At 36.1% G+C, this 64899-nt stretch overlaps 1 protein-coding gene across 1 annotated transcript; it reads left to right on the forward strand.

The window, feature by feature from the left end:
- The first annotated feature begins 32000 nt into the window (after window positions 1-32000).
- Window positions 32001-57734, forward strand: LOC131032053 (uncharacterized). The gene is made up of 10 exons (XM_057962963.2): window positions 32001-33661; window positions 37386-38559; window positions 38843-39121; window positions 39297-40640; window positions 41128-41628; window positions 49341-49915; window positions 53165-54338; window positions 54621-54899; window positions 55075-56418; window positions 56906-57734. The coding sequence occupies exons 1-10, from the start codon at window positions 33171-33173 to the stop codon at window positions 57407-57409; spliced, it is 7665 nt and encodes a 2554-aa protein (XP_057818946.2). The 5' UTR covers window positions 32001-33170; the 3' UTR covers window positions 57410-57734.
- The last annotated feature ends 7165 nt before the right edge of the window (window positions 57735-64899 follow it).

The raw sequence follows: 64899 nt of genomic DNA on the forward strand, positions 1-64899 counted from the left end.
GTGTGAAGTAGTACACCGAATCATTTATAAGTTGAATATCAGATCTGGACATGTTGATGATGAATTTGAATAAGTTGCAAGATATTTGAATGGACTGTGGATGTCTATACAAGATGAATTGAGTATGATCAAATTGGAGAGTGTTGAAGAGGCTTACCAGTATGCCCTAAAGGTAGAAGAAAAGTTAAACAAAAGACATGAGCAGAGGTAGAAAGGAAAAGGTGGAAGGTTTACCGAAGGAATATTTCAAGGAGGATGAGGATATATCAAAGGAATAGGAACCACTACAGATCATTGCAAGGACACGAAAGTGAGCAAAGAAGTTAATTCATATCGAAAGGATGATAGCAATTTCTACCAGAGGAGAGAACCATATGGCTACCAAAATGAAAATTTTGGGAGACAAGACAAGAGGACATTTAGAGGAACTTGCTTTAAATGTGGAGGAGAAGGACATCGTGCATTCGAGTGTAAGAAGATAGAAACTAATAGAAGAGAAGAAGTAGTGGAAGAAAACCCCACCGGATCAAACAATAAACTAGAAGATGGAGAACTATTGGTGATGAGGAGAGCTTTGTGTCATATCGAAGGAGATGAAGAGCCCTTGCAGAGGAAGAATCTGTTCAAGACCAGATGTAAGGTATCTGGTAAGTGTTGTAAAGTTGTTATTAATATTGGTAGTTCAGATAATCTTGTTTCAAAAGAAATGGTGAATAAGTTAAAATTGGAGAGATTGAAACACTTTAAGCCTTATTACATACCATGAATTCAGGATGAACATAAGTTGTTAGTAAGTGAACAATGTTTGGTGAAATTGAAAATTGAGAATTATCATGATGAAGTGTTGTGTGATATTATGCCTATGGATATTTGTCATCTTTTGTTAGGTAGACCTTGGCAGTTTGATAGACATGCAATACATGATGGGAGGAAGAATATATACACTATTGTGGCCAATGGGATGAAGCAAACCTTGTTACCTTTGGAGGAACCTTTAAAGAATGAAGTTTATATGAATGCTAGAATCTGTTTGGTATATGGAAGGAAATTCCTAGATGGATTGAGACATGAGAATGTGTGCTTTGCCTTAATTCCTAAGAAGACTGAGAAACCAGAACCAAAAGGAGAACACTTGGAAGAGAAAAAATATTTGTTGACAGAATATGAGGAAATCATTTCAGATAATGTACCTGATGGATTGCCACCTGTAAGAAGTATTAGTCATTGCATGGACTTGGTTCCCGGAGCTAGTTTGCCTAACAAAGTTGCACACCGGTTGACACCGGCAAAGAATGAAGAACTGAATAGACAAGTGCATGAGTTGTTGAAGAAAGGTTTGATCAGGTAGAGTTTGAACCCTTATGCAGTACCAACAATATTAGCACCTAAGAAGAATGGAGAGTGGAGAATGTGTATGGATTCCAGAGCAATAAACAAGATCATAGTGAAATATTAGTTTCCTTTGCCTAGGATGGATAACATAATGGATTGTTTGGGTGGAGGAAATTACTTTACAAATATAGATTTGAAGAGTGGATATCATCATATCAGGATCAGAGAAGGTGATGACTGGAAGACAACATTTAAGACAAATGAAGGACTATATGAATGGTTGGTGATGCCTTTTGAATTGACTAATGCACCGAGTACTTTCCTGAGGCTGATGAATGAGGTATTGAAGAAATTCTTGGGTAAGTTATTTATTGTGTATTTGGATGACATTCTAATTTTTAGTAGGACAAAAGAGGAGCATTTGTTGTAGTTAAGACAAGTTTTGTAGAGGTTGAGAGAAGAGAAGTTGTCGATCAATATCAAGAAGTGTACTTTCATGAAGGATGAGTTAGTCTATTTGCGATTTGTGATATTTGAGGATGGTTTGAAGATGGACCTTGAAAAGTGAAAGCAATTGTTGAATGGCCTACACCAGAAAGCATTAGAGAGGTAAGATCATTTCATGGATTGGATAGTTTTTACCAAAAGTTTATCAAACATTTTAGTTTAGTTTGTAACCCTATGATTGAGACCATGAGAGGAGATTAGAAGGAATTCAAGTGGACCGTCAGAGAAAACAAAAGTTTTGAACTATTGAAACAAAAAGTGATTGAACAACTTTTGTTAGCTTTACCAGATTTCAATAACTATTTCAAGTGGATTGTGATGCAAGTGTAACAACAATAGGAGCAGTCTTGAGTCAGGAAGGGAGAGCAGTAGCTTATTTCAATGAGAAATTGAATGATGCCAGGAGGAGATATTTAGTATATGATCAAGAGTTTTATGCCATAGTTCAAGACTTGAAGAAGTGGATACATTACTTGTTGCCTAAGGAGTTTGTGTTGTATACAGATTATCAAGCTTTGTAGTATTTGAACAGTCACAGTAAGTTAAATCAGAGAAATATGAGATGGGTAGAATTCTTGTAGAGTTACACTTTTGTGTTGAAGTGTAGAAGTGGGAAATCTAAAAAAGTTGTTGATGCATTGAGTAGGAGAAGGAATTTGCTGACAGAGATGAGAGTGACGGTATTAGGATTTGAAGATTTGAAGACCTTGTATGATGATGACCCAGATTTTGCAGAACCTTGGAAAGCATGTAGAGAACCAGATATGGTAGATAGAAGCAAGTGGCTGGATTACTTCATTCAGGATGGGATGTTATTCAGAGGAGTTCAATTGTGCATACCTAGAGAGGACTAGCTTGACATTTTGGCATTGACAAAATAGTAGCATTGGTAAGTGAGCAATACTTTTGGCCCTAGATTCCTAAGGATGTTAAGAGATATGTGCAGAGTCATAGAGTTTGTCAAGTTGCAAAGGGTAGTAGTCAGAATGTGGGATTGTATAAACCTTTTACAGTACGAGTAAGACCTTGGGAGGATATAAGCATGGATTTTGTACTTGGATTGCCTAAGACATCAAGACAGAATGATTCTATATTTGTGGTAGTGGATATATTCTTGAAGATGGGTCATTTCATACCTTGTAAGAAGACATCAGATGCATTACATGTAGCACACTTATTTTTCAAGTGGTGAGATTGCATGGATTACCTAAGAGCATAGTTTTAGACATAGATACTAAGTTTGTTGGCTATTTTTGGAGAACACTTTGGAAGAAGATGAAGACAGATTTGAAGTTTAGTTCTACTTTTCATCCACATATTGATAGACAGACATAAGTTGTTAACCGAAGTTTGGAAAATTTGTTGAGATGTTTTGTGGGAGATAAAACCAGAAGTTGGGATTTGATCCTTGCACAAGAAGAGTTTGCCTACAACAATTTAGCAAATAAAAGTACTAGAAGAACACCTTTTGAGATTGTTACCAGAGTGCATCCTAGAGGTATATCAGAATTGAGAGACATTAACACTGAAGACTAAATAAGTTCAAAAGTAGAAGACTTTGTAGATCACATGGCAGCATTGCATATTTAGGTTAAGCAACATTTGAAAGACATGGACAACAAGTATAAAGAGAAGGCTGATGAGAAGAGGAGACATAAGGAATTTGAAGTTGGAAATGAAGTGAAGGTATATATGAGAAAAGAAAGATTCCCAGTTGGAACTTATATCAAGTTGCAGATGAAGAAGTTTGGACCTTGCAGGATTTTGAGGAAGTTCAGTTCTGGAAATGCATATGAAGTGAAGTTACTAGATAGTCTAAGTATTTCACTAGTGTTTAACATTGCAGATCTTCATGAATATCATGAACTAGAATTCAATGAGAACAATGTTGTAGACTTGGAGAAATAGTTGCCCCAAAAGGAATCGGATCAGATTGAAGAGATTTTGGACAGTAGGACTGGGCGTAGTACCCAGAGTAGTCAGTATAAGGAATATCTTGTGAAGTTGAAGGACAAACTAGTTGAAGATTCATCTTTGATTTCTCAAGCACAGGTAGACCACCTTGGTTTCCCTCTAACATTAGCAAAGTAAGAGGATCCCTTTTTTTTCAATAACCCCATATGTCTTATTCAGGAGTATCCTCGGTTCATAGCAATCTAGCATCAACCAAAAACATTTCCTTTCTATTTTTCTTTTTGTTTGCAGTTTTAGTTTTCCTTTCTGTGTGTCCCATTTTTGCCTCATCAGATCCTGTGGAGTTGGATTCTTCTTGAAGACTCGATCATCTTTCTTGCTTCCAAACTGCATTGCTTTTGGATCATTTTCTGGAGAGATATCGCTATCAGTTTCCTTGACACTTTCTTGTTACCGGTTGGCAGTTTTTGTTACCGATTGCCTAGACCTATTTTGGTGATCTACTAGAACCCATTCCAAAGCTTGTTAAGCCTTGAGTGTTTATTCTTATGTTCCTTGGCATGTGGTCGACCTTTTCCTGCGATCTACATTTCATCTTTTGGATTTTCCAGAGGAATCTCTTGGCGAAGGCCGACCTTTTTTTTTTTGCAAGTTAGGTCTTGTTCTTTGGGTTTTGATCCCTTTTGGGCCGACTGGATCCTTTGGATAGATATATAAGTGTAATTGCACATTAGAATGTAAGAAATAAAAGAATCAAGTATCTAGATTGTACGTAGAAGATAGATCTCAAGATTCAAGGTCCCAGTTGTGACCTATTTTGTATGTTCTGCTAGGCATGTGAGTCGGTATGTTGTAACCCGTTTGTTACCAGTGGGATGTAATCAATTTTTCATGAAATAAAACAACCTATTTTGCATTGCCTCCATCATATCTTTGTGTTTCCATTGTGGTTACTCTTGCTAACCTGTCCAGATTGATCTCTTTGAGGTCCCTCCTCACTGGTGACTATTTCAATTTATATTGTTATTATCTTGCAAAATACATTTATCAATTAGCATTTAGAATATTAATTTTAGCATAATTTGAGTATCATGTCATAATAATATTGCATTTAATATAAAATGATGTAGCTACTCATATCTTGGTCGTCATCTTGATGATCATTTCTTGTTGATGAGAGCCACACTTGTCAACCTTCAAGGTCCTTGATATTAGAGGAGGATGGAACATCATAGGGGAGGCAAAGTTGTATTTCTTGTTTGTAAATTGCTTCCTAGGTTGTAATACTTGTTTCATCTATGTGTTGTTTTATTTTGTTTTAATGATCGACACTTTTTTTACACACACAATGAACTTTAATTTATCACCTGTCATGTGATTTGAACATCAAGAGTCAATTATCCATGCCTTAGGCTCTACTTTCTCATGTAGTGCAGTCTTCTCATTCTATAGTTTTTCATTTCTCTTCACATTTTTTGGATTATCAGATTTTTCATCACTCTTCTCCTCTATAGCTAAAATCAGTTATTCTTCATTTGATTCATTTTCACCATCTTCTTTAGATGAATAAGTATCCATTGAGCATAAATTCTTCTTAGGTTTGTCTCTGTCATCTATTCTTTTATTTTTATTATTCTATCTGTGATTATCTCTTCCCTTGTTATCATCATTAGGTCTTCTACCATAATCTTCCTTATAAGTACATCTAGAAGCATAATGACTAATTCTTCCATAATTGAAACATTTCAAGGGTAACTTACCTTTTTACTTTCTAGACCCTTTCTTTAGTCTTCGTACAAAGTTTTCTTCTATCTCATCCATGTCATTTCTTGATTTAGATCCATCTTCAATCTTCTTGCTAGCTTTGAATGCAACATCTTTATTCTCTTTACGTAAATCATTTGGCTCAACAATCTCAAAGGGAGAGACTGAGACATATAACTATTCCAAAGTGTACTTGTCCATATCATGCCTTTCTTCAATAGCATACTTCTTAGGCTTGTAGCATTTGGGCAGTGTCAACATCACTTTTCTCACAACTTAAATTTCTTCTATTTTACCTCCAATACCCTTAATTGCACTCACAATCTCATTTCCTTGGTGTATATAGCTTTCAAATTTCTCATCATCAAATATTCTCATATTCTCAAACTTGTGCCTCAAATTTTTCAACTTGGATTACTTTTTCTTCTCATCACCTTCATATATACTACCGAGCTTCTCCCAAATCCCTTTAGCAAACTTCAACCCAACAAATTTAGAAAATTCCACATCACTTAAATATCTAATTATTGCAAATTTATCCTTCGCATTATTATCATGTACCTTAACCTCATCCAAAGTTTGAGGACCATTTTTTGGAGCACCATACCCATTCTTGATACTTTCCCATATTCCAAAAGGTAGAGATTCTGAATGAAATTTCATACTTTTCCTCCAATAAGAGTAACTTGTGTCGTCAAACTTTGGAGCTCTATAATTAACTTCTTGTGTAATCCTCAATCTTCCTCAAGTGGTTAAGCTTCTCTAAGAGGAACCAAGTTCTGATACCAATTGTTGAACATACTACATGACTGAGAGGGGGGATGAATCCATTCAGAAATCAAAACACTTTACTTTTGATTAATTAAATTTTGAATCACAATTAACTTATTACTGAAATTATGAAATATGAAAGCACAAAGCACAAGACACATATACACACCATATTTACATGGAAACCTTAAACAAGGAAAAATTATGGTCTCAAGAATCATTAACACAATATGAATAACTGATTATAATATTTAGGCTCAAGGCCAAGGAGACCACTACCTTTGAAAGGACTTGTAACATTAAGACACACAAACTTAGGGAAATATACAAATATACACAAACTACTAAAATTAATCCACCTTCTTTTGGTAGGTGCAAAGGATCAAATGAACTAAAATGATTAATATCTCTTAATCATGAAATTTCCCTTGAACCATTATGTCAAGCGACCAATGTTCTGGAAAACACATCTGACTTCAAACTTTGTCTCGATGCTCTTCACAACTATCTTTTGAACTTATGCTATACCAAATCTATTTGTACATCATTCAAATCTACTTCACATCAATCCCATACTCAACTCATACATCCACACTCCTGTATATACAAGATACTTTATTAAAACCCTAAACTAGGTCGACCACAAACAAAATATACAAAATCACATAATTCAGCCTCCCAAACCTATAACATCCATTTCAGTCCACTCTAAGAGATATAGAGGACCCAAAAACATCTCAACACATCCTTTCCAAACAATACCAATAAATTACACATTCTAACACATCTTTCAAGTTTGGTATCAAATCAAACGTGTAGATAAACAATGTAGCACGCCAACCACTCAGCTCAAAAAACCATCTTCCCATGTACAAAACTCAATTTGGATGTCCACACACCATGGTGACACCCATATCAACATCCACACACAACCACCAAATAAAATTAAAACCAAAAAGGCATGATCCAAATAGGATACACCACCCAGTCAATCATAAACTAATCCACCTGACAATATAGAACTTAGAGCACCATAACTTCACTTGACAATTAAACCATCACTAGAAAACTAAACTAGAACACTACATAAACCAAATAAGCATTTCCTCTAACCACAACACTTGAATCCACAAATTAGAGAACTATTAAGCATTCTGACAGAACTATTAATCATAAACTAATCAGCAACTAACTCCACCATCTGAGCAACAAAGGACCTCTAAAATTGATAGTAAAATATACACAAATCACAAACATTATATCCCAAACTAAACTCCATAGTATTCACATACCACAAGAATGTAAAGCATTCTTCCACTGGTATATTATCTGGGACATTAAAAACTCTTTCCTTCATATTCAACCATCCACTACACCAACCTTCTAAAAACACCTCAATATCACTATTGGACCATACAACAACATTAGAACATATATTTTGGGGATCACCTTGTCCCATAGTGGTCAAGTGGGTGTGTTGTTAATGGTGCAATCGGCCTGTTCAAATCCTCATGGCCCAAATAGGTGTCAATGCTAGTTTGGACCCACCTTGGTGGATGTATAGGAGGTTGGTAGATGTGCAAATATTGGAGGATGCACTAGTGGTTATGGAGGTAGAGATTGGAGAACATGTAGGAGGTGGAGGACGTGTGAGGAGATGTTGAAGAGGAGGTACTTAGGAGGAGCTTAAGGACTAACTGTGTCAGATGTTCATTGGAATAGTGTGTTCGTGGACCTTGTGTTAGACCCATGTAGGGCATGTGCTTCTCATGGATCCAAATCCTCATTGGTGTGTGTTGTTTGCAGACTTTGTGTCAAACCCACATGGGTCTTTTGTACCTGGTGTTTCTATATTAGACCCATGTAGGTCTTTCACTCCTATAGACTCAGGGTCCTTGATGGACTTTCATGCTCACAGGTTTGGATTGTTGGATTTGGAGATGAGGTCCCTCAGTTTGTGGCCTCACTTAGTGATTGTATAAGGCTAAAAATCCATGTAACCGATCAAAAAATATATTAGAACATACATTTCTAGACCATCTATAATACATAGTGACATAAATGACAATACAAGATAGGTGGACATCAATTACAACACAATACAACAACTCAAGTTTCTAATATTTGTAAGATCAATGCGGGGAGAAGAGATAGAATGGTATGTCAAACATTATCCTCAACATTCATAAACTTGGAATGAATTAAAGATTGAGTTTTTACTAAACTTTGGGACACCAACAATCCTTACATAGAGTGTTACAAAAATGAGAAATTTGACTTAAGGTAAAAACATCTATTAAAGAATATGATAGAAAATTTAAGGAGGTATGTCAAAAAATGGAGGAATCCTTGACAAAAAAGTAGGAAATAGAATGGTTTATTTTTGGACTAAATTGGAGCATATTATAACTATATTAGATGGGAGATACTTTCAAAAATATGGAGACTTGATTTAAATGGCCTACTAGATAGAGGCCCAAAGTTAGAGAACTCCTAAAAAGGATAGGAATATGGAGTTGTTGGAAAGCCTACAAGAGCAGGTGAAGACATTATCAATACAATAGGAAATAAGGACCTCTAAACCTCAACGCATATGGTGTACCTATTGTAATAGAGAAGTTCATATCCAAAATGAAAGTCCTATAGATAAGGCTGAAAAAACACTAGCTGCCACTAGAACAACTGGACCTAATTCAATGTATTGTGCATATTTTCAGGACTAGGACCTTCAACTCATTGAAAATTTCCCCCAAAATAGACCCCTAGTCTAGAATGGAGGAAACACATGTTCAAAATCATAATTGCACCTAGGAAGAGAGGGATGAGGTAGGATACCCTTGACAGGATAACTGGAATGTAGGTGTAGTTCAAAACAATCAAGGATGTCAGGATGACAACACAAAATTTAACTATGGAGAAGGATGAGGTAGAGGTTAAGGAAACAAAAAGAAGAAATGATGTTACTTGCTTCAACTATGGTAAAATCAGCCATTATGCATCAGAACATTGGGCTAAGAAAAAAATCAAATGCACATTTTGTGGAGGAGAAGAACACACCATGTTTACATGTGAGAAAGATAAGGATTTTTATCAGGATACTAAAAAACCCTCCTAGAGTGATTAACTACAAAGAGGAGAAAGGGTGATCTACATAGTACTGCCACAAGGGGTTAGAGGCTGCCACATAATGGATGTATGGACTTCAGACACCTAACACAAGAAAAACTTCGGACAAGAACTCTAGAAGAAAAGAATAAAAAGAAGAATGTTAGCAAGTAGAAAGAAAACATGCTCACTATACAAGGCATAGATGTTGAACACAAGGCAGGATTGAGTGGGGGGGTGAATCAATCCAAACAAATAATTAATATAACACAAAAATAATTAATCAACAACATACATCCAACACATGAATACCAAGATTTATATGAGGAAAACCCAAACAAGGAAAAACCACGGTGGGAGTTAACCCACAAGATAATCCACTATGTAGAAATGATTACAAAAGGTAGAGCTAAGTACTCTAGACTTGCACACCAAGGCTAGATACTCATGGGGCAAGACACAAAGAGGAATTGCAAAACCTGAAGCTAACTACACTTAGGGAAAGATACAAAAAAATTATATGAAAGGAAGGATCTTTTGATCATGAATGTGTCCTTGACCTCTGCATCAAGCGACCAACATCAATACATGACTCTGATCTCAAGTGCCAACACTTTTGTCTCAAATATCTATCACTATCTCAACACATCTTTTATAAAATTCAATCACAACTCTTCTTCTACTCTTCACCGAACCTAATTGATTATCTTCGCATCATACATCTACACTCCATGCCTCATCTCATTTCATACCATCTCATACACTCAACTCAATTGCATTCATCTGTATATACAAGATAGATCATCAAAGCTTGAACCAAGTCAGCCTGAACTAAAATAAACTTTTTGAACCAAATATACACACACTTATCCACTCTGAGAGAAAGAGAGGACCAAAAAACATCTTCCAAAGTTCAATTCACTAATCCACAATCATTAGAACACAATAAACAACATATCCACATGCTACACATCTGTATAAATAATTAATGATCAAAACATACTCTCCAATGCAAATAACTCAAATCCGGATGTCCATACACTATAGTGAGATCCATAACACATCAAACATACTTACACAAATCATATACATACTAAAGGATAGGTCTTGCATAGAATCTCATAACCAATAACAGTCAATGCCACAACACTCAAAGATCACAAAAATGTTTTTGGACCACAAAACCATCATATCCATGATACTGAAAGTATATCCAATTAAGATAACAACAACACCCAACACTAGCAACATATTTTAGACCCAAACACTTCCAAAACAACCAATAGAACAACTGCACCAATAACACAACAAGATAACTCTACACCATAGACATTCCAGATCAATCCATCCAACAACAAGTTTGACATCAATGACAACCACAACAACACATCAATTCATACTTCCAACAACAGATATTGAGAAAAACAAGAATAAATCTTTGGTGGAAGAAGCATTTGAGGATTGTTGCAGTCTAGAAGAAGAGGAATCAATATTGTTCCAATTGGATAAAAAGTAACATGATAAAATAGCAAAAGAAGCTAAAAAATAATTAAGCAACTGTTGTAGGAGGAGGCAGGCCATTTTACAAAGCAAGATGTCCAAATATTGAAGGATTTGGTGACCATGGCTAGAAACAATGACCTAGTCATTAAACTAAAACAATTGGGCAAATATTTGAATAAGAAGCCACAAGTGAATCACCTTTCAGAAGATTGAAACTCAAAGAATAGCCCTTTGCTTACCAATTTCTAATTGGATGATCATAAGGTTACGTATATAATGGTTGACCTTAGTTCGAACCTTAATATAATACAGGTTCTACTACATGGGAGAAACTTGGAAGACCTAAATTGGTAAAAGAACCTATGAATATCTTGTTGGAATACAAGGAATCCAAGAACACTGAGAGGGGGGGTGAATCAACGTTTTGTCGATAATATAAGATTTTACCTTATTACAACATACACATAAACGGTAAATGAAAAAACATATAACATGAAGTAAATAAACCAGCCACATGAATGAACACCATAACACACTGAATTTATACATGGAAAACCTTAAAGAGGAAAAACCACGATGGGATTTGTGACCCACAATATCAATTCACTAGCCATATGAAAGATATTACATAGCATGGGGGCCTGCACATGCAGGAAGACACACTTCCTAGAGCACACTTCTCAACACAAAAGAGTCTCACTAACTACAAGCTTCTGCTGAGATAAAATAGTAATGGTGAACTCACAAAATGAATCTGTAATGCCAAAAAGAGTTCCCGTTATAGCTTTGTTATGTACCGATTCATAAACCCTAAACCTTTTTACCAGTATCTCCTTTCCTCCAAGAATGCTTTACAAACCATCTACTAATCATTGCATGATATTAATTTCACATACAAATGATCTACATACATATCCTTCGCATTACACTATTCTACTTCCTTGTCATATATCAAAATGACCTAATAAACTGAGTTTTATACCCTTTACAAACAATATGCATTATGTCGGCTTACAATACTTTACAAAAGATATTCAATGTCAGATCTATACAATAATTACAGAATGATTTCACAAATAAAACCTTTCAGATCCCAAACTGATGTCAGATTCACCAAAGTGTTGGATGTTGGTGTCGGTGCCCATGTCGGTGATGACCTTGATTACTCCAATGTCGGTATTTGTCGGTGTATGCCTCAAATGTCGATATATGCCTTCTATAGAATCTTGTTGCCATCAATGACAACATATGAATCCAATGAGTGTCAATTGCCAACAATATCCTCCTTTGGCATTGATGGCAACACTCATGTGAAAAAAGGATTCCCTGTCGGTTCAATTGAAACATGCTCCCCCTGAGCTGATTGTCTATGTTTGCAATATACTCTTTGTCTGATATCCTCCCCCTAGGATTATATACAAATTTTTCACATACATATACTCCCCCTTTGGCATCAATGTCAAAGACCGGTGAAAGAATTCAAAGAATTGTTACAGATTAGTTTACCAGAGCTTGACCAATTTCAAGATTTCTGGATAAGCTTCCTCTAGCAACTGTATATAAGTATCCTAGCCGGTTTTGAATGTTTCAGATATGGATACAAGTCCACTCAGTAAATGTGCAAGTGATTCTTTCTCAGTGACTTATGTCAATGTGGGCTTTGCAAGCATATCCATGCATTCCCTCTTATGTACACCAAGTGAATCCAATCTTGGACTCACCAAACCTCTGAGACTCCTTTGTCTCTAAATGATCTTGTCTTTTCAAAGGAAAAAATTTGGTTCACCAAAGTAAAAATTCATCCATCAATAGATGTTGTAAGTGAAGTTATTCCATCAAAATAATTAGCAATATTAGCAATATTTTCTTGTAACTCCTTTATCCTCTTATCTACATTTGTTGTAAGAATATCTATATTACAACAAACCCTGCAGATGTTAGTATACTATTTCAAAGAATTTTCAATAAGTATAAGTTTCTCTCCAATCTTCCTTTTCTCTGTCTCAATAATCTGGTCAAAAGCGGTTTTCTTAGCCAAAGTAAATCTTTCAATTGCTTGCCGGTCGGAAATCTGCTGTAATGATTGAAAGTTTTTAGAGATGTGCTCTGTTAATAGCTTAAGCTTTCTGGAAGGGATTGCTTAGTTTTCAATCATACATTCATGAATCAATATGTGCAAAACTATTATTGACTGATCTATTATTCCTTTGTCTATAGATCCCTCCTTCATTATCTTTTGAGCAACCATCATCATTAGCTTTGTGAGACTCGTCTCTATGATTGATTTCTTCTCAACTTGAGAAGTGTCAATTGCCAAAAGTTTTGTCGAGTAATCAACTACCGGTTCAGTCTCCTTTACCTTTTCTTTCTTTTCCTTATCCTCTCCTGGTGTATCCCTTTTCTCATTCTCTTTTGCATCAGTGGCTTCGCCACTTGGTGTAGTATCTGTTATTCCCAGTGGATCATTATCCACAATATTATATGTATCATGTACATTATCTTGCTCAGACTATACACATGTTGTCTCTGTATGTATAGTCTGTACACTCTCATCAATTTTAGGTTTATCTACCGGTTCATTCAAAATTTGATCTGAGCTTCCCAAAATTTCTTTTCCTTTGGATCTGTCTGGAATGGTGGGAGTTCCTGCCTTAGCAAATTCTTCTTGAGAAGTAAGGAAATCAGAATTCTTTTGGAAGAATTTAGTCCAACCATCTCTGGTCTCATTTATTATTTCATTGACTCTACCCATCATTAAGCTTATTTGTCAGGATTTGCTGCTAAAGATTGTTCTATTTGCAACTTCTATACATCTTTTCATTTCCTCATTATTTATCGTACCACAAATGCCTACAAGCTCAACTTCTTTAATCTCTCTATCCCTCTTGATTGCATCTAATCTCCTTGCATCTAACTTATTATACAATGATAAAGGAATTGCCTTCAAAATCTCTACCAAAACCTTCTTATATATGTCTAAATGTAACAAAATTGTTTCTTCTATTTCATTTTGTTCATTGTTATCTAAATGCTCATATAAATTTGACACATTTTTCAAAATTCCATCTTTAGTTATCTCATCATTAATTCTACACAAGTCATATTACCGAATTCAGTTGCTTCATCACTCTTACTCTTCTTCTTGTTGGGGGTTGTAGGAGCGGATGGAGCAGGCTTCCTCTTTTGAGTAGGTTTTCTTGTCGGAGGTGTGGATGTTGTTGTTACCTTTCTTACTAGCTTCCTCCTTGGCTCCACCTTCTGCTCTTCTACCAGAGGCTTGTCACATTTCTTCCTCTGTACCCTTCTGAATGCAAGAGGTTGATTATTCTCTACATTAGAGTCAGAAGTGATAGGAGATATGAAAGTTGTTGGCCTCTTTACCTCTAGAACACTAGCCATTGCCGGTTGATCTACTGGTTTAGATTCAGAACCTAGTTTTGTATCTATCCTATGAATTACATTTTGAATGAAAGCAGACATTTTGTCTATTTTATTTTCCCTCCTTTTCTTGTTGAAACCAATTTTAACTTCAAGAGCCTTCTCCTCTATAGTACCAAAGTGTTCAACCTTATCATCTAAAGGAGCATCAATCAACATTTTAGCATATAGTTATAGAATATTGTCATCAACTTCATACCCCAATTCAGTGACCCATATTGTTCTAGGTTCCACCACTTCCATGAGAGTTTCATCTATTTTTACCATGAAGCAGATTTCAGTGGAGTATTTCTCCACAATGTGTTTTGAGATTCTCTCCCTCAGTCTCATGTTCTCTTGAAAAAATTTAAAGAAGCCCCATAACTTCTCATCCCTGTTGCTTCTAAGACCAGTGATTGCATCTTTAATCTACATGTCTACCGATATGTCATGAGCCCATCATTTCTTTCCCAAACCCGGTAGCTCATTCATTAAATACAACATTAAGCAGACAATAAGATTGCAAAACCAGAATGTCCCTTTCTCAACACCTTTGATTTTTCCAAGATTTATCATTAATTCACTTTTTAACCATTCACACAAATTATACTTTCTATTATTCTTTATCATTTTATATGCGGCATGGATACAGGAACTGGCAACATAGTTCAATCGACTTGATTGTGTTACCTTGTAGCCGATGATCATGCTGGAAAATTTCTCATTTGTATCTTTAATGGTGCTGATCCTCATTGACCTTCCATCATGGGTTGCGTCGGTAAGCTTTTCAACCTCAGTGTTGGAGATCTTCTTCCCTGGTTCCTGCCCAACTTTGGGTAAGTCGGTGACTGCCTGAATTGCTTCTTTAGTGATCATGTTAGGCTGGTCCAGCCTGATGAATTCATTATGGACCTTGCTCAGAACATATCTAATCATTTCGTCCTTGAATTTCGGTATATACAGGATTTTGGTTAACCCTAGTTCTTCAATGATTTGATATTTTGGCTTCATTGTTCTAGATCTACCTAGTACCACAGATTGATACATTCCCTTGATTTCCTGAGTTCCTAAATCCTCCAAAATGCAATGAATATAAGCCTTGACATCTTCCACATAAACTACGCCATCGGGAACCCTCGAGAATGCGCCAGTAGAGTCTTCCTTCATTGCAATTTGAGGAACTTCCTTGAAAATAGGTCTAAGCCTATCCTTAACCTCAACAAGAGTGGGATTCACAATGAAAGTAGTAGAAATTGATGATTCGGATGCCATTTCAAAGAAACACTTGGATAACAATCATCAGTTTAAAGATCTTGATCACTTCTCAGATAACTGTTGGAAATCCTTTAGAATGCCTTTGCTTGCTCTTGATCGCCTATGATTCACCTTTGCTTCGCTCTGGTTTGCTTGAGTGTTGGGTGAGTGAAAATGAGTCCATTTTCCCTTTTTATCATCGAGTAAACCCTAATCCTTCACTGTAATAAATTCTTAGCGGTGCACCCTACCGGATGTCAGTTTCATAGTTTTATGTCAAATAAACCTCCATCAATGATCAATACCACTCTCCAGATCTCTTTCCAAATCTCTTCCAGGGAAGATGCAAGATTTCCAATGAATTTGCCAACCCCTAAGGTGTATGCCTTAGTAACTAGTTAAATTTCCTACCGGTGCGGGAATGCTCTATTCTACAGGTGGAGTTACTGGTGCAGTTACCAGTGTAGTTGCATCTCCACTTAGTTCTTCAAACTTTCTAACCCATCTCTTGGTGTGATCTTGTTGTAATGCATCTACCTTATGCTTTCCTTTCTCATTTGCTTTGTCATTGCTAATCGGTTTAGTCTTGCTTCTACAGTACTTAGCAATATGACCTATTTTGTTTCATGCATAACATGTAACATTGTTCTTTTGAATTGCTTTGACATATTCAGTGTCATTCCTTGACCTGCATTGATTCGCCAAATGTCCAAATTTTCTACATGCATGACACTTAACATTCATTCTGCAATCTTTTGACTTATGACCATATTTCATGCAATTTGTGCATTGACCGAGAGCTGAATTGTAGTTTTGATTTTCTCTATTTCTACATTGTTTATCCATATGCCCAAATTTATTACAAACAAAGCATCTACCATTGAATTTGTAAGCATTAGATTGCCTTATCGGTTTCCTCTGGTCTGATGAGTTCTGCATACCAGTTGTTTTATTTTCATTTGTAGTATCGAAGCTTTCGCCTTGTATAAATCCAAGTCCTCTAGAATCTTCACTCTGCCTTTGTATTTTCAATAAATCATCCAACTATGCAGCACCAATCTTGAATTTTTCTTTATACTCACTTGTAGTAGTTAGATCATCTCTCAGAGTCATTATTTGTCTTTCAAGCTCTTGTTCATTATTTCGGGATTGTACCAAATTAGTTCTCAACATATCATTCTCATGAGCCAATTTGTCACATTCTTCAAATTTGTTCTTCAGAGATACAACAATATTTTCGTCCTTCTTCTTTCTATCCTCAATATCTTTTGACATCCCATAGTCAGGTCATGCACTTCATTCTTCATGAGCATGTTTTGTTGACTCAGCTTCTGACATTGTTCCTTAAGTGCATTTTTCTCTTCATCATCCTAGTTTTGTAAAAGTTCCTTCCTCCTAGTTTGAGCTGATGATAACCTTTCTTGCAGAACAAGAATGAATTCATTAGCAGAATTCAATTCATCTTGCATATTTAAGTTCTTCAACCTTTCAGCATCATAATCCTCAAGTGCCATCTCAAGTTGCTTCTCCATAGCCATATTCAATGATTCTAGTTTCAGGATCTTCCTCAAGTTGTTAAACTTCCTTCAAGGCACCAAGGTTTGATACCAATTGTTGGAATACAAGAAATCCAAGAACACTGAGAAGGGGGGGGGGGTGAATCAGTGTTCTGCGGGTAATATAAGATTTTACTTTATTACAACATACACATATAAACCAGTAAATGAAGAAACATATAACATGAAGAAATAAACTAGCCACATGAATGAACACCATAACACAAAATTTAAGAGGAAAAACTACAGTGCAATTTGTGACCCACAATATCAATTCACTGTCCATATGAAAGATATTACATAGAATGGAGTCCTACACATGCAAGAAGGCACACTACCTAGAGTACACTTCTCAACACAAAAGAGTCTCACTGACTACAAGTTTCTACTGAGATAAAACAGTAATGGTGAACTCACAAAATGCATCTGCAATGCCAAAAAGAGTTCTAGTTATAGCTATGTTCTATACTAGTTCATTAACCCTAAACCTTTTTATCGGTATCTCCTTTCCTCCAAGAATGCTTTACAAACCATCTATTGATCATTGCATGATATAAATTTTGCATACAAATGATCAACATACATATCCTTCGCATCACACTATTCTAATTCCTTGTCATATATCAAAATGACCTAATAAACTGACTTATATACCCTTTACAAACAATATGCCTTATGTCGGCTTATAATAATTTACGAAAGATATTCAATGTTGGCTCTATACAATAATTACAGAATGATTTTAAAAATAAAACATTTTGGATCCCAAATTGATGTCGGCTTCACTGAAGTGTTGTATATCGGTGTTGGTGCCGGTGATGACCCTAATTACTCCAACGTCGGTATCTGTCGGTATATGCCTCTGATGCCTATATATGCCTTCTAGAGAATCTTGTTGCCATCAATGACAACATATGAATCCAATGAGTGTCAATTGCCAACATATCTACTTAGCAAAGGGATCTAAAATGAATACATTAGGAACTTGGTAAAATGTAGAAGTAAACATCAAGGGAATAAAGCAATGTGTTGATTTTGAAATGGTACAAATGAAGGAACCATTCAATACATTTTGGGCTCTACTTGGGGCTTAGATGGTTTGTAGACACAAATGGTATCATTGAATCATGAGTTGAAGAAATGTCATTTGTTGACAATGGACAAGTGGTACACATCCCCCTGAAGATTGAAGATTAATCATATGTAGAACTACTCCATAAAGAGTCCAACTAGCCAATTTGTCAAGTATCCAACCCTACACACACACTATATGGATTTCACTGAGTATTCATGATCAACATGTACACTCCTACCACATTCGACAAGACATAGGAAACACTGGAGACAAAAAGAATCAAACAAGACATTTCTCATATTAAATTACCATGATTCTCTAGAGTGGGGGATGTCATGGGATATATTTAATTCATATGGAAGAGACATTTCCACTAGAAAAAGTAAGCATGGTTGCACTCCAAGACACATTACTTTACAATTATTCTTATTGGTGGAACACACACTTGCATAACATTTCTAATTGGCCTACTTTTAGTATCCTTGTCAAAGCTTGATATAGACAGTAGGATGGAGAATACCCTCACATTCCTAAATACCAAGGAACCATCACTCTAGAAGACCATATATATACTTGTGTGACCACTTGGACTAAAGATATGAAATATGACAACTACTTATACATACAACTCTTTTATTGGACTTTGACACTAGTATTTCAAACCTGGTATATTGATCAAGAAAGGAGAGTGGAAATTAGGAATTGGGAAATAATTTACACAAAATTTACTCACACATTTTCCTTCCTAGATGACAATAAACAAATTTAGACTCAACTATTGAAGATCAAGGATATTATTTTCAAACTAGTACTAGAAAGTTTCTGCCTAGAACCCAACCCACCACCCTAGAGTGAATAGTTATGCAAATTAGTTGAATGGTTGGACAAATAGACACAACCTATACAAAAAAAGTTTCAAGATCCACACGAATGAAGATGAAACAAATCCCAAGATAGATATTCATGTAGAAGAAGAATAATGGGAAATCGAACTCTAGAAGGACTCTAGATCACACTATTACAACCAACCATTAAACCTTTGAGAAGAAAACATTGCCACATCACACAATCCAAAAATAGAAAAGATTAGAGATTATTAGGATGAAGATAATATGCAAATTATCACCAAACTTTTGATAGAATATGAAGAATTATTTCCCTAGACATTAACCGAAATGAAGGGAATCAAAGAAGAGGTTGGGACTATAAAGATATAACTAACAAAAGGTGTCAAACTAGTCAAGAAATGACCACATTGTCTGAACTCCAATATGAAGAAGAGAGTCAAAATTGAAATTGATAATATGTTGAGAGAAAATAATTAAATTGATAGAATATTTTGAATGAATAAGTTCAATGGTCATTCAAAATAAAAAGACATGCAACAATTGGGTGTGTGTGGACTTTCAAGTGTTGAATAAGGCATGCCTACATGATCCATGTTGGAAATATGTGTTGTCATTGATGTCAATATGATGTCTAACAATATGTGATGTCCTTGATAACGTGTTCTTCATGATGAGAAGTTGTTATGTGATCATTGATGTTGTTGTGTTGTTGTTGACTAAATTCATGTCAAGCTTAGCCCTGGAAAAATACGCTTTGAGACATTTCACTGGATAGAAACCCTGAGGGTTTAAACCTCCATGAGAGCCCTAAAACCCAAAACTCTAAGGCTTTTGGTCTTTTTATTCTTCTTGGGCTCTAAAGCTCTAATTTTATGTTGACCGGCCCAAGCAGTCAAGTCACTTAAACTATACTAGCTGGAGGGTTCTAAAACATGGCGAGCCCGGTTCCTTCTTTTTTTCCTTTGCTGAAAAGAAATGCTTCATGTTTTTCACCATTTCGTGGAGTGGGGGACTTATTATTTGTTCCCCTTGTGAAATGGTGAAAAGGTTCCTCTAAGTTTAAGGCCCCCACTACCTCGCAAAGGATCTAAGTCTACCAAATTTGGTCATGGAATAGTGGGATGGTGGTTCCAACCAAGGATAAGTTCAGCCCCCACAATGGTTTCAAGTTCTCCAAACTTATTTACAGGCTAGTGGGGATATGAGAGGTTTTCGCCATTTCACGAAGCCACATAAAGCATGTGGGGCCCTCCTCGTGAAATCACGAAATGAAGGTAGTTAATATAAATGTTGTTGCCATTTCGTCACCGCCTCACCCTAATGGTCGGACTTGACTTGCTAAATGGCAATATCTTTCACCATTTCTCAAAGAACATAGGCACTAACTTTTCAACCCCCACGAAGCAGTGGAAGAGAAATGTGGACCTGACCTGCCATGATGGACATTGACAGTTGTCAGATTTTCATAAAAGACACATTGGATGATGATGTTTTAAAACTTCATTGAACCCTATGGAGGGATATGTGGCGTCATCTTGTGCATCTATCTACATGCGCCATGGATGATCGAAGGGCCAAAATTTAAACTTGCAGGATAGGTGGGAATCCAAATCTTCTGCATAGGGTAGTTTCCAACCAAGTAGTCGAATCCATTTTTTGGCTTAGTCGGTGCCCCAATCCTATTGGATTTCAGTCCAACTATCAAAATTCTTTTCCTTAACTCTAAAATTGACCCAAAGGATGATTTTTGGACACCACATGTGACTCTTTAATTTAGAATGGAGACTTTCTTGGCCTGCAGACGACATCTCAGTGCATTCATACGCAGAGATTTCCTCTTATCTGTAGGGATTTTGTTTCTTCCTAGATGGGGAAGATATTTTCAGAGATGTTGTATGCATGCCATCAGATCACTTGATCTGATCTTCCTTCTTCTGATATTTTGTAACCTAATCCTAGTAGGTTAGGGTTTCTTAACTGTAGTTCAATCTGAGTTATACCTAAACTACAAAGTCAATTTTGCAACCTGTTTTCAAGATCTTTTTTCTTTCTTTTACAAAAAAGTTATGTTTCTCTGTATTTGTAAATTTGTCTTTCCTTTGCATGAATATAATTACTTGTCTTGCCTTATTTCAATTCTTACAAATTGTGTAATGTCTTTATCTTATTGTCTAAATACATCTTCATTTGTTTCCTTAGCATAGGTGATTGTGTTGACCCCTCTTTAGATGTCATATGTGAACTAGTTTTAGTTCCTATTGCCATCTTACAAGAATTCTAACTTTCACTCATGCCATAGGGAGCTGATTTAGGTAGAAGTTTTGTGCATCAGTTGGGTAGTTCTTATTGGTGTTTTGTGTAGTTATAAGCAAGGAAGATCACATATTCAATCCGGCTGCAAACCTTTTCCCTTTCAAGCATTCCTTCTTCCCGTTTCCTCCTCAAAATCAGTAGATTAGGATTTATATGTGTTGGGTTAGAGAAACACCTGCATTAGATTGATAAGGAAGACAACCTTCTCTAGAGACTCGGCCTCATTATATGAAAGGTCCCACACTTGGAGGTTGTTTCAATGTGTCATAGGGTTGATGAGATTGAGAGTTCATCAAAGGTGCACAATTTTGTGATAATAGTTTCTGGCACACTTGGTGGGACAAGTCTAAAAAGCATTCAGGATAAATTCCTTCATCAGACACTTCCACTTCAAGCCATTGGTCATACCGTAATTTCTGGCACACTCGATGGGACACACATTTCAACTTCTTGCTAAGGATTCAATGTTTCTCTTAGCAATTCAGCCTTTGGAGGCAATCTATCAAAGCACTTGGTGACTTTGAGGAACAATTTCAATCTCTTGGTGATGACCAGCTATCATTTTCATGCCAAGAACACAAACCAGGGCATCTTTGAGAGGTAATTTTTAGCATATTGAGCTCTCAAGATTTTAATTCTAGAAGAAGAGGAGGTAGGCATTCTTTATCACCCGTTAGGAGAACTCAAGTAAAAGTATCCACACCCCTAAGATCCCATTCTAGCCCTCCTATTACAAGACTATCACAGTCTAAAGACATTGCCATCCATATCAGTAGGCCATTATTTTCCATGGTAGTCCCTAGAGCACGTGCCTTTGTCACCTTTAATATTGTCAATCCTTTGGTTTTAGTCCAAAAGGATGATATCCTAGTAGCAGCCCTAAAAAATATACCATTCTTTACTGAAGAGACCTTGGTTACCCTAGAGGAACACATCCAAGATGTTGCAAGTATATGCACCATTTTTTATGTGACAGGGGATAATATAGTAGTAAGGTCGCTTGCCTCTTCATTTAAAGGAAAAACCCTACAATGGTATAGGGGATTAGCCTCCATCTCCATCCATAATTGGGATAAATTGGGAGAGAAGCTATGCAAGAACTTTGAAGATAAGAGTGACAATCTATCACTTATGGAGCAACTATCAACTATTAAAAGGGCCCCCCATGAATTCATGGGATACTTCAACTATAGACCAAAAGACCTAGGGTAAGATCCCAACGTTGGTGAAGCCATCTTCAAATGGTGCTTTCTTATATTTCCTTGGGGATTTTGATTGTGACATTGCCACTATGATACAACCAATGGGAGGAGATAATCTACTAAGAGCTTATGATACTACCATTAAGGAAGATAATTATTTAATACAAACGAGGAAGTTAGCTCCTAGACCTTCAATGCCCTTATTCCTAAAGGCTCCTTCACAATATCCTACCTTGGCACCCATACTAGTGACATAAACAAGTCAATTTCTCACACCTACACCTACTCTATTATCTTTAGAGATTAAGGACTTGCAAACCTCACGCAAGCTTCTTTAGAGGCCTCTATGTAGAAAATGATCAACCCTTTACAACAACAACTATAGGGGTATGAAAATGATTTGGTCTTAGTCAAGAGACATTTGTCATATAAAAACAAGTCCTACCAACCACAAAATTAGAGCAATTAACAATAGAGGTCTAATTTTCAAGGGAAAAACCAATGGAGTAATGCTAGACCTTTGAATAGTTTGAATCCTACGGTTGCAAGTACTTCAAAGGCATTAGTACCAATGCAAAACAATATTGCTCAAGAACAAGATTAGTGTAATCAATCCAATTAGCCTCATAATCAGTTTGCTTGCTAAAATGGAGAGTTCTCTCAAGCCTTAATGATACAAAATGAAACAACAAGTTCATGACATCAACAATTTGGTGGTTGTCCAAACCATGTGCAAGGAGATTCCTCTTTCATGAATTGGAAAGAAGTTGATTTATGTGGAATTAATCAAATAAGTAGTGACTCTCTAGCCAACAATACTAGATCAAATAAAAGAGATGTGAACAGTGATACAACTACCACAATGGCCCAAGCTTGATAGGCTTCCATACAAACTTCAACGCCAAAGACATCTGATAAGGTGGTTGTTCCAAATAAAGAGAAAGACTTGACTCAAAAGGATCCTACAATATCAAAACTAGACCTTGTTACTACCAAGGCTCTTGTTAAGGCTATTGTTCCATTCAATATTGTTGAACAAATGAAGAGGGCCAACCTCAATGTCTCTGTGTGGGATGCACTCTTCATTCCATCTTAGAGGGACCTACTCCAAGAGGCTTTGATGGATGTCAATGTTACAGAGGTGACAACAAAAGGTTACAACTCCTCAACTCCTACAAGTTTGATCCAACCTGTGGAGGTAGATAATTCAAGAAAAAATAGTAAGCCTCCTCCTTTCTATCTTTCCTTAATCATATGAAATAATCTTGTTCATAATTGTATGATAGATAGTAGGGCTAGTAGCTTAGTTATGCCCAAGACAATGGCTGACCACCTAGGCATCAAATATGAGCATGTGATCGGAGGAGTTGTGTAAATTGATTTGTCACTATAAATAAAACCAATTCTAAAGGTCATAGATTTATACCTACTCCTATGCACACTAGAGAAGAGAAATAGGTTGGGAATAGGTGTTTGCCTAAGTCAAACCCTATTTTAGGAATTAACCTTGAACGAAATATTGCAAATACTGAAATAAATAATGGAAAGATATACCTTAGATCTGCAATGACTGATAATGATGCTTTTCTTCTTGAATGTAATCACGTATGTCGCATGAAATGGCATGAACATGACAAAGCCCTAATCACACACATATGCTTGCCTATGAATGTTGTAACTTGCTCCACAATGATTGAATGAAGGAAATGCAACCTTGAAGATTCCTAGAATTTCTTGACGATGAATACTTCAATTCTCGAATGCTTTAGGTCAAATGCTTGAATGGATGGATAAACTTAAGTTGATCAAATGTCTTTATATGTGATGATCTAGGTCAATTTACTGATTAGGCCAGCCTTCAACTGTCACATAGAACCATCAAATTCATTTCCCATCAGAGAGAGAGGTCACACCCTCCTCTTAAAAATTGGGTCCCATTGAGGGGGATCAGGGTGCTAGTGCCCTAGTCCTCAATCAAGGACCTTAAATTAGCCCCAAAGGATAATTTGGTAGGTGTATGTGGCATAAAATTTGGATTTAAGACACTGAACGAACTCAGATAGGAGATGAGGGGGAGAGACACTAAAGTAGGAGTACATACATGATGTGTAAATTGGCTCGGTGACAATTTGCAACACTATAATTTGTTGACAGTCTGGATATCTATTAGAAGTAGATTTGGTTGGTCCAGAAAATGCTCCAAATTTCTCCAAATGGATGTTTTAGTTACTCCAACTTGAAGGACGTGCTTTTGATGTTTGTGCATTATCGTAGTTCCAATTTCAAGTGCTGAAGTGTTCTACAAGAAGATTTATGGATGTTTTGTTTAAGACTATGTTTCCTGACATTCTAGCAATATAGTGATTTGTGTTTGTTTGTGTTGTGCCAACATGTATAGATGTAACAGTGAGAAAGAATTATTTGGGAATGATGTTGGATATTATGGGAATGTCCCTGTGTGCTTTGGATGGTGTTGAATGGTCAAGTTGGTGCTTCATTGTGTTTGATGTTGTCTTTTTGGGTAATTGTTCTGGTTTGGCCGACAGAGTTTAATTTTCCAACTTGTGTTATGATCTTAATGATCTTTGCCAACTTTGGAGAGTTTGTTAAGTTGCATTAGGGTCCTACCTTTGGCATGTGGGGATCCACATTGAATTTATTCATTTGGATGCTATGTTTTTTGTTGGAATCAATGAACACTGAGAGGGGGGGTGAATCAGTGTTCTACAATTTTCAAAGTTATTACCCTGATTCTTAAACCACTGGATGCATAAGAATGAAAGTAAAATGCAAAAACATAAAGCAATCAACCACACAACCATAACACCAATATTTTTACATGGAAACCCAAAAAGGAAAAAACCATGGTGGGATTTGAACTCACAATATTATTATACTATTGCCAGAAGTATGATAATATTACATAAGGGGAATGCACTTGCATTCAGGCACACTACCTAGAGCTTACTGCATAACACAAAACATGAAACATGTAACCTTAGGTTGGCTCAATCCACCCACAAATCCATATGTGGACCTAAATAGAATGATAAAAATATTCATACAAGTCGGCCCAATCTCCTTGAAAATGAAACTAATCATCGAAATCATCCCTAAGATTCTACAACACGCGTTACATCAAAATAGCTTTGTTCTAACTAAATTATCAGATACAAGACCTTTAATCTTGCTCAAGAATGAACACCAGATATCAGGATTATAGAATAATCTGCCTCAAACCGAGAATCATCTACTTTATCGCTACAACCAAAATTACCTAATCAAAATCAAGATATGCACACTACACTCATATTCTACCAGTTAGTGTGTTCCACCTTCCATAATTATGCCTTATGAACAATATGAATTCCGGTAAATCAAATCTATGTATATCGGATATGATTTCCAAACTGAGTTGCCATCAATGATAACCACTAAGAATCTCTCATGCATCAATCTTCACTGGAACAATGACTCTTGCCAACAATCTCCCCCTTTGGCATTGATGGCAACACTGTGAAAAATGAAGTATATACACTTCAAAACTGCAAAACTTTAAAATTTCAAGCTCTCCCAAAATTCTCCAAGAATCTACAAGCTCCCCCTTAGAATTTTCACTATTTTTCACTTCTCTCTCCCCACCTTTGATTGCAATGCCAAAGATAGGAATCCGCTAAAAAATATATACAGTTGCTTACAAAAATTGAAAATATCTACAAAAATTATCCTTAGGGACAACAAGTGATTATCCCATGCCTTCTTCAAACTCTCCAAAATGCTGATCATCCTACTTAAAAGATAGGCATGCATCTATGTTCCTCTTCTATCTACTGGAACACTCGAATTCAAAGCATCCTTTGTATCTTTCATATTGCTCATTAGAGAATCTATCTGGGGAGTGATATAATTCCTCACTTCTCCCACTCTACCCAAAATTCTGTCCTTTTACTGATTTAAACTCTTAATATTATCAAATATACTCAAAACATGTGGTTTAAAATTGCTAGCCGAGACTGATTGGGGTGCATATGACTGAGATATGCTAGCAAGTTGCCCTTCACAATCTCTTATTTTCTTGTCAATGTCCATAGTAAACTTAGGCAAAATTAGGCAAGACTTGTATATTTGGCCACCTTCATCTAATGCATCTTGTATACTCTTCATAGAAATTACTAATATCACCCTATCATCCTCAACCATCTTAAAAAATGTTTCCAATCTCATAGCATTAAACTATCATGCTGAGAACCGATAACCGAATTTACTATTGTGTTCTGAAATTTCCTCAGATTGGGGATCTCACTGATTGCATTCAAATAGGTTACAACTTGAATGTCTTGCTTCATGATCTTGTGAGGTCTATCCAACCATATAAAATCATTGTGGATTCGACTCAAAATATATCTTACCCATTTGAGTTCATCAAACACCAAAAAATGAAAAAATTGAATAAAACCCTTATCTTGCAATGATTCGAATTCGGGCTTCAAATTCACCATTCCATCCATCATGTGTTTGGTGTAAAGTGATAACATATCCACATTCCCAATATCCTCAATATTACAGTGATTATATGCCTTAATATCTTCATTATGTAGGACACCATACGAGACAGAGGAAAATGCACCTTCCAGATCATCTTCAATGGATTTGAATGTATGTCACTTAAGCACTGGCCTCGCTCTCTTAGTAATCTCAACTACCAGTGGGGTTACAACACTAGATGCAGATGGCATTTTAAAATTAGGGTAAGAAAAACAACTCGAACATGAATAAATACCTTTTTAGATTCAATCGGATGCTAGGGGTCATTGTTGGATCGCTTCAAGCTTAATTTACTCTTCTCAATCTCATTTGCCTTGCTCTTCTGCTCTTTTCTCTTTGTTCGAAATGTGAAGGATGAATGATTGAAATGTCTTTTTATCCATCAAAAACCTAACTTTAAGTTGTAATAAATGCACAACCCTAAAGGTTTTCTGGATGCTTTGTATCTTCAAGAATTCATCATCGGATACTTAGATAGGCATGTAATGTTCCAGATATTAGCTGCTCAACTAATCTCCTCCATTTGCAACCATCCTCAACCATCTACAGATCTATGAAAGGGGGATTTAAGGATCTGCATGAAAAGATTCCCCCTAAGGCCAAAGTGCCTTAGTTACCAGATGAGGTTCCAACACTGGAGTAGGGTGTGGAGCCATTTTGAACATTTGAATCTTCTTTCTTAACCCACATCTTCTTATGTTGCTCTCTGACTTCTTCAACCTTTGCTTTGCCTTTTTCATTTGATATGTTCTTGTCTACCAGAGCGTTCTTGCTTACATTCTTGATTCTAGAATATTTTGCAATGTGACCAAATTTGTTGCATGCATGGCAAACAACATTTCCTTGCATAGGCCTGAAGTTGATCTGATTTGGTTTCATCCCGCATTGAATAGAAATATGCCCAAACATTTCACAAGCATAACATCTCTTATTCTGAAAAATTATTTATCATTGTTCTGCACATGTTTGACTTATGACCAAAGTTGTTGCATATGAAACATTCACTGGAAAAGGTAGGACCATTATTATTCATCTTATTTCTACATTGATTTGCCATATGACTGAATTTTCCACAAACAAAAAATTTACCATTGAATTTATAGACATTAGGCTATCTTACTAGAGGTTTCTTGTTCTTCTGATGATTTCTTTGTCCAGAACTGGAGGATTCTCCTTTCTCAAATCCAAGTCCTTGCATGTCTTTCCCATGTCTCTGACTTTCCAACATCTCATCTAACCTGACTGAGCTAGCTTTGAATTTTTATTTGTACTCATTAGTAGTAGAAAGTTCATCTCTCAAAATTATGATCTACCTTTCAAGTTCTTGTTCATCATTCTTGCATTGCACCAATTCAAGTTTCAACTGATCATTCTCATAGTTCAATCTGCAACATTCATCAGATCTGTCCTTTGATAACTGAGTCAAAATTTCTTCATTCTTCTTCTAGTTTTCAATCTCCTTTGTTAGCTTCATCACAATGGATTGCATCTCATTCTTCAAGGTTGCATTATCTCTAGCAAGCTTCTCACATTCATGTGTCTTTTCTTGTAGGGCTTGATTATCAATGCCTTGTTCTTCTTTCTCCTTCAATTTATCCATTAGTTCTTTTCTCTTCTCTCTTGATGTTCTCACTTGTTTTTCAAAAATTCAATGAAAATTTTCAACTGCTTCTAGACTTCTTCTTAGGCTGTTCTTCTCTTTCATAACCACATCAAGGTCTTCAAGTGCCACAGAAAGATGCTTCTGCAAACCGAAGTCCATTGATTCAATCTTCCAGATCTTCCTTAAGATGATAAGTGTCTTCTGAGGAACTAGACTCTGATACCAATTGTTGGAATCAATGAACACTGAGAGAGGGGGGGGTGAATCAGTGTTCTGTAATTTTCAAAGTTATTAACCTGATTCTTAAACCATCAAATGCATAAGAGTGAAAGTAAAATGCAAAAACATAAAATAATCAACCACACAACCATAACACCAAGATTTTTACGTGGAAACCCGGAAAGGGAAAAACCACGGTAGGATTTGAACCCACAATATTATTATACTATGGCCAGAAGTATGATAATATTACATAAGGGGAATGCACTTGCATTCAGGCACACTGCCTAGAGCTCACTGCTCAAATACAAAAGGGCTACAACCCAGAGGAAGACTCACTGCCTTACATGATACAATTAATGAATGAATTGAAATATAGCATCTACATATGCCAAAAAATAGTTCTAGTTAGGCTTAGTTTGACTTCTGCAACTATTATGTCTTTCTGCTCTTTTTTCCTGCTTTGTCATACACTAGACCACCAAAACCTCTAATCACATTAACCAATCTTCACACATTCTCTCATACAGACTTCTTTTGCTCATATCATACACCAAAATGTTCAATCAAATCGATCTTATATATATTTGCACCAACAAAATGAATCATTTACCATGTAGGCTTCTAAAAATCGCATAACATGCAACATGAAATGTGTAACCTTAAGTCGGCTCAATCCACCCACAAATCCATATGCAGACCTAAATAGAATGATAAAAATCTTCATACAAGTCAGCCCAATCTCCTTGAACATGAAACTAATCACCGAAATCATCCCTAAGATTACACAACACACGTTACACCAAAATAACTCTGTTCTAACTGAGTTACCGAATACCGGATCTTTAATCTTTTTCAGGAATCAACACCAGATATTGGGATTATGGAATAATCTACCTCGAACCTCGAATTATTTTCCTTTATCACCGTGACCAAAATTACCCAATCAAAATCAAGATATGCACACTGCACTCATATTCTATCGATTATTGTGTTCCACCTTCCAGACTTATGTCTTATGAACAATATGACTTCCAGTAAATCAAATCTATGTACACCAGATATTATTTCGAACCGAGTTGCCATCAATGACAACCCCTAAGAATCTCTCATGCATCAATCTTCACCGAAACAGTGTCTCTTGCCAACAATTTTTGGGCTGACAGTTTATGTGCTATATTGTTTATCTACACGCTACCTTGTTGTTGTCCTTGGATGTTGTGCGCCAATGTGTATGTTATTTGGAGCTACTTAGAGAAGTGTAATAGGATGTTTTAGGTCCTCTCAATCTCTTGGATTAGACCACATTCACCACAATTATGTTTGGTGGTCAACTTAATAGGACCTATGCCTATCCTTTGTTTTGGATAACCTAATTAATGTTTGCAATGAAGATGGTATATATAGAAGATAAATTTGGAATTATGAAGTATGGTCATTGTGATGTGAGTTTGGAAATCAAAATATGAGCAAATGTGAAAATCAAAATATGAGATAATAAACGAGAATGAACCAATAGATCCTTTCAAGATGATAAGTTCTTTTGTAAGCACAACCACAATGGAAGATTGTTTTTTGTCCATTGTTGACTGCAAGTACAATTGTTACTAGAGAATGATTAAAGACTAACTAAGAGAATTTTTGTGATCAACAAAGATGTAGAAGAGGATGTGATAAGGAGAATAATAGGAGAAAAGATAGTGAACAAAGCCCGCACACATTATGTGGATTTGTTGGAGTACTTTGTATACAATGTTGCAAATACATCTGGAAATTTTGATAGAACTAGAAGTGCCATCAAATAAATGGTAAAGCTTGAATTGAGGATGCCAACAACATGAGATCTCGGGAGTTTGATAGTTAGGCCATTTCTATAGAACCAATTAAGGGAAAAAAATGATAGAAGTGATCATTGTAATGCAAGAGGGATTGTCCGTTAACATTATGGACACATATGCTTTTTTAGTTAGGTTCCACAAAAATCTTCTAACCCCTACACAAATCAAGTGTCTTCGGGGGGTCATTAAGGAGCGTAGGGTCTTGTTCCATACCCTCTATTGATGAAACAATGCGATTTCCTTTATATTATCAATGAAAGTGAGCTATCCACTACAGTAGCAATTTGCTTTAAAAAATAAAAATACATTTGATATATATTTTTAAACATAAATAAACTTATTTTTTAAAATAGGATTCTTATATATTCGAAAAAATAAATTAAAATTATAAAATAAAAATAAAAAAAATATATTTTTTTAAAGTAAATAAAACAAAATAATTCTTAAATTGAAAAAAATATTATAAGATAATATTTCTTTACAACAAAATATTTAAAGAAATAAATAATATAAATAAACTAGAAAATTATTAAAATGATAATAAATAATATATAAAAGAACTTCAAATTATATTTCCCATTTTATAAATAAATATATATTTTTTTCTTTGTTAAAACGAAAAATAAAAAGATTAGGGTGTGGTTTGATTGGTGAGAGCTTTGAATGGTAGTCATGAGATCATAGCTCCATGTTTTTCTTATAAAATAAAAATCAGGATGGTAGTATAAGTATAAAATAAAGATAAAAGATTGAGGCCTCTTTGATTGATGAGAGCTTTGGGTGGTAGTCATGAGATCACACGTCATGTTTTTTTTAAAGGATAAAAATTAGGATCATAGTATAAATATATAATAAAGATAAAAGATTGGGGCCCGGTTTGATTGATGAGAGCTTTGTGTGGTAGTCATGAGATGACGAGGTCAATTTTGTTTTGCTAAAATGAAAAAAATTGAAAGATTGGAGCCTGGTTTGATTGGTGAGAGCTTTAAAAAATCAAAATCATAATAAAAATATAAAATAAAAATATAATGATAACTAAACTTATATTTTTCTGAAAGAATAGAAATCAGAATCATAATAAAAATATAAAATAAAAATATAATGATATAATGATGCATTAGTTTGTTTGGTCATACTTGGCGCGCAACGAAAGTTTAGAACCTTCCTTTCTGTCGTTTTTGAATTCACTGACTCTCACCTTTAAATATCATTCAAATCTATGGGTAATACCTGGATAGCTTGTTCAGATTTTGCCATATTCAATTTCTTGGCATGTGGTTTTGATTTGGATAAACATTAAAAGTTATGAAAAGCCCGCTCAACATGTTGACCCATTTGATCCCTCTGGTTTATCCGGGAATATACACAATGAAATACAGATTGACCCGTTTCATAATATATGCATTTTGGACCGTCTGCATAGTTAGTAATGTTTGTACTCAAAACCAGTTGAGCCTCACAAGATTTCACACGTCAAATTCATTGGATGCCCTAACCTTCGTTGCAGATAACAGGCAATTTCCTGGCAGAAACGTATGTGGTTTTAGGGCACAATAGTAAACTCTGATATGGACTTTTTACAGTATGTGAAGTATTAGGCAAGGGAATTGACCTGAAATTCATTGAATGCTTCCCAGCACGAAGGTGTCGTGATGTGAAGAGGAGTAATAACACGCTACGCAACCACATTATCAACGATTCGTGGTGAATTTGATGAACACTTCAAGTGTCATACGCGTTTTTGAGGGATATTTTGGTTGAATATTCTGAGGATGTATGTTTTATATGGTAGGCTTGTTTGGGCTACAGCCTTCAGAATTTGTTGGAACTCATCAGCCTTCGTGAAGAGTAAAAGCCAAATGGTCTCAAAGACACAACTTTGGAGATTACGCTGAAAAATAGCATAAATCATCTCAGCTTTACCGAGTGTTAAAGCCTTATTGTCTCAAATTCAGAGATTAGACCTAATAGTGCCCTAGTCTCAAACTCAGATTACATGTAATAGCTGGAGGAATCAATCCAACTTTCCAAATAACAAAAGCCCAATAGTCTTATACTCGAATTATAGGTAATAGCTAGAGAAATCATCCTGGCTTTATCAAGATAGATCCAAGACTACGAGCCTAAGTTACTGACAGAGAGATTATACTCAATAGCAGGAGGAATCTCTTGACCATTTAAGAGCAAAGCCCAATAGTCTCTCAACTCACAGCTTACAACTAATAGCAGGGAGAATTGTCCTAAGCTTGGAAAGGCTAAAATTCCAATAGTCTAACTCAGACTAGAGCCTTTCAGTCTTGGTAAGAATTAGATCACGATAATCTCATTTCTACGTACTGGGAAAAAGGAATTTTTTTTGCTTTGGCAGAAGAAGAAGAGACCTCTCCAACAAGCGGTAGTTAATATGTCACTGACTACATACAATCCTTTAGACAGGACTATGTCCTCTCCATCCAAGATATATGATGTTTTCTTAAGTTTCAGAGGGGAGGACGTAAGAAAAACATTTGTAGATCATCTGTATACTTCCTTGGAAAATGCAGGGGTTAATGCTTTCCTTGATAGCCAAAAGTTGAAAAGGGGGGACGAGATCAGTTCAACTATTCTAGAGGCAATCGACAACAGTGCCATCCACATTCCAATCTTCACCGCGAACTTTGCAGAGTCCCATTGGTGCCTGGACGAGGTTGCTCAAATGTGCAAATCAAATGGTATAATTATACCCTTATTCTTTTATGTCAAGCCAACAGATGTAAGAAATCCTGGGAGAGGTGTCTTTGCTGAGGCTTTTGAGAAGAAGAAACAAAGATACACACCAGAACGAATCAGTGAGTGGAAAAGTGCTCTCTTTAAAGTTTCCTCCTTCTCTGGATGGTCTACGGAAGACACAGCAGGGTACGTAAACGAATTGCTCATTTTTTGTTAAACTGTTGTTCATATTAACTAATAAAAGAAATACATTATTGGATTGTATCCTTGCTACTCTGAATAATTCTAGGAAATTTTGGTAACATATAAATTCTTATGTAGAGGATATTCATCATTTGTGTGAGCTAGCAATATCAAGGACCATAGATTAAACATTTGACTACAGGTAGAATCACTCCAGTCTGTGAACCGTAAAGTCCCTCTCACTTTTAGATACCTTGAAAATGCATTTGCCTTACCCAATCGGACCAGTGCTCAAGTATTCTTACCTCGTAAGGTGAGTGCTCACTGTTATTCATGTGCAAGCAAGTTGCTTGTTAGGAGTAAAATTAGAGAGAAATGCATCGAAAATTAGAGAGAAATGCATCGAGAATTAACTTTAAGATACTCTGGTCATACTACTCTGTCAAAAATATATTTATAATTGTATCACAGTAAGATTCAGAGTAGTTCAATGATATGAATGCTATTATTTATTTGACTGAAGCACTTCTATGGATAGTCCTTTCTGAGAGGGCTTAAACATTGGTGTGATTGATTATATAAGAGGGATAAAATACATTTTTCAGTGGCATTTTTCTTCACTCATACTGTTGTATGTTGTCAAATTTCCTACATAATATAATACTAAAAGTGATGATTAAGAAAAATGAGAAAAAAAAAGGACTATGATCTGCTGATGGTGAATGATACATTGATATAGCAAGATTGACAGAAATAGAATTAAGTTAACTAGAATTGTCCGTCAATATTTTAAGAAACACTTTCTTCTTCATCATTTTTGGATTGAACTCTAAATAAAACACAAAAGACAATGCTCCGATACCAACTTGATGGGATAATCATAAAACCCATCGAACCCAATGCTCTGATACTAATTTGTTGGAAATAAAATCCAAAAACAAGAGACAGAGCTGCTGCTCTGTTTGCCTAACAATGGTCAATACACACAAAAACAAGACACAGAGATAGTTGAAATCAAAACGAACATTTTCAATTCAACATAACAAAAAAACATTTACAAATAACTCTTCAAACTCAGATTACATTATTGATTACAAACAAACATCTACAGCGCTTTCGAGTTGCAACCACAACTGACTTCTTCAATTGTTTGGAGCTGCACTGAACTCCCTGTTCTTATGCTCGTCTGGAGCTACCTGCTGCTGCACTGCACTCTTTGTTTTTCTCATTCAAAAGTTCTGCTGCTGCTGCAACATTCCTTCTGCTTGACTTGGAACACAACAAGCTTGCTACTGAATAAAACAATATTCTTTTTCTTTTTGTTTGTCACTGTCCTCCTGACAAAAAAATCCTTCTTGTTTTTAAAATTCAAATTTACCAACCAGCATTTACTTCACTGACAACAAATTAATTTTTGCTGCTGCGTCTAAGGGGGATCTCTGCCACGATGTGAGGGGAGTTGAGCTGGTGGTTTTTCTCCAAAGATGCACCTATTCATGAAACCAATAACATCCCAGTTAAGGATCTCACAGCAGACTGTTAAACCATGTTACTGTAATGTCCCTTGTTACGATATTCCTATATGTTGCCCTAGAACACCAATTGAAGTATGAATTATACTAAGTGCAACTTGTCTCTTTATGTTTCTATTTAGACCCTACAACCAGGTTAGTTATCATTATGAAAGATTAAGAAACATATAACCAGCAATATTATAAAGATAATGTGTATTTGGGATTCAATAAGACTTCCCCTACAACCTATCCTCATTATGAAATCCCCTGGAACATCATATAAAGCGCCTTGAGCTTATTCTTTTCCATCAAGCTCTTGACACCTGCAATTTGGCCTCCTAGCCCCACCCGGGGTTGCTCTACTTGAATGGAACCCTATGCTACTTGCATCCTTTATATGCATTCTATTCTACCTTCCATAACGAGATGGTCGGACGGATGAAATGTTTAGAAATCTAATGTATAATTTATTATGCTCAATATCATAATAGCAAAGATAGAAATATATAAATATATATATTACCAATATGTTAATTACATCCATTTCTACATGGAAGACAAAGCAAATCAGTAAGTTCATGGTCTATGCACTATGCGTCATACCCAATACTTGTAAATATATGAATCTGCCAATTATTATTATTAAATCTGAAGCTACTTGCTTCTTCCTGATTGATTGGTCTTCTTCTCTTCTTCGATGCCCTTCCTCCAAATGAAATCCTTCCTTATATAGCCCTCAAGGAGGACGTAAAGTCACAACCTATGCATAAGAGTATCATTTCCACAAAAGAGGTGTCCTTTCCAAAATAATCGCTGGCCCTTCTTTAATTGTTCCTTAACCAAAGTTAATAACGCACATGTATGTGCTTTATCCTATTGTATGGTGATCGCTTCAGGAATGTCCAGCGCTGAAGCACCACTTGAACAACTAAGAGTTCCCTGATTTAAATACAAGTTGGTGCTCAGAGAAAACTGCAAACTGAAAGGCGAGTGCTTAGGAATGAAGACCAGCGTTAAAGATTGGAGGAGTCACCCAAGAACAGACCCGCACCAAGAACAGTCCACACTATTTGGAATGTGCATCCTAACTTAGAACTGCTGCCATAAAGGAATCTCCTCATCACAATTTAGAGGAATCATAATCATAATCTTTGATTATTATCTTATGAACCGCTTCTATCATAATCTTCAGATTAGTGATTTCTTTTTATCGCGCTTGCAAACAATTGTGGCCTTCACTTAATAGCCATTTAATTTCTTTTAATCGCTGCTTACTACTTATTAACCTTTTAATGACACCACCATGAATGGAAGACGAGAACCTACAGAAATTCAAATCGTCTTAGACATAAGACTTTACACGATTTTCTAATGAATTTGTGGATCAATGAATTCTCTAGCTTATTCATGTTCTTGTTTGTTTGAAGTCGATAAAGAAAATTATGAAGCCTTTTGAAAAGTCAATTTTTTATTATTAGGATATTTATTGTCAAGGCAGGGGCATGACAGTTACGAATTCCGAGAGAAGATGTTGAACACGTTCCAAAAATCTCTCCTCAGTGTTATTCGAGAAATCTGCAAACCTACTCTGATACCACTTGAAGAGAGTTGAATTGATCGTTTTTCCCAAAAGATGCACCTGTTCGGAAAACTACTACCATCCCAGTCAAAAATCTCACAGGGAGCTGTTAAACTATGGCACGCATCTTGGAAGACACTGGATACGTTCCAACTGTATTAACAATAAATTCCAACAATCATAATTATAAACATCGATCTTTTTCATTAGTAGCTCTATAGTTCTTTTAATTTTTTCTAAATCCCATGCGTATTCACAAGTAGAACAATGTCCAAATTTCTGACCCTTACTGATTTACAAACTTTCTTCATTTTGCTTGGAGCTGAATCCTCTTTCTTCATCGTTGTTTGGGTGAATCTTCTTTCTTTATCGTTCTTGAGTATTTGAACGTTGAATTTGACAATAATAACGGTCAAACTTTGAGAGAATTTGTCCAGTTTCTTCTATGTACATAATGAAGGTTTCTCTTACATGATTTTGAAGATTACAAATCATAGAAATTCTTAGGTTCAACAGCATTTTACTAATTAGTAGTAGTCTAAGAGATCTATTTGTTGTTGCAGAACACATATAGTAATAATTATTACACAAAAGCTGTACAATGTCTTATTTAGCAAACTCGTTTGTCTCTCAGATATGAAGCAGAACTCGTCAAGCTTGTAGTCCAGGATGTTTTCAAGACTTTACAACAAAAGTCTACCTCAGTGGAGGAAGCTCCACCCCAGCCCTTAGAAGAAGACCCCTCAGATACAACACCCCAGGAGATCAGAAATGAACCACTCAGAATTTCAAAGTCAATCTTCATCGATATGGCAGAACACACGAGTAAAGTTATAAAAATGCTCAATATAGATTCTGATGAGAATGTCCTAACTGTTGCCATTTATGGAAATGGAGGTGTCGGAAAAACCTCGCTAGCAAAGGCCATTCACAATCAGATCTATCTCAAATTTGATGCTACCTGCTTTGTATATGATGTGCGTCATAAAGCCCAAGAGTCGAATGGTGTAGCTAAGATGCAGCGCCAGATATTGAAAGACCTTGCAAAGTTCAAGGATAAAGTTAATGATGAGGCTCATGGAAAGATGTTGATGAAGGGCCGTTTGAGGTCCATTAAGGCCCTTGTTATTCTGGAATATGTTGATGACTGGAAGCAGTTGGAGGCTCTACGAGGTGATTGGTTTGGACCAGGTAGCAGAGTGCTTGTAACAACGCTTGATCCCAACATACTAAAGAATGAAACTGGAAGTTTTGTTTATGAATTGGAGGGATTGTCTAAGGAACATGCCCTTGAATTTTTTAGTTGGCATGCTTTCATGAGAGATAAACCCAAAGAACATTATAGAGAATTGTCATGCAAAGCTGTGGATATTTGCAATAGGTTGCCATTTTCACTTGAAGTTTTGGGTGCTCATTTGTATAATAGAGAATTAAGCCATTGGAATCAAGTCATTCAAATACTAGAATGTTCAAGTTACCGTGGCAAGTACGCCATTCTTAGACTTTGTTACGATGGCCTCAAACCTGAACAAAAGGAGATGTTTTTAGACATGGCTTGTTTATTCATAGGAAGAAAGAGGGTAAGTGTGATTAGCTTTTGGAAAGCTAGTCATTTGTATCCCAATGCAGGCCTAACAAAAATGAAGCTGAAATCACTCATTAAATTAGATGAGCATGATAGACTTGCAATGCATAGTGAGCTGAGGGATATGGGAAGAGCCATTGTAGAAGATGAATCAGCAGAACCAGGGAAGCGTAGCAGATTGTGGAAGCCAGAAGAGGTTGAACTAGTCTTAATGGAAGAAAAGGTGAGGCTTTTTATTCCATTTACTCTATTCTTCTTCCCAATATTTGTCTAGTCCTTGAACTAAATCTGGGAGGTGATAGGATATCAGTTTCCTTACGAATTGGACCAAACTTTGTTGTAGACAAGGTATTTTGAGATGTGCTTCTAGGTTATCTTTGTATTTGGTTTTTCTACTGTATTTCATTGCCATGTTGCGTAGGCCAGTGATTTTTTTCTATTTCCCATAGCATAATTCAAAGTCAATATTTATGCTAATAAAATTGTATCGATTGTAATCTGATCAGGGAACAGAAAGGGTGAGATGTCTTACATACCTTCAGAAAGATGTAAAACTTCAAACTCATAGTTTTCAAAGAATGTGTAATTTGCAATTGCTTTGGCTTGATGGAGCTCTTGTAGAGGGAGACTATAGAAAAATGCCTCCAGATTTGAAGTGGCTAAGATGGGAAAATTGCCCTCTAAAATGCTTGCCATGTGAATGGAATATGAAACGTGTAGTTGTACTTGATTTAAGCTTCAGCAAAGGGATTGAGGCACTGTGGTCAGAACCATCCAATATTGAGGTGATTTCCAATTTTTTAGGAAGTAAATGAGATTGAAGACACCGAATGATTCTTTATTTTCTTTTCCAATGACACAGAATTCCAAAAGCTTTAATGATATCAAAAAATTGAATAGACGGGAATACCTGCTTGATATGTTCCTAATAATTAAATAATATGTCTTTTCTGTTTGCAGGCTCTGAAAAACCTCAAAGTACTTAAGCTAAATTACTGCACAAGTCTTCAAGTCCTTCCAGATTTAGCCAACCACACGTCTATCATTCAACTGGAGCTCTGTGGTTGTAAAGAACTGAGGGAACTACCAGAGTCCATTGGATTTCTGACAGAGCTTAAGTTCCTTGATCTGTCAAATTGCTGCAACTTAATCCAACTTCCAAACACCATAAGTAACCTAAAATCTCTGGAGGTGCTCTTTTTATCAAATTGTCACCGTATCAGAATGTTACCCGACTCATTTGAAGATCTGGGAGTACTGAAAAAAGTCAAATTGGATGGAATGCCCTTAAAGAATTTGCCCAAATCCTTTAGATGGCTGTCCTGCTTGGAGAAGCTGTCTCTTCATGGTTGCCATGAATTGAGAAGCCTTCCTCAACCAATAGGAGAATTGAATCGCTTGCGATATCTGGATTTACATGGTTGTTCTAGTTTACAGACTCTACCTAACTCAATCTATGAACTTGAAAGCTTATGCCGGTTGGATATGACTGGTTCTGGAAGAATCAGCTTAGAAGCAGAGATAGGGGACCTTGTTTGTCTGGAAAGGTTGGTCCTAAGTAATTGTGCAGCAATATGGAGATTGCCTATATCAATAGGTCAGCTTAATTGTTTACAACATCTGAACCTGAATCACTGCACTTCTTTGATTCGACTGCCAGAGGAGTTGGGAGATCTGGTCCGTTTAGAGGAGTTGTTGCTCAATGAATGCTACAATCTATGCGAGCTTCCCCAGAGCATCGGGAAGCTTTCTTGCCTAAAGACTCTAGAAATGGAAGAAACCTACAGTCTATCTGTTCTTCCAGCTAGCTTTTCAAGACTTACGTCCTTAAAGAATCTAAAAGCGGGTGGTTGTCCTCTACCACAATATATTGGAGAGCTGTCATCATTAGAAAATATGCATCTTAAGTCATACAAAATGTCCTTTTTGCCACCAACTTTTGGCACACTTCTGCGCCTAAGCAAACTCTACCTGCATCACTGTACAGAGTTTTTGGAACTTCCACTTCTTCCAAAGGAACTCATTGAAGTGCGTATTCAAGACTGTTTGGGACTAAAGAAAATCTCTAACATGTCACATATGAAGAGGCTTAAGCTGCTGAGGATACACAACTGCAGGGAACTTGTTGAATTGCCCGACTTTGGGTCCTTGCAGTCATTGCAAGAGCTCTCAATATCAGAATGTAGGAATGTTAAGCGTATTCAAGGAATGGAAGGGATGAAATCCTTAAAAAAAGTGCATGTTACAGGTTGCAGATTGGCTGGCTCAGGAAGCTCAATATTGAAACCCCGCCAATTAATCAAGGTATCTCTCATTTTCCTTGTAATCTAATACTTTTCAAATGCTAGAACTACTTATAGTGTAATTACATGGATTGGTTGCTGGTTTCAGAATATTATTAGCAGGCCTGGAAATATTTTCATCTACAATAACTCCCTAGAAGTATGGGGGAAAAAGGACCTAGGACACATGGTTATAGGGTACCTTAGTTTTGAGTTAGTCGCTCCAACAGTTTTATTGGACAAGCAGCCAGAATACAACTTCGGCTGTCTTATGTCTAACATGGGAAATTTAAGAATCCAACATGAGATATCCAAGAATCCAACTTGGATATCGAACATGGAAAGCAAGAGACATGCTGCAGACCTATTTTTGTCTTTTGGTTAAGGGCTCGTATCCATAAGTACAAAGTCATGAGTTCCATTCTGATTGACATTCAGCTATTATTTCATTTTCAAAATTTGAGAGTTCATTATATGCTAATTATCTTAGTCTTCTATTGGAATTACAGGAAACACGTTGTCTAGAGTTACTCAGTTTTTCAGCAAATGGGGTTCCAGAGTGCTTAGAAAAGAAGATGGAAACCAGTGGTGATGATTTACTGAATGCTACAGTGGACAGCACCGAGCAATGTTCAGGGATTGTATTATGCTTTATGGTGAGGTTCAAGAGTGGGATTAGTTCAGTGGGTGTAGAACTAAGCACTTTAAGAGATGGCGAGGAGATTTTCAATACCAGGCTCGTTAACCACTCAAAAACTGTAGAAGGAGATCAGATTTTTGTGCACATTTTGCATAAAAATCACCCCATGGTTATGATGCTGCAAAGTGGAGATGTGGTCCGGGCAAAGGAAGACAGAGATAAAGGAAGAATGATAAGAAGTGGTGGAATGCAATTCTTCTCTGAAGGAGTAGATGGGAAAAGAGAAGATTTAATACTGGAGAGCTTGGGAAAGGATTTGACAAAGTTAATGGAAGATTACCGTGAAAATCTAGCCTTTGAAGACGAGGGATAAAACTGGAGCTGAAAAATCTTCACAGGTTGCTGTTCTAGTCAATGAGGCTCTTGTCTTTAATAGGATATTCCCCCTTTTTAAACCAACCTAAGAAAATAGCAAAAGTAGCATGGTATCCGTAAATTTTCTGAACCATAAACAAAGTTAAGTTTTTAGATCCTATACATAAATGTGATGTTGCAATGTCCTACATGGGCAACTGCAATCATTCAAATTACCCATTCAAATGGAATTCAGATGTATATATTTCATACAAATGGAAGCAAACCTGTTTGGAACAACTATGTAAACTGTAAATCAACGAAAGTATTCTTATTCTATTCTATATACTGTAATGACTGTCATTTAGTTTTTCTAATTATGAACATTGGTTGGTGAAATCTGTTCGATGCGCAAGAAATAGTGCTCTGTAATATGATTATTATTCTAGTTCCTCAGCAATGTCATAGCTAAAGTTAATTCAAAACTCACATTCTATTTGATATAAAATGTACAATGCAAGCAGTATATATGTTTTGTTTATCGACTTAAATAATACTCTCTGCATTGACTTTTTTAGGTGGCTGCCCCATGTGAGACCCTTTTAATGCAATTATTTTCCCTTTTCATAGTTTCTGCCACTGTTTTCTTTTTTTTCCCCTTTTCAGAGTTTCTGCCACTGTTTTTTTTTCTTTTCCCCTTTTCATAGTTTCTGCCACTGTTTTCTTTTTTTTTTCCCTTTTCATAGTTTCTGCCACTGTAGTGATCACTGTTCAATTTTTTAGGAGTAATTTGTAGAGCTCGCGACCTCATAAATATACTATTTTCTGAAATGTATAATTTTTTACTCTGTTAAATTGGAGGAAAATGAAAAAGAAAAAAATAAATATAAGGCCGGAATTTGTGAATTGAATGGCAAAAGACAACTATATTATTATTCACATTGAAAATACATTAAAAACAGATAGAAGACAGTTAAACTGTCTGAACAGAACTGCCTCAACAGAAAACTATTCGAACACATAACGGACATAACAAACAACAAAATTAACTGACAGAATAGACAGATACAACAAAGTTAATCTCCTTAATCTGAAGAGATTAAACCAAGCATTCCTTGGAATTTCTCAAACTTATCTTGTCCAAGTACTTTGGTAAGAATATCTGCGAGTTGATCTGGAGTGAGACAATATTTGAGTTGTACACTACAATCTTTCTTCACATGACATTAAATCAAATGAAAACTTGGTGTTGATGTGTTTAGTTCATTCACATGACAATAAATCAAATGAAAACTTGGTGTTGATGTGTTTAGTTCAATCATGAAAGACTAGATTTTTGAACATTTCCATTGTAGAGTGATTGTCAACGAAGACTGGTGTGGATGAAACTTGTTCTTGTAAATCTTCAAAAATTCTTGGAAGCCATAAGATTTCCTAAATTTCCTAAGAAACTGCTATATGTTCGGCTTATGCAGAGGATAGTATTGGTACTGATCGCTTTTAAGATTTCCAAGAAATGACTCCAGACCCAAGATGAACTAAGAAACCGGATGTAGATTTTCGATCTTCCAATTCACCTGCATAATCAGAAATTGGATATCCAAGCAAAAAGAAGTGTGTTGTCTTGCGGTATTTGAGCCCATAGTTTTGACTCATTTGGTTGCTAACCAATGAGTTTCTCTAGATTGTTACATGACTCTAGAGAGAATTTAACAACAAAAGAAATATTTGGATGGGTAGTTGTATAAATTAAACTATCAATAATTTGCTTGTATGTAGTTGCATCAATCAATGTAGTAGAGCCATTTGATGTGATTTTCAAATTTTGCTCTATAAGAGTACTAAATGGTTTGCAGTCAGCCATGCCAAACTTATTGAGAAGCTCATCAATATATTTTTGCTAGGTGATGAACATGGACGGGGGCTTCACTTAGTGAGCATGGATTATAGCACGTGCGTTCATGACATACTAAATAATACCTCTATTTTAAATATTGCCCTAAAATCTTTTTTTGTCACCCCCTCCCAATACACAATCCATATTAAAACCCCCCTATTTTGACCATATAATGCATTTTTTCATAGCCCAAATTAAAAAACCCCCTATTTTCACCAAATGGGCAATATACTGAGCTTTTTTTTGAGATATTAAATCCACCAATATAAATGCACATGATGTATATTGCCTAGCCAGTGAAGCCCCCGTGGTGATGAATATATACGCAGGTTGTTGAATTGCCTCAATACCCAAATAATAATGAAGTTTGCCTAAATTAATCAATTCAAACCCTTAATTCAATATGTCTTTCATATTTTGAATATAATCCTCATTATTACTAGTGAGAAATAAATCATCCATATAAACAACAAGATAGACAAAAATTGCATCAACCATTTTACAAAAAGAGTTGCATCATTAAATTCAAAATGCTTGAAATTCAACTTCATGAGATGCTCAATTATTTTTTAGCCAACTTAGGTAGCTTTTTTAAAACCATACAATGATTTTACAAGCTTGCATACTTGTTGTTCTTTACCACTAACAACATAGCCTTTTGGTTGAGTCATATATACTATTTCTTTGAGACCATCATTCAAGCATGCAGTTTTGATATCCATTTGATGAACTTCCACCCATTTTGTGCTGCAAGAGCCAACAAAGCATGAATGGTAGTCCATTTCACTATAGGTGCAAAATTTTCTTCATAACCTATGCTCTCTTTTTTAGCATAAACTTTTGCAATAAGTCGGGCTTTATGTTTTTTAAGTAAACCATTTGCTTTATATTTGTTTCTAAAGATCCACTTGCAACCAATAGGTTTATAACCAACTGGAGAATCAACAAACTCCCATGTGCCATTTTTTAAAAGAGTGTCATACTCATTTTGCATACTTGCCTCCACACTACAATATCCTTAACTTCTTTATAGGAAGTTGGTTCCGAGTCCATTAAGATATTTAGTTCATCAATAGACTCCAAAGTTACCTTCAATATTGAATTAAGCCTACTGCCTTGCGTTGTAAGAACTTCTTGTGCTCGTTTTACCTATTTCATCGATTCTTAAAATCTTTCAAAGTTTGTTAGATTTGTTTGGCTCACTTGTGGGAAGATTTTGAGTGAACCAAAGGCGTTTCCATTTCTTGACTAGAAGCTCCATTAGTGGCTAATTGTTCTGAAATTTTAGGCTCATCTAAAGAAGGAAGGTCATTATTAGAGGGGGATTTCGCTTGTAGATCTAAAAAAGTGAAGAATCCACAAGGATTTTCTATCCAAGGAGTAAATTTGGAAAATTTATTGAAAGTTGCTTTAATTGATAGTTAGCATTTGCATCATTTTTTAGAATATTCACAAAATATTGTAGGAGTTGATAGGTGAGTCCCCAACACCCCCAAGATCCCTACAAGAACGAAATAGCTTCCACAAGAGAGAATGACAATATAACTTGCATAACAATTCATAGATTGATAATGGTTGAATATGAATACAAATGCACATAAGCCTTGCCTATATAGGGAAGATCATGAGGTAGGAGTGCACAAGATGTGGACATATTTCTTAATCCTATGTGATGAAACAAGTACCCTTGATACAAACATTAAATACATAAGGCAATATTAAATAACCTAGATGCTAAAAGTAAATAATAAGACATGGCCCCATTATAACTAACTTCTAGAGATACCACCTAGGATAACTTAGGACGATGCAATCTAACTTAAATGCAAGCTAGGACCTAAGTAAAATTAAAATGTGAATAGGTTCTAACTAAGAACTAGTTAGGATATAAACACATTCACACCAACACCCACCCTTAAGTGCAACTTAGGGAGTGAAATTATCATGCAAATTATGCAAGATGATGAAACACTATGCAACACGATATGATACTCCCCATGAACTATATTCATCACGAAGATACAAATGATGCCCCCCTCCCCCCCCCCCACCTTTCCATATGGAAAGAAGAAGGGAGACTATGTAGCCTCCCCCCCCAATGAATAACCTACTATAAAATGGTAAGTGTATGAAAACATGATACCATGCATACAAACTTCATTTTTTCACATTTTAAGTTCTATTGACCTGCTTTTCCCGCATACACAAACAACTTGTTTCCCATAGGAAGAAACTGGGAAATAGATGTAGAACAAGCTCCAGAGATGAATAGGACAACCCGATCGGTCATCAATGAATGTCTTCAATCACATCTAAATGACAAATAAACCCATCTCAAGTTCAATCAATCTCCATCCATATGAAGGAACCTGATGCAAAGAACACAAGAAGCACTATGTGGAGTAAACTCTAGAACCCTAAAATCTTAGCAATCAAAGGACCGAATACATTTGTACAAAAACACTGGAGAAATATTGATAAGAAATTCTCAAAGGAATCATGATAAGAAAATTGAATTAGTCTCATTGCAAGGGTCAATTAGAAAACTCTCAATTTGGCCAACCCTAGAATCCAAGATGCAACACACGATTTACTAATGATCTAGAAATGATATGAAGTGCAAAGATCAAAATAGCACCTTTCGAACTAATAAAAAATATGAGTAACACATCAAGGATCCATCAGGTGATATCTGATAATAAAATGTACTTGAGGCTGAATCTGGAAAAAGTGCATTGACTGAATGATAGAGCTCTTTAATACCTTTTCAACGCTACGATCACTAAAATAGAAGATCATGGCAAAAAGTTCTAAGCTCGAGAGTCCAAATTAAAGATATAACTTCAATTGATTAAAAATGGCAACAAACAAACAAAAACTAGCAAAATAACTTGCTCTATTACAAAGGTGGTGGAACCAACTTTCTAATGATATCTTGTTTGCGAAAAATCGACACCATATGCCTGTTATGCTAATTTTTCTATTGAGACTCAGCTGCACAAAAAACGGAAAAAAAATTAACACCTAGGGATTGGCCCCCTAGGCACTCATGTGACCCTACCGCTAATGGAGGCAAAACATGAGCCCGCTACTAGTGGCGAGGGGTGTGGTGGGGGTGGGTGACGCTATAGAGGATGCGTGGGTGGTAGGCCATAGGTCGTGCCACCCCAAGCTAAGGGAGAGGACCCAATAGTTGTGCACCCTAATTCTACGCTTCTCAAAACCGTGCATGGAAATTTCAAATCACTCTCAATTTTTTACAGCAACTTACTTGGCAAGTCCCTTGCTTATAACTAAGGTTTCAAGGCCACATCATCAAGTATGGTGCCACATCAACATGTTTTTTGCCAAGGTGTCCAAAACAACCCCCCAAAAAGTGAGACCAATAAGCGTCCAAAAGAGGCCCTTATACTATTGTGTAGCTGATGTGGCATCACATGATTGGTTGATTTTTACAACTAATGGTACATTTCATAGCAATAACAACTTTAAAGTCACAAGTGTTGGTGCAATTTATTGTAATTATTAATATATAAACACACAAAATTTATATTTTATGTTTCAAACAATAATTTTTATTTGTACTATTTTTGGAGCAAAAAGTATCAGCAACCCTCACAACAATGCATACATGCTCAACTACTGGTGCTCTTCCCCTATAAGCCCACTCATAAACATAAAACCTCAACTATAATATATGTTAGCCATAATAAAATGAAACATGTCAAACAAGCTTTGTACCTTGTCATAATAGCATTGACTAATGAGGATAATAAAACCAACATCCATCATACCAAGCATAGTTTGAATGAATGAAAGCAAGAGACCAATGAAATCATGGACGGTTTAAATGACACACTAATCTTCGACTTCTAGACCTAAAAGTGATATTATGTAGACTTAATATATTACTTAATGTGAGGTTTAAGACTCACCATGAAATGAGACAACCAAAATGCTGTATGATAGTTAAAACAAAGGCGTCGTCCAAACTTGGAGCAAGCTGACCATGTAATAAAAGTTGGGCCAATAAACGGTTGAAGCCTCTCAAGGAAATGCACAGTCCAATCAGAAACACACTTAGTGAAAGAATAAATATAGGCCGACACAATTAACAAACCATTGCAAAATGCAATAAAAATAATCGATATGAATAGTTTTGTCACCTTCGACCAAGGTATGATGTAGCCTCCAGGTATAGTGCACTGCAAACAAGCCACCCCAAGCCAATAAAGCTTGAGCCCGATCACTAATGATATTTGGGTAAACATTAAAAATTATGAAAAGCCCGCTCAACATGTTAACCCATTTGATCCCTCTGGTTTATCCGGGAATATACACAATGAAATACAGATTGATCCGTTTCATAATGTATGCATTTTGGACCGTCTGCATAGTTAATAATGTTTTTACTCAAAACCAGTTGAGCCACACAAAATTTCACACGTCAAATTCATTGGATGCCCTAACCTTCGTTGCAGATAACAGGCAATTTTGTTGGCAGAAACGTATTTGGTTTTAGGGCACAATAGTAAACTCTGATATGGACTTTTCACAGTATGTGAAGTATTAGGAAAGGGAATTGACCTGAAATTCATCGAATGCTTCCCAGCTCGAAGGTGTCGTGATGTGAATAGGAGTAATAACACGCTACGCAACGACATTATCAACGATTCGTGGTGAATTTGATGAACACTTCAAGTGTCATACGCGTTTTTGAGGGATATTTTGGTTGAATATTCTGAGGATGTATGTTTTATATAGTAGGCTTGTTTGGGCTACAGCCTGCAGAATTTGTTGGATGCTATTTCTATAAATCTTACAAATCAAATTGGGATTGTTATGATTCATCTCGGAATTATTTCTCTGGTATGTTTTCAGTCTTTTGGTTTTAGTTTGAATTGATGAGTATCGTTGCTGCAAGACACTTCGATTTGAGCTTGGCTGTGGAGAAATTCTTTGTTATCTAACTAGGTCAGTCAAAGGGGAGCTTGATAAATCCAAAATTGGGTTTTGTAAAGGGTTCGAGACTCTCCCATGCTTACAAAGAGAAGCAGAATAGTCTCTAACTCGAGATTGCAGGCGGAATCACCACACCTTCACGAGGAGTATTAGCCAGGTAGTATCTTAAGTTATCCAGAAATTGAGATTATACCCACTAGCAGAATAAATCACCCCAGCCTTGGTAGAGTAAATGCCCAACAGTCTTAACCATAACCAGTGGCTACTAGCTGGAGGATTCACTCTAGAGTTGTGAGAAACTATCTCCAATAGTCTTAAATTTAGAGGTTCCACCTTAAAACAATAGTAAACTCCTGGAACTCATCAGCCTTTGTGGAGAGTAAAGCCAAATGGTCTCAAAGATACAAATTTGGAGATTACTCTGAAAATAGTATAAATCAACTCAGCCTTGCCGAGTGTTTAAGCCTTACTGTCTCAAATTCAGAGATTAGACCTTATAGCGCCCTTGCAAGGAGCAAAGCTCCAATAGTCTCAAACTCAGATTACATGTAATAGCTGGAGGAGTCAATCCAGCTCTCCAAATAACAAAAGTCCAATAGTCCTATACTCGAATTATAGGAAATAGCTGGAGAAATCATCTTGGCTTTATCAAGATAGATCCAACTTAAGCCTAAGTTACGGGCATAGAGAATATACTCAATAGCAGGAGGAATCACTTGACCATTAAAGAGTTAAAGCCCAATAGCCTCTTAACTCACAGCTGACAACTAATAGCAGGAAGAATTATTATAACCTTGGAAAGACTATAATTCCAATAGTCTTACTCAGATTGGAGCTTTTCGGCCTTGGAAAGAAAAAGATCACATTAATCTCATTTCTACATACTAGGGAAAAGGAACTTTATTTTGCTTTGGCAGAAGAAGAAGAGACCTCTCCAACAAGCGGTAATTAATATGGCATTGATTAGATACAATCCTTTAGACAGGACAATGCCCTCTCCATCCAAGATATATGATGTTTTCTTAAGTTTCAGAGGGGAGGACGTAAGAAAAACATTTGTAGATCATCTGTATACTTCCTTGGAAAATGCAGGGGTTAATGCTTTCCTTGATAGCCAAAAGTTGAAAAGGGGGGACGAGATCAGTTCAACTATTCAAGAGGCAATCGACAACAGTGCCATCCTCATTCCAATCTTCACCGCCAACTTTGCAGAGTCCCATTGGTGCCTGGACGAGGTTGCTCAAATGTGCAAATCAAATGGTATGTGTATACCCTTATTCTTTTATGTCAAGCCAACAGATGTAAGAAATCCTGGGAGAGGTGTCTTTGCTGAGGCTTTTGAGAAGAAGAAACAAAGATACACACCGGAACGAATTAGCGAGTGGAACAGTGCTCTCTTTAAAGTTTCCTCGTTCTCTGGATGGTCTACAGAAGACACAGCAGGGTACGTAAGCAAATTGCTCATTTTTTGTTGAAATGTTATTCATATCAACTAATAAAAGAAATACATTAAGAGATTGTGTCCATGCTATTCTGAATAATTCTAAGAAAGTTTGGTAACATATAAATTCTTATGCAGAGGATATTCATCATTTGTATTAGCTAGCAATGTCAAGAACAATAGATAAAACATTTGACTACAGGTGGAATCACTCCAGTCTGTGAACCGTAAAGTCCCAAAAGTCTCACCTTTAGATACCTTGAAAATGCATTTGCCTTACCCAATCGGACCAGTGCTCAAGTAGTCTTACCTCGTAAGGTTAGTGCTCACCGTTATTCATGTGCAAGCAAATTGCTTGTTAGTAGTAAAATCAGAAAGAAATGCATCGAGAATTTAACTTTAAGATAAATTGATCTTGCTACTCTGTGAACAATATATTTATAATTTTATCACAGTAAGAAAAAGATTAGTTTAATAATCTAAATGCTATTATATATTTGACTGAAGCACTATTATGGATAGTCCTTTCTGAGAGGGCTTAAATATTGGTGTGATTGATTATATAAGAGGGACACAATTTATTTATCATTGGTTGAAGCACTATGATCTGCTGATGGTGAATGATACATTGGTATAGCAAGATTGACAGAAATACCCACGGAACCCATTGGAAATAAAATCCAAAAACTAGAGACAGAGCTGCTGCTCTGTTTGCCAAACAATTGTCAATACACACAACAGTTTGGAGTTGCAACCACAACTAACTTCTTCAATTGTTTGGAGCTGCACTGAGCTCCCTATTCTTCTGCTCATCTGGAGCTACATGCTGCTGCACTGCACTCTTTCTCCTTCTCATTCACAAGCTCTGTTGCTGCTGCAACATTCCTTCTGCTTGGCTGCACTCAACAAGCTTGCTGCTGAATAAAATAATATTCATTTTCTTTTTGTTTGTCGCTGTCCTCCTGACAAAATTATCCCTCTTGTTTTTAAAATTCAAATTTTCCAACTAGCATTTACTTCACTGACAACTAATTAATTTCTACTGCTGCATCAAAGAAAAGGAGAGGATATAGATTCACAAAAGATACTCTTATGTAAGGTTGTGACTTTATGCATAAGAGTATCTTTTCTCTTTAGTGGCTTTATAATTCTTTTAATTTTTTTTGAAATCCCATGCGTATTCACAAATAGAACAATATCCAAATTTCCGACACTTTCTGATTTACACACTTATCTTCATTTTGGTTGGAGCTGAATCCTCTCTCTTCATTGTTCTTTGGGTGAATCTTGTTTTGAATTTGAAAATAACAACGGTCAAACTTTGAGAGAATTTGGCCAATTTCTTCTATGTACATAGTGAAGGTTTCTCTTACATGATTTTGAAGATCATAAATCATAGAAATTCTGGAATGTTTCCAAATTAGAGATACCCAATTTTTGCCCTAATTGAAAGGTAATAGGGGTTAGAGATATCTGTTGCTTTGACTGAAAACTCTGCGAGTAAGAAAATATACAATAATCTTATTCATCAAATAGATCTATTAATTAGGAAACACCAATCATACATATGTAAGATATAGTTCTAATTACAATATTAAATTATTCTTGAGAGTTCAATCATAGAGGGCATAGAAGAGGATGACTAGATAGGGTGCCCTAGAGACCCTCTATCCTAGGCCCAAGGGCGGATCTCATTCCCCCTTGGCCTCATGTTGCCCATACCATATGAGGTGGAATACCTAGTGAGGTATTGTATCACTGTTTTTTTTAACCTTGTCAGCCCTATCCTATGTCTCATGATTAACACATTCATCCACCATGATAGAGAGCATGAGGGCCATCACAATAGGGTGCCCAGAAAGTTGATCCTTCATAGGCCCAAAGGCAGCATCCTCTATACCCCTTTGGCCTCATGGGACTCCCTGGTCTTATACCATGAGGTGGCATGCCTAGAAGGTCACCCCAACACCATTCCCCTGCTTGCAAGCTCCTCTCTCTCTCATGGCTGGAAATAATCAGAATAAATGCAGTTATAATGTTAAACATTGAGAACATAGGCAGAAATATATTTGACATACAATGAGTCAACTACAGAATATAATTCGCCAGATTTCTATTTACTAATTTATTTATAATTCGTAAAGCATTGCATCATAAATTATAAGAATGCAGTAATAACATATGTAGTTACAGCACTTTATACTATGCACAAAAATTCATACCAACTGGAGTGTTAGGTCGGATTGCTGAGAGGAATAAATAATGACTATATTAAATCAGAAACCTTTGATGATATTTATATGATTGATTGATTGATTCAATGAATTCCTTTGATTGGATGATTTGAGGCATTGGTGAGTTGATGACTAAGTGATTGTTGATTAGATGATCGATGAGTGAGTGAGTAATCCTTGAATGCTTAGATGATTTGAGGCATTGGTGAGTTGATGACTAAGTGATTGTTGATTAGATGGTCAATGAGTGAGTGAGTAATCCTTGAATGCTTGGAATGATCTCTCCTTTATTGGGGAAGAGTCACCACCTTTCATAGAAATTGAGGCACCACCTTTCATAACAATTGAGTCACCACTTTTCATTGCTGTCTTTAAGAATAATATATTATTCTCCAAATTGGTCTCCCTTCCCTCTTTTCCTCAAATGAACCTTCTCCCCTTTATAGCTTCCCATGTGAGGGAGAGGTCACATCTCTTCATCACGCCTGCCCCTTGGCAAGAGACACAACCTATCACAATTTCCACCCTTTGAAATAGTACAATCCTTCATAATTCTTGCTCTTTGAAAGAGACACAACCTATCACAATTTCCACCCTTTGAAATAGTACAACCCTTCATAATTCTTGCCCTTTGAAAGAGACACAACCTGATTTACTTCCCATTCCTTTCTTCCTCCATTAATCCTTGATTCCCATGCGTCATTCCTTTCTTCCCTCCTCCTTATCTTCTTTCAAACGATCTCTTCTCCCTCTTATATCTTGTTTTTTAGAGTCACAGCTCTTCATTCCATGCCTTTTCATTAACTTAATTATAGCTTAATTATATTATATTATATTTTTAAAATTTATTATTAAATCCCATCTCAAAATGGGGACATTACAAATTCTTAGGTTGAACAGCATTTTACTAATTAGTAGTAGTCTAAGAGATCTATTTGTTGTTGCAGAACACATACGGTAATAATTATTACACAAAAGCCCGACAATGTCTTATTTTGCAAACTCGTTTGTCTTTCAGATATGAAGCAGAACTAGTCAAGCTTGTAGTCCAGGATGTTTTCAAGACATTACAACAAAAGTCTACCTCAGTGGAGGAAGCTCCACTCCAGCCCTCAGAAGAAGACCCCTCAGATACGACACCCCAAGAGATCAGAAATGAACCACTCAGAATTTCAAAGTCAATCTTCATCTATATGGCAGAACACATAAGTAAAGTTATAAAAAAGCTCAATACAGATTCTGATGAGAATGTCCAAACTGTTGCCATTTATGGAAATGGAGGTGTCGGAAAAACCTCGCTAGCAAAGGCCATTCACAATCAGATCTATCTCAAATTCGATGCTACCTGCTTTGTATATGATGTGCGTCATAAAGCCCAAGAGATAAATGGTGTAGCTAAGATGCAGCGCCAGATATTGAAAAACCTCGTCAAGTTCAAGGATAAAGTTAATAATGAGGCTCATGGAAAGATGTTGATGAAGGGCCGTTTGAGGTCCATTAAGGCCCTTGTTATTCTGGAATATGTTGATGACTGGAAGCAGTTGGAGGCTCTACGAGGTGATTGGTTTGGACCAGGTAGCAGAGTGCTTGTAACAACGCTTGACCCCAACATACTAAATATTGAAAATGGAAGTTTTGTTTATGAATTGCAGGGACTGTCTAAGGAACACGCCCTTGAATTTTTTAGCTGGCATGCTTTCATGAGAGATAAACCCAAAGAATATTATAGAGCATTGTCATGCAAAGCTGTGGATATTTGCAATAGGTTGCCATTTTCACTTGAAGTTTTGGGTGCACATTTGTATAATAAAGACTTAAGCCATTGGAATCAAGTCATTCAAACACTAGAATATTCAAGTAACCATGGCAAGTACGCCATTCTTAGACTTTGTTATGATGGCCTCAAATCTGACCAAAAGGAGATGTCTTTAGACATGGCTTGTTTATTCATAGGAAGAAAGAGGGTAAGTGTGATTAGCTTTTGGAAAGCTAGTCATTTGCATCCCAATGTAGGCCTAACAAAAATGAAGCTGAAATCACTCATTAAATTCGATGAGCAAGATAGACTTGCAATGCATAGTGAGCTGAGGGATATGGGAAGAGCCATTGTAGAAGATGAATCAGCAGAACCAGGAAAGCGTAGCAGATTGTGGAAGCCAGAAGAGGTTGAACAAGTCTTAATGGAAGAAAAGGTGAGGGTTTGAATTCCATTTGCTTTATTCTTCTTCCCAATATTTTTCTAGTCCTTGAACTAAATTTGGGAAGTGATAGGATATCAGTTTCCTTACGAATTGGACCAAACTTTGTTGTAGACAAGGTATTTGAGATGTGCTTCTAGGTTATCTTTGTATTTGGTTTTTCTACTGTATTTCATTGGCATGTTGCGTAGGCCAGTGATTTTTTTCTATTTCCTATAGCATAATTCAAAGTCAATATTTATGCTAATAAAATTGTATCGATTGTAATCTGATCAGGGAACAGAAAGGGTGAGATGTCTTACATACCTTCAGAAAGATGTAAAACTTCAAACTCGTAGTTTTCAAAGAATGTGTAATTTGCAATTGCTTTGGCTTGATGGAGCTCTTGTAGAGGGAGACTATAGAAAAATGCCTCCAGATTTGAAGTGGCTAAGATGGGAAAACTGCCCTCTAAAATGCTTGCCATGTGAATGGAATATGAAACGTGTAGTTGTACTTGATTTAAGCTTCAGCAAAGGGATTGAGGCACTGTGGTCAGAACCATCCAATATTGAGGTGATTTCCAATTTTTTAGGAAGTAAATGAGATTGAAGAGACCGAATGATTCTTTATTTTCTTTTCCAATGACACAGAATTCCAAAAGCTTTAATGATATCAAAAAATTGAATAGACAGGAATACCTGCTTGATATGTTCCTAATAATTAAATAATATGTCTTTTCTGTTTGCAGGCTCTGAAAAACCTCAAAGTACTTAAGCTAAATTACTGCACAAGTCTTCAAGTCCTTCCAGATTTAGCCAACCACACGTCTATCATTCAACTGGAGCTCTGTGGTTGTATAAAACTGAGGGAACTACCAGAGTCCATTGGATTTCTGACAGAGCTTAAGTTCCTTGATCTGTCAAATTGCTGCAACTTAATCCTACTTCCAAACACCATATGTAACCTAAAATCTCTGGAGGTGCTCTTTTTATCAAATTGTCACCGTATCAGAATGTTACCCGACTCATTTGAAGATCTGGGAGTTCTAAAAAAGGTCAAATTGGATGGAATGCCCTTAAAGAATTTGCCCAAATCCTTTAGATGGCTGTCCTGCTTGGAGAAGCTGTCTCTTCATGGTTGCCATGAATTGAGAAGCCTTCCTCAACCACTAGGAGAATTGAATCGCTTGCGATATCTGGATTTACATGGTTGTTCTAGTTTACAGACTCTACCTAACTCAATCTATGAACTTGAAAGCTTATGCCGGTTGGATATGACTGGTTGTGGAAGAATCAGCTTAGAAGCAGAGATAGGGGACCTTGTTTGTCTGGAAAGGCTGGTCCTAAGTAATTGTGCAGCAATATGGAGATTGCCTATATCAATAGGTCAGCTTAATTGTTTACAACATCTGAACCTGAATCACTGCACTTCTTTGGTTCGACTGCCAGAGGAGTTGGGAGATCTGGTCCGTTTAGAGGAGTTGTTGCTCAATGAATGCTACAATCTATGCGAGCTTCCCCAGAGCATAGGGAAACTTTCTTGCCTAAAGACTCTAGAAATGGAAGAAACCTACAGTCTATCTGTTCTTCCAGCTAGCTTTTCAAGACTCACGTCCTTAAAGAATCTAAGAGCGGGTGGTTGTCCTCTACCACAACATATTGGAGAGCTATCATCATTAGAAAATATGCATCTTAAGTCATACAAAATGTCCTTTTTGCCACCAACTTTTGGCACACTTTTGCGCCTAAGCAAACTCTACCTGCATCACTGTACAGAGTTTTTGGAACTTCCATTTCTTCCAAAGGAACTCATTGAAGTGCGTATTCAAGACTGTTTGGGACTAAAGAAAACCTCTAACATGTCACATATGAAGAGGCTTAAGCTGCTGAGGATACACAACTGCAGGGAACTTGTTGAATTGCCCGACTTTGGGTCCTTGCAGTCATTGCAAGAGCTCTCAATATCAGAATGTAGGAATGTTAAGCGTATTCAAGGAATGGAAGGGATGAAATCCTTAAGAAAAGTGCATGCTACAGGTTGCAGATTGGCTGGCTCAGGGAGCTCAATATTGAAACCCCGCCAATTAATCAAGGTATCTCTCATTTTCCTTGTAATCTAATACTTTTCAAATGCTAGAACCACTTATAGTGTAATTACATGGATTGGTTGCTGGTTTCAGAATATTATTAGCAGGCCTGGAAATCTTTTCATCTACAATAACTCCCTAGAAGTATGGGGGAAAAAGGACCTAGGACACATGGTTATAGGGTACCTTAGTTTTGAGTTAGTCACTCCAACAGTTTTATTGGACAAGCAGCCAGAATACAACTTCGGCTGTCTTATCTCTAACATGGGAAATTTAAGAATCCAACATGAGATATCCAAGAATCCAACTTGGATATCGAACATGGAAAGCAAGAGACATGCTGCAGACCTACTTTTGTCTTTTGGTTAAGGGCTCGTATCCATAAGTACAAAGTCATGAGTTCCATTCTGATTGACATTCAGCTATTATTTCATTTTCAAAATTTGAGAGTTCATTATATGCTAATTACCTCAGTCTTCTATTGGAATTACAGGAAACACGTTGTCTGGAGTTACTCAGTTTTTCAGCAAATGGGGTTCCAGAGTGCTTAGAAAAGAAGATGGAAACCAGTGGTGATGATTTACTGAATGCTACAGTGGACAGCACCGAGCAATGTTCAGGGATTGTATTATGCTTTATGGTGAGGTTCAAGAGTGGGATTAGTTCAGTGGGTGTAGAACTAAGCACTTTAAGAGATGGCGAGGAGATTTTCAATACCAGGCTCGTTAACCACTCAAAAACTGTAGAAGGAGATCAGATTTTTGTGCACATTTTGCATAAAAATCACCCCATGGTTATGATGCTGCAAAGTGGAGATGTGGTCCGGGCAAAGGAAGACAGAGATAAAGGAAGAATGATAAGAAGTGGTGGAATGCAATTCTTCTCTGAAGGAGTAGATGGGAAAAGAGAAGATTTAATACTGGAGAGCTTGGGAAAGGATTTGACAAAGTTAATGGAAGATTACCGTGAAAATCTAGCCTTTGAAGACGAGGAATAAAACTGGAGCTGAAAAATCTTCTCAGGTTGCTGTTCTAGTCAATGAGGCTCTTGTCTTTAATAGGATATTCCCCTTTTTTAAACCAACCTAAGAAAATAGCAAAAGTAGCATGGTATCCGTAAATTTTCTGAACCATAAACAAAGTTAAGTTTTTAGATCCTATACATAAATGTGATGTTGCAATGTCCTACATGGGCAACTGCAATCATTCAAATTACCCATTCAAATGGAATTCAGATGTATATATTTCATACAAATGGAAGCAAACCTGTTTGGAACAACTATGTAAACTGTAAATCAACGAAAGTATTCTTATTCTATTCTATATACTGTAATGACTGTCATTTAGTTTTTCTAATTAGGAACATTGGTTGGTGAAATCTGTTCGATGCGTAAGAAATAATGCTCTGTAATATGATTATTATTCTAGTTCCTCAGAAATGTCATAGCTAAAGTTAATTCAAAACTCACATTCTATTTGATATAAAATGTACGATGCAAGCAGTATATATGTTTTGTTTATCGACCTAAATAGTACACTCTGCATTGACTTGTTTAGGTGGCTGCCCCATGTGAGACTCTTTTATTGCAACTATTTTACCTTTTCATAGTTTCGTCCACTGTTTTCTTTATTTTGGGCTAGTAATCACTGTTCAATTTTTTAGGAGTAATTTGTAGAGCTTGCGATTTCATAAATATACTATTTTCTGAAATGTATAATTTTTTGTTCTGTTAAATTGGAGGAAAATGAAAAAATAAATAAATAAATAGAAGGCCTGAATTTGTGAATTGAACGGCAAAAGACAACTATATTATAATTCACATTGAAAATACATTTAAAAACAGATAGAAGACAGTTAAACTGTCTGAACAGAACTGCCTCAACAGAAAACTATTCGAACACATAACGGACATAACAACTGACAGAATAGACAGATACAACAAAGTTATTCTCGATTATTAATATTGTAACATTCCCTCCTTAATCTGAAGAGATTAAACCAAGCATTCCTTAAAATTATCTTGTCCAATTGCTTTGGTAAGAATATCTGCGATATCTGCGAGTTGATCTGCAGTGAGACAATATTTGAGTTGTACACTACAATCTTTCTTCAGACATTAAATCTAATGAAACTCAGTGTTGATGTGTTTGGTTCAATCACGAAGACTAGATTTTTGAACATTTCCATTGTGGATGAAACTTGTTTTTGCAAATCTTCAAAAATTCCTGGAAGCCATAAGATTTCCTAAATTTCCTTAGAAACTGCTATATATTCAGCTTATGCAGAGGATAGTATTGGTATTGATTGCTTTTAAGATTTCCAAGAGATGACTCCAGACCCAAGATGAACTAAGAAACCGGTGGTAGATTTTCCATCTTCCAATTCACCTGTATAATCAGAATTTGGATATCCAAGCAAAAAGAAGTGTGTTGTCTTGCAGTGTTCAAGCCCATAGTTTTGACTCATTTGGTTGCTAACCGATGTGTTTCTCTAGATTGTGAATCTAGAGAGAATTCCAACAACAAAAGAAATATTTAGATGGGTAGTTGTATAAATTAAACTACCAACAATTTGCTTGTATGTAGTTGCATCAACCAATGTAGTAGAGCCATTTGATGTGATTTTCAATTTTTGTTCCATAGGAGTACTAAATGGTTTGCAATCAGCCATGCCAAACTTATTGAGAAGCTCATCAATATATTTTTGTTGGGTGATGAACACGGATGGGGGCTTCACTTAGTGAGCATGGGTTATAGCACGTGCGTTCATGACATACTAAATAATACCTCTATTTTAAATATTGCCTTAAAATCCTTTTTTGTCACCCCCTCCCAATACACATTCCATATTAAAACCCCCCTATTTTGACCATTATTTTAAATTTTTTCATAGCCCAAATTAAAAAACCCCCTATTTTCACCAAATGGGCAATATATTGAGATTTTTTTTGAGATATTAAATCCACCAATATGAATGCAAATGATATAATATTGCCTAGCCAGTGAAGCTCCCGTGGTGATGAATATATACGCGGGTTGTTGAATTGCCTCAATACCCAAATAATAATCAAGATGGCCTAAATTAATCAATTCAAACCCTTAATTCAATTTGTCTTTCATATTTTGAATATAATCTTCATTGTTACTAGTGAGAAATAAATCATCCATATAAACAACAAGATAGACAAAAATTGCGTCAACCATTTTACAAAAAGAGTTGCATCATCAAATTCAAAATGCTTGAAATTCAACTTCATGAGATGCTCAATTATTTTTTAGCCAACTTAGGTAGCTTTTTAAAAACCATACAATGATTTTACAAGCTTGCATACTTGTTGTTCTTTACCACTAACAACATAGCCTTTTGGTTGAGTCATATATAACATTTCTTTGAGCCACCATTCAAGCATGCAATTTTGATGTCCATTTGATAAACTTTCCACCCATTTTGTGTTGCAAGAGCCAACAAAGCATGAATGGCAGTCCATTTCACTACAAAATTTTCTTCATAACCTATGCTCTCTTTTTTAGCATAACCTTTTGCAATAAGTCGGGCTTTATGTTTGTTAAGTAAACAATTTGGTTTATATTTGTTTCTAAATATTCACTTGCAACCAATAGGTTTATAACCAAGTGGAGACTCAACCAACTCTCATGTGCCATTTTTTAAAAGAGTGTCATACTCATTTTGCATACTTGCCTCCACACTACAATATCCTTAACTTCTTTATAGGAAGTTGGTTCCGAGTCCATTAAGATATTCAGTTCATCAATAGACTCCAAAGTTACCTTCAATATTGAATTGAGCCTGTTGCCTTGCTTTGTAAGAACTTCTTGTGCCCGTTTTACCTATTTTATTGACTCTTAAATCTTTCAAAGTTTGTTAGACTTGTTTGGCTCACTTGTGGGAAGATTTTGAGTGAACCAAAGGCATTTCCATTTCTTGACTAGAAGCTCCATTAGTGGCTAATTGTTCTGAAATTTTAGGCTCATCTAAAGAGGGAACACCATTATTAGAGGGGGATTTCGATTGTAGATCTAAAAAAGTGAAGAATCCACAAGGATTTTCTATCCAAGGAGTAAATTTGGAAAATTTATTGAAAGCTGCTTTAATTGATAGTTAACATTTGCATCATTTTTTAGAATATTCACAAAATATTGTAGGAGTTGATAGGTGAGTCCCCAACACCCCCAAGATCCCTGCAAGAACGAAATAGCTTCCACAAGAGAGAATGGCAATATAACTTGCATAACAATGCATAGATTGATAAGGGTTGAATATGAATACAAATGTACATAAGCCTTGCTTATATAGGGAAGATCACGAGGTAGGAGTGCACAAGATGTGGACATGTTTCTTAATCCTATGTGATGAAACAAGTACCCTTGATACAAACATTAAATGCATAATGCAATATTAAATAACCTAGATGCTAAAAGTAAATAAAAAGACATGGCCCCATTATAACTAACTTCTAGAGATACCACCTAGGATAACTTAGGATGATGCAGTCTAACTTAAATGCAAGCTAGGACCTAAGTAAAATTAAAATGTGAATAGGTTCTAACTAAGAACTAGTTAGGATATAAACATATTCACACCAATACCCCCCCTTAAGTGCAACTTAGGGAGTGAAATTATCATGCAAATTATGCAAGATGATGAAACACTACGCAAAATGACATTATACTCCCCATGAACTATATCCATCATGAAGATACAAATGATGCCCTCCCCCCACCTTTCCATATGGAAAGAAGAAGGGAGACTATGTAGCCTCTCCCCCCCCAAAGAATAACCTACTACAAAATGGTAAGTGTATGAAAACATGATACCATGCATACAAACAACTTGTCTCTCATAGGAAGAAACTGGGAAATAGATGTAGAACAAGCTCCAAAGATGAATAGGACAACTAGATCGGTCATCATTGAATGTCTTCAATTACATCTGAATGACAAATAAATCCATCTGAAGTTCAATTAATCTCCATCCATATGAAGGAACCTGCTACAAAGAACACAAGAAGCAATATGTGGAGTAAACTCTAGAACCCTAAAGTCTTAGCAATCAAAGGACTGAATATATTTGTACAAAAGCATTGGAGAAATATTGATAAGCAATTCTCAAAGGAATCATGATAAGAAAATTGAATTAGTCTCGTTGCAAGGGTCAATTAGAAAACTCTCAATTTGGCCAACCCTAGAATCTAAGATGCAACACACAATTTACTAGTGATCTGGAAATGATGTGAAGTGCAAAGATCAAAAAAGCACCTTTCGAACTAATAAAAAATATAAGTAACACATCAAGGATCCATCAGGTGATATCTGATAATAAAATGTACTTGAGGTTGAATCTGGAAAAGGAAAAGGTGCATTGACTGAATGATAGATCTCTTTAATACCTTTTCAACGCTACAATCACTAAAATAGAAGATCATGGCAAAAAGTTCTGAGCTCGAGAGTCCAAATTAAAGATATAACTTCAATTGATTAAAAATGGCAACAAACAAACAAAAACTAGCAAAATAACTTGCTCTATTGCAAAGGTGGTGGAACTAGCTTTCTAATGATATCTTGTTTACTAAAAATCGACACCATATGCCTATTATGCTAATTTTTCTATTGAGAGTCAGTTGCACAAAAATAGAAAAAAATTTAACACCTAGGGATTGGCCCCCTAGGCACTCATGTGACCCTACCGCTAATGGAGGAAAAACATGAGTCTGCCACTAGTGGCGAAGGGTGTGGTGGGGGTGGGTGACACTATAGAGTATGTGTGGGTGGTAGGCCATAGGTCATGCCACCCCAAGCTAGGGGAGAGGACCCAATAGTTGTGCACCCTAATTCCGCCCTTCTCAAAACCATGCATGGAAATTTCAAATCACTCCCAATTTTTTACAGCAACTTACTTGGCAAGTCCCTTGCTTATAACTAAGGTTTCAAGGCCACATCATCAAGTATGGTGCCACATCAACATGCTTTTTGCAAAGGTGTCCAAAACAACCCCCCAAAAAGTGAGACCAATAGGCATCCAAAAGAGGCCCCTATACTATTGTGTAGCTGATGTGGCATCACATGATTGGTTGCTTTTTACAACTAATGGTACATTTCATAGCAATAACAACTTTAAAGTCACAAGTGTTGGTGCAATTTATTATAATTATTAATATATAAACACACACAATTTATATTTTATGTTTCAAACAATAATTTTTATTTATACTATTTTTGGAGCAAAAAGTATCAACAACCCTCACAACAATGCATACATGCTCAACTACTGGTGCTCTTTCCCTATAAGCCCACTCATAAGCATAAAACCTCAACTATAATATATGTCAGCCATTATACAATGAAACATGTCAAACAAGCTTTGTACCTTGTCATAATAGCATTGACTAGTGAGGATAATAAAACCAACATCCATTATACCAAGCATAGTTTGAATGAATGAAAGCAAGAGACCAATGAAATCATGAACGGTTTAAATGACACACTAATCTTCGACTTCTAGACCTAAAAGTGACATTATGTAGACTTAATATATTAGTTAACGTGTGATTTAAGACTCATCATTTGACAACCAAACTGCTGTATGATACGTTAAACAAAGGCGTCGTCCAAACTTGGAGCAAGCTGACCATGTAATACAAGTTGGGCCAATAAACGGTTGAAGCCTCCCAAGGAAATGGACAGTCCAATCAGAAACACACTCAGTGAAAGAATAAATATAGGCCGACACAATTAACAAAAAACCATTGCAAAATGCAATAAAAATAATCGATATGAATAGTGTTATCACCTTCGACCAAGGTATGATGTAGCCTCCAGGTATAGTGCACTGCAAACAAGCCACCCCAAGCAAATAAAGCCTGAGCCCGATCACTAATGATATATGAACTCCCATGAACCAAGCACAAAATGGTAGCCTATACCAAGTCAAAAAAATCACCTGTATTGAATGTAGAGCATACCAGACGATGCAAAATGCTCAGCATATAAAATGATACGCCCTCATAAAAGGGAGGCCATAACTGCAAACAAAAATAAAAATGATACGCAGGTGGTCTCGACCAAATGCTAAAGAGCATAGTAGTCGTCATAGCTAACTTGACACATTCACAGATTCTAAATAGTATATCAGATTTTGATTTTTTTAGTTGTCTTTGTATGCGACTTAACTGTTTATAGCTATTGATCTGGCTTCTAGGTAGTAACTATCCGATTTGTACAGGTTGTTATGCATCAAAAAGTCAAAAAGTGGTCATTTCAAAGTGTCGCCTAATACCTCTATTGCGCCAATAACCACACACAACAAGACCAATACAAATTTATAAATATCTATTACCTATTATAATATTTGCCTTCTTATAAATTAATATAAACCTAAATATATTAATTAAGGCATATGATTAAAATATATTTTGAATATTATAAAGTTGACAATGGGTGGTCGAAAAATTTGTTGACCACCCATAACTACCTTCCCACGTATGCATTATGGGCCCACTTGGCACAAATTACTGCCATCTATGTTGCCTTAAAAAGTTTGGGAAAATAATATTTTTTGGGGCATTTTCATTGTGCTTTGCGAAAAACCTTGTTCTCCACCGTTGTTCTGCAAAAACACCTTGTTCTTTGTCGTTTCTCCTTTCAATTGACCGAAGCAAGACCAGTCTTCTGCGCTCCCTCTACAAGGTAACACTCACGTTCTTCCTCCTTGCATATTGGATGTCTAATGATGGTTTATGCTCCTTCGTACGTGCATTATACTTTGTTTATGGATGATTTCTTTGTATGCAGTTAAGGGTTTCATTTCAATGCTCTCTTACGGTATAATAATGTCGAAATCCTCACAGAGAATAGAAAAAAAAATGATTATTTGTTACTTTTCTTCAAAACTCCTAATTTGTATTTATTTTATTTAATGGATGTACTGTTATTCTCTCTATTGTTTGTGATTTCATCATTTCTTTATATGGTGTCGATGGTTTCATTACAGAAAGCTAGAAAAATAGAGTATTATTGCCGAATCTTTACACAGAATGCCAAATGGTGTTCAGGTTTTCATTTCTATGATATCTCTCTGGTTAGAATGCTAAATATTTACACGAAATGCCAAAAAAAAATATTGTTGTCTACTTTTATTCGAAACTCTTGATTTTGTTTCATAAACTTTAATGGTTGTATCGCTATTTTCTCCATTGGTTTGTATAATGATCATTTGTTTAAATTGAGTCGAGGGTTTCATTTAAATGGTGCCTCTTTGTTTATAATGTCAAAATCATTACAAAGAATGCAAAATTAATTTATTATTGTTAATTAATATTCGAAACCCCTTCATTATTTATCATTTCATTTAATGGGTGTGTTGTTACTGCCTTCCCACGTACAAGTTATGGGCTCTCTTGGCACGAATTACCGCCAACTACGTTGCCCTAAAAACTTTGGGAAATGAAGATTTTTTGGGGGCATTTTCATT

This window comes from Cryptomeria japonica, chromosome 4 (genome assembly GCF_030272615.1).
Source record: "Cryptomeria japonica chromosome 4, Sugi_1.0, whole genome shotgun sequence".
Taxonomy (NCBI): Eukaryota; Viridiplantae; Streptophyta; class Pinopsida; order Cupressales; family Cupressaceae; genus Cryptomeria; species Cryptomeria japonica.

Coding starts and splice junctions, on each gene's coding strand:
- LOC131032053 (XM_057962963.2), top strand. CDS start 33,171: ATGTCACTGACTACATACAATCCTTTAGACAGGACTATGTCCTCTCCA. Junction 41,629..49,340: donor TAGCCTTTGAAGACGAGGGA/TAAAACTGGAGC, acceptor AGATCACATTAA/TCTCATTTCTACATACTAGG. Junction 54,339..54,620: donor AAGTCTTAATGGAAGAAAAG/GTGAGGGTTTGA, acceptor TAATCTGATCAG/GGAACAGAAAGGGTGAGATG.